Genomic DNA, 72,089 nt, shown 5'->3' on the forward strand with positions numbered 1-72,089 from the left:
TGTTATCTGAGTCTTGGAACAAGTCTGTCAAGGATAGCAGGGGAAAATGAGATTTTTGATTTGCTATGAATAAAAGGAGAAAGCTGCCACCAAGGATTGCAGGGTTCTTCCCCTTTTGCTTGCACCCCACCCATTTTGTGTTCTAGAATAGTGTTCCGATTTTTATAACTGGTCTTGACAATAAGACGGTTCTGAAAAGGCAGGCTTTTTTCTCTTAATGACTCAGATTTTAATGTTATTCTGCTGTGGCAAACTGTGCATTAGGCACTCCTTAGCAAAATAATTAGTGCATTATTAAAGTATTCCTTTGAAGTGCTTTAAGCTGACTGATGGCTAAAGAAAAATAGCATAATAAAATATACTGGTTAAATATGTTATAAAATAATAACTCTTGGAAAACCTCTGAAGGAAAACTATTTGGGGGGTCATGAAAATATTTAACATCCATTATTTAAAACTATGAGAAAAACTTCCTAATTCAATCTTTTGCAAAGAAGCTCAGATTAATCATTGTTAAACATTCGTATGTAGATGCAGTTCCTGTACACATTATCATGGTGTTCAGTTTTCCTATAATACTTATTACACTAGTGATATTTTATAGGATGTTGTATAGGTTCACAATTATTATTTTAATATGTGAGTTTTTTCATTCATATCATTTCCAAATATTAATCCTTGTCTTGTTAATGATCATTGGGCTCTCACTAATTTTCTCTGTCATAGCGAATATGTCTGAGACTGTTCCCACATACACTGGCATTCCTCAGTTTGAATTATACCTCTGGCTCGCTAGCAGTAGTGCTGTGCCTAAGTTGACACTCCTCTGCCTTTGCTGTGTGATCTGACACTAATCTTTGACACATCGAAGGATGAGAGCACCATCTCACTCACTGACATCAGTTGTTACCATGTTTATAGCTCTAGAATCAGAGATACTGCATAGTATGTGGTACTTATAGTTCTCAAATATGAAAATACTTCTTCTAACCATTTAGAAAACAATGATATTGTATTGGCACTTGGAAAAATGGGTCCTGGAAGCAGAAAAGAAAGGAAACATAAGACAAACTTAATATTCCATATGGAAGAACTTAAAATCACTAAAGAAAATATGATTCAATAAGGAAGAAGTATGGCTAAGGTTGAATATTGGGGCAAGAAAGAACAGATACATACCATTAATCACTGACAAATTTTACTGTGCGCAAATACAAAACTTCTGCCTTACAAGAGCCACTGGAAACAAAACCAAAAGATGGATAAAATGAACCGTTCCTCCCTCTCAGAAGTAGCTCAGAAAAATTCACAACATATAAGCAAGCATATCTTTTGCTTATATAGACAGTGCCTCTTAAATGTTCCCATAGATTCATGCATTGAAGACTTGACACTAACTCTTGGGAGTCCTGGACTCCTTAAGTGCACAGGAAGTCAGATTGTTGGTAAGGGGCATGCCCTGTAAGATAGTGTTGGGAGCCATGCCTTGTCCTCTCTCTGGTGTCTTCATGGCCACTGAGTCCACATCTTTGCTGCACCATGCACTCCTGTGCATGGTATTCTAGCCCAACAGCATGATGACAGCAAATGTAGGACGAACCCTTGAAACTGTGAGTCAAAATATTCTTTCTTCCTTTTTAAACTTGTTTATCTCTGGTATTTTGTGATAGCAATGTAAAGCTATCTATCTCAACAGACATAAAAGGATGCCTATCAAAATGAGTATAGTTGTGTAGACTACATTAAAGTGTTTAATTTTATTATTAATAAAAATACATGTTAAAACGATTCTGAGAAATACCTAATCTGTGAAATCAGTAAGCATGAAAGGAAAGACTACGCTGTCTCCTGACATATTTGAGGGCGCTTGTGTCATGAACATGGACTTGTCATTAAAGGTTTTAATTTACAGGAAGACCTTCTTGCCATTTTAATATGTGTTAAAGAAAGCACTCTGCTGTATATACATCTTATACACTACTAGAAAATGTTATAAGAGCAAGAAAATACAGAATACTGTTAAATTTACCATGACTCATTTGTTTTAGCTATAATAAAAATACTACGTTAAGCATGTTGTATGACAGTTTTTTCTTTGGTTGAAACATTCCACCCTACAGTGAAGTTTCTAAACATGGAAAGGTAAACAACTCAAACTAGCTTCAGGAAGTTCCTGATACTGACTAGGTTCATTTTGTCTTGTGTGATAAGATTCTTCCTGGGAAGCCACTCATACATGTCTACTCACCCTACAATTCCCTCTCAGGGTAAGGAAATAAAAACTTCTGAGAGTCATTCCCTGGCAAAGCAAAGTACAAAGAAAACTCTGGGACTAGCCTGGAAGAAGGAGAAACCAGGCCAGCTTCCTGAAAGATGTTTAGACCAACCGAAGCATCTGGAAAGGACACTCTCCAACCTGCCAGTTGCCTACAGGCCGAGCAGTGTGCTACCTGTTCCTAGCTTTTGTGAGCTGTCTGTCACCTATGCTAGGATGAGCTTTGGCCATCCAGTTGTCTTTGAGTCATTTCTGAGCTTGTGTATAACCTCAATAAACTCATTGGTTCACCAAGTTGGGCTTTGGTTATATTTATATAACCAAAATATATAATTTGCTCTTTTGAGGGTTTCCCTACCACTGGTCACTGGCGAGGGGCCTACCTTGTCCAGTAGCACAGCCCCCCTCCCACCACCACCACCACCTCCACCAGTGTTATATGGTGAGTGGTCATATATATCCTGAGCTTTTGTCCCCGCTGGCAAGAACACATTCAGGACAACCAGAATCTTCTGCGGCAAAGCTTTTATTGCTTACTTATCAGGAGGGAAGACCCCCCCAAACTGGGAAAATGGTGGTGCTTATATAGCCCGCAGCATGACGTTTCAGCACCTGATGTGGCATGACAGCTCCTGATTCGTTGCTCACCCATCACCCCATTACTACACCGCAGGATGGGCAGTGACTAGGTGTGAGTTCACTCTTGCACTTGCACATAAGGCTTGTTTACTAGTTAGGCACAGTGGAAGCCAGTGCCATCTTATAATGGCGATTGCTCATGGCACGCATGCGATTGCTCGCGGCATGGCTCTCCACATCTCCCCCTTTTTATTTTATTAAAATTTGTGGCTGGTCTAGGCCTCTGCAGTCATGTCCATCTGCTGTGGCTCCTGTCTTAGGTCATTCCTCCAATGTCACAGCCTTTCCTGTCTTAGGGTAACCCTATCACCACGGGGTCCCATGTCTTAGGTTGGTCTGTGCATGAGGAAAGTTGCCCTTCTCTGGATACTGCAGTACTGTGTGACAGTAACTGCTAAATGACCTAGGGCGAACTCTATAAAAGAGGCCAGCCAAAAAACGAATTAGTAAACCTCAGCGAAGTGTAAGTGCTGATCAATGAGCATTGAGTCTCTTACATCCCAGTGCAATGTATCCACAAATCCATGGGATGCAATAGCAGAGAACTCAGATGCCATTTAGGTCTTAAGCATGGACAGCCAAATTTCAGGGGAGGCCCCTTGTTCAATGGCTGCAAGTGCTTGAGCAATCACAACCTTGTCATTTGTTTGTTGGGTTCTGAGCTTGCAAACTAACCAGAGCATAAACACAAGTCCACAGCAGATGACAGCAGCAAATAAAACCAACCCCACCCATTCCTTAAAATAAGAAAAAGCAGATGAAATTCAGGAGGAGAGAACCCTCTGTCAATGACAGATCCACTCGTGTCGAGTTGATCCTGAGAACAGCCGCTCTCAGGGCCTCAAGGGTCACATCGAATCTTTCAGACCAATTTCCTGCAAGATACAAAGAAATCTGCCTAGACAGATTAGCAAACATGTAAATATTGATTTTTCCCAAAGGAGGAAATATGCGTGACATCCATTTGCCAGCTCAAAGAACGGGAGCTAATAGTGGAGCAGGACTGATAGCCTAGCCCTTGTAAGGAGTGTGATGACTGAGTTACGGGGCAGGTTTTTGGCCACCAGTGAGAAGAAATAATACTTTTGTCTGCTCCTGTTCTAAAATTCCCTTAAATTGTTTCCCTTCTATAACTAACTCCAAGGATGGCCTGGAATCTAAAGGCATTATTAAGTAAGCAGAATCATTTCCAGTAGAACCAATCCTTCTGACAGCTCGAGGAATACCAGAGGAAGGAAAACAGCCATGTAGGCTTGGCAAAATTATTAGTTGAGCTATTCTGTCCCCTTGTGATATAGAAAAGACACCTTGAGGACAAGAACAGAGAACCTGAAGTTCCCCTTTATAATCCTGATCTACAACTTCAGGGTGGACAATAAGACCTTGTAGGCTGCAAGAGCCTGCCTCGTATATCTCTAATTGAACGACAGTCCTTAGCCCAATGATATCCTTTTCCACATTTAGTACACAATCCTGGTGCTGTCCTTTTTATAGGGGCTCTGTAGTCCTTTTTTAAATGTCCTGGTTTGCCACAATTAAAGCAAAGTTTGAGCTCAGTTGAATCCGAGCGCCTCCTCCCCTGCAGAATGGCTGCTGCCAATCCAGCATTAGTAAGCAGCCCTCCAAGCTCACGGCAAACCTTTAACCAGTTCTGTAACCCCTTACTCTTTCTAGGTGTAATTGCTGATCTGCATTCCTGCGTAGCTTGTTCATAAACCAATTGTTCAATTAAAGGCATAGCTGCTTCTGGGTCTCCAAATATCCTCCCTGCTGCCTCCGTCATTCTGGCCACAAAGTCTGAGAAGGACTCCTGTGCACCTTGAGTAATCTTGGTCAAATGCCCACTTGCCTCTCCCTTCTTAGAGAGTGCCTTCCATGCTTTAACTGTGGCAGCTGAGATCTGAGCGTATGCTCCCCAATGATAATCTGTTTGGTTAGCAGCATGCTGTCCCTGACCTATAAGTAATTCAAACGTCCACGTTCTTTGGTCCCCTTCCATGGCGGCATTGGCCCTTGCCTGCATCTAGCAGGAGTCCTGCCATAAGGCTTTCCACTCAAGATACATTCCCATACTGGCAGCTGCAGCTTTTACTACACTCTGCCAATCACCAGGAGTCATAGCGTGAGTCGCAAGCCTTTCGACTTGTGCTATAGTGAAATTAGCGCTGACTCCATAATTGCGAACTGCTTCTGTGAGCTCCTTAATCTGTATATACTCTACAGGAGCGTGAACACGCCCTCCCTCAGCTCCTTCAAAAACTGAGAATGCTTGCTGCACTTTTCTCTGTTTCTCTTTTGGAATGAATGAATCTGAATGATACCTCTGCACATAAGGCTCTGAATGGTACCTCTGCACATAGGACTGAGGTGCACTAGGACCCTGAAGCCGACAGTTCGGAGGCCGAGCAGCCGCTTTTTGCCTTTTTCTGGACTGAGTAGCTCGCTTTTTATCTTGCTGGTACCTTTCTCCCTTATAACAAACTGCTTCCTCCTCCAAGTCCGTTTCTTCAGAGGAGCTAAGTCCTTCATCTGATTCTGAGCTACTAAGAGCTAGCCGCTTAAACTCATCTAGTGGCGGGTATAAGTTCCCTCTCCTAGAAACCTCCGCTAATTGATCTTTTTTCTTTTCTTTTTCCTTCTCCTTCCTTCCAATCTCTCCCCAGGTATTCTTCCCTGACATTAACTTTTCCTCTGGTTCAAGACTCGTGGAAAGGCCTGAATGCTTAATTGGTGCACCATGTTTTCTCTTTGCTCCTACTCTCTCTCCCCGCTTTACCTCTGATAGACTGTCTTGAATTTCGTCCAGAATTCTCTGCCCTGCCTTAACCACTTGTTGACATGTGAAAAGGAACAAAAAGGCTTCTAACACTGGAGAAAGTTCAAGGCCAGACATACCTCGTAAAGCTGTAATTTGTCCCGCAGTTCTGGTTCTGCCTCGTGAACGAGGGATCTCCCTTGCGCCGGTGTGATGGTAGTTCCCGGGTTTCTCAGCGCCACTTATCCCGAGCTTTTGTCTCCACTGGCAAGAACACACTCAGGACAACCAGAATCTTCTGCGGCAAAGCTTTTATTGCTTACTTATCAGGAGGGAAGACCCCCGAACCGGGAAAATGGCGCTGCTTATATAGCCTGCAGCGTGACATTTCAGCACCTGATGTGGCATGACAGCTCCTGATTCGTTGCTCACCCATCACCCCATTACTACACCGCAGGATGGGCAGTGACTAGGTGTGAGTTCACTCTTGCACTTGCACATAAGGCTTGTTTACTAGTTAGGCACAGTGGAAGCCAGTGCCATCTTATAATGGCGATTGCTCACGGCACGGCTCTCCACACATATATGATGCCTTCCCTGGAAGAGCCTTGTCACACAAGAAGGCAAAATATCTCAGCTGAGCATAATGACATAAACCTATAAGTCTAGAGTGAGGAAGAACACAAGGTCAAAAAGATAGTGCCAAATCTGTGAGGTTCTTTCTCACAAAAGAAAACAAAAAGAACAAAAGGAAGAAGGAAGGAAAGAAAGAAGGAGGGAAAGAATAAAGGGAGGGAGGGAAGAAGGAATGAAGTAAAGAAGGAAGAAAGGAAGGGAGGGATGAAGAAAAAAACATGTCAAGTGCCACCCCACATAGAACCTGAGGCCTGTAGTCTTAACTCAGGAATGTCCCTTGATAACTGGGTCATAGGGTGCCTTGACCATAGCCACAGATCAGGAAGAGATGATTTCACTGGAAGAAGCAATGCACCTCTACATAAGGAGTGAGTAAAGTTCTACCTCTGAACAAATACCAGAGGAGATGAGACTGGATATAAGATGTGCTCATACACTCTTCCAGTTGAAACAACCCAATGGAGAAGATAATTTAATCAATGTAATATTTTCACTAATTCTTCAAGATTTTCACAAATGCATATAATCTATTTTTGATCATGTCTGCCTCTTAGTCTTCCCCCTATCTTTCTAGATCCATCCCCAATCTCTCCAGCCTCTTTCCAACTTCACATAATTTTTTAACCCATTCAGTCCAATTTATGTGGCTCATATACTCCTAAGTGTAGATTCACCCACTGGAACATGGTCAACCTGCACTCTTAAATAAAACTGACTCTCCCTCTCCTGGAACCTTGAACTATCAATAGCTTCTCACCTGGACTTGGGGTCACCTACAATGCCACTATCCTGAAGATTAGCATTTCAATGTATGAGTTTGGGAGACACCTGCTATTCACACTCTAACACGTATAAGCTGCTGCATGAAGAAACTCAGTCTCAAAGGGCCACATAATATATGTCAATTGTATGACACTCTGGAAAAGGTACAACTGTAGACACAGCAAAACCGTTTGTGGCTGACAGAGACTCACTGATGGAGGAAGAAGACTTGAACTGAGAAAGCACAGGTTTCTTTTTAAGGTGAGAAAACTGTTCCGTAGTATTAAATGCATTCAAATTACATCCTACATTGTTTAAAAACATTAAAGTCTATACCACAAAGAATGAATTCTAATGCACACAAATTTAGCATTGCTTATTCAGGAATTTCAGAACAGAATTCAGACTGTGACTGAGCCCTCTGTGTTACAAATGTGTGAAAGAACTTTCCTGAAGGGGACGAGGGATGAGGGCACTGACTAAAGTGGCTTTAGCACCCAGAGGAGTCTGTAAAACCAGAGGCTTAAGAAGAAAGGGCATGTTTACACTGGGGGTAGCTGAAAAAGTTGTGTGCCATAGACTATGCTGGTTAACCACCAGGCAATCTTGTATGATCCACATGATTACATTGAAACACAAGTTTAAACTCACACTTAGCTTCACATAAGTGACGATATATATATGCATATGTATGTGTATATGTATATGATATGTGTATTGTGTATGTATGTGTGTGTATGTGGTATATATGTGTATATAATGTTTGTGTATATGTATATGTATATATTGAAAAGATGCATGTTCACGGACTAGCAGGACACACACATACATATTGTTCTGTGGACTGAACTACAGCAGAAGAAATGACACCACACCAGGAACAAGTTTACCTCCACCCTGGTTTGGTTTCTGCTAACAGTCACCATTTAAATGAAATGGCTTCTTGGAGAAATAGCTGATGTTAGGTCTGGGACAAGAAATACACAAGGTGGTAAGAGAACATTAAGCAAAAGCAAAGCACAATGATGGTTTTGTGCCAAAAGAAAATAGGGGCCAACTGAGGGAGCTCCCAGTGGCCACATCTGAATAATTTGAGCAACAAGTGAATCCAGTAACATAAACGGAATAAAACAAAATAATATTGAATTAGAACTTTGATTCTAGGGACCCACAGCATGGTCAGAGAAAACAGAGGACTCCTGAAAGTGGTCCTCTGGCCTCTATACACAGGACAAGGCATTTCAAGAACTTTCCTCTCATGTTTCCTTATTTTTTTCTGTAAATCCTAATCCTCTGTCTTGCTCTTCTGATGAGCCCCCATCATGCCTTTTTCTTTTAGTGACCCTTGGCCCACCCAGAGCATTCCCTCCTCATTTGCACAGTCAGAAGTTGTTCATACTGGGTTTGGATGATGGAACGACTCAAAGGGACTGCCAGTTGTCCTGCTGTGTATTCATGGATTGATTCTTTACTTTATCAAAAGACACATTTCCTCTTTTTATGGAAAATTAGTACCATACACACACCCTGTTAAAAATAACAAAAGGTCAAATAAACTATTTTTTATTCTTCTTGGTACACAACCAACATCCTGAGTGTAGGTAATATATTGAATCAAATGAGGTCTTGATTTTGAGATTTGAAAATGGAAGAATCTCTGAATTTCAGAAAACACCAATCTCACCTAGAGAACACATAAGGCTCTTCAGGGAAGGGGCTGTAGAGGTACTTTGAGTGCAGTTTGGATAAAGTGGCCTAGTTTGTTGTCCGTGGGATTTTGCAGTAAAGTCATCATTTAGTCTGGGATCCAGGGAGATGCTCTCTTCTTGCTCTCCCTTGACTTTTCAGTAGTGATGGACAGCACAATGCTGTCCATCTCCAACTGAGTAGCAGGGTCTGCTAGCTGGGATTCACCATGTGAATTATTGCTAAGTATCACATGTTAGGACTTTCTGCTGAGCCAGGTATGGTGGCGCATGTCTTTAATCCCAGCACTTGGGAGGCAGAGGCAGGCAGATATTTGAGTTTGAGGCCAACCTGGTCTACAAAGTGAGTTCCAGGACAGCCTGGGCTATACAGAGAAACCCTGTCTCGAAAAACAAAAACAAAACAAAACAAAAAAGAATAGCAGATCCTGGGGGTTGGCATTTGATGATCAAATACTTAAAAGACACTTAAATTGAAATTGTTTTTCAAATTATTGAGATGTGGACTCTCCATTCAGCACTAAAAAAGTCTTCTTCCCCCTCTCTCCTTCTTCCTGCTCCTTCTTCTCCCTCCTTCCTCCTCCTCTTCTCCTCTTCCCTCCTTCTTCCTCCTCCCCCTTTCTTCCTCCTGCCTCCTTCTCCTCCCTACCTCCTCCTCCATCCTTCTCCCCCTCTCTTCTTCCTCCTTCTTCTTCTTCTTCTCCCCCATCTTCCTCCTCCCTCCTTCCTCTTTTGTCTTCTTCATGCTTCCTCTGTCTGCTTTTTCTCCTTTCTTTTCCTCCTTCTTTTCCTCCTCATCCCCTGTTTTATTCCCTTCTTGTTCCTTCTCTTTTCCCTCCTCCTAATTCTATTTTTACTTCTGTCTCTTTGAAGTAGAGTCTTCTGTAGCCCAGGCTGACCTTCAATTCTCATTCTCCTGACAAAGTTTTAGAGTGATAAGATCTTACACAGATTAGTGCTTGAACCAAGGACCCAAAATTCCAGATACATATCATCATCAAAGATCCTCCGCTAGTGAACATTAAGGACTCCTGTGAGGCTAGGCAAAGCAGAACTAAGCTAATAAAGAATTACTACAGAAAAGCAAAAAATGGAGGGAAAATGAGAAACTGCATAAATGTGAGAGAAATTCCCAGGAGTGGAATGGCTTTCCAACTCAGGAAGAAGCTGCTGAACCTCTTTCTGTGGAATTTTTATAGGGCATGGGAGAAATGTCAGAGGCTGAGGTAATCTCTACTGAGACTAGCTAATTCTTTGGGTTATCATGGGCTGAGTAAATGGTAGGCCCACATGTTCTGTGTCTATGCCTCTGGCTCAAGCAAGGAGAGGACCACGAGCTGTTCATGTGCTGTCCAGACAGTAGAGATGGCTTCTGTCTGCTCTGGTTCCAGTTTTGCTAATTGTGGGCCTTGATTGTCTATCAGCTAGTAGTCACTTGGCAGTTGTCTCAGTGTTCCTCATCATGGTAAAGTCTCTTTGTTCTCAGTGTGCAAGGTCAGCTTGCAGCTTTACGAGTTAATTCTATCCCAGCCTCCAAAATTTAGCTGCAACCTTTCTTGGTCACCTTGTATTTAGCTACTTGCCTCTGGATTGCCTGAGGTACCCTCATACACAAAAATTGTATTAGAAACTATCTTTATGTTACAATTAGCTGCGTCAGAATTAAGGACACATGAAAGGACAATCATGGCTCACATTTTCTCCTGAAGGGTTTGGGTGGCAGGGTGCCAGCATGCCATCACTGCTCCAGCATCCTTCCTTCTTTCTACTATTTTAGCTTCACTGCCACTCAGCTGCCAGCTCTCTCCTACCTCTTCCTCAGTGCTCCAGACTCTGCTGTGTTAATCCCTGTTCCTCCATTTAACTCCAGCTTCTGTCTTCACCAAGATACTTGTGAGCCACTTTGAGATTTCAGCCTTGGTCCCTTTATATTTCTACTTACTACCTGAAGTGAGCTAGTTCCTGTGTCACACCCACCTCTACCTTCTAAGTGCTGCCATGTGCTGCCATAACCCAGTTGAGACTAACAAGACTAGAAACGAACACCTTGCTTAGCAGGAGAGTATAAAGAGTATGGGCTCAGAAAGCAAGCAAGCAAACAAACAAAGGCATCTTTAAGGCCACAGGCAGTTACACATTCAGTGCCAGTGGGTGCTCATCAGAGATAAGGCAGAGGGGAGATGTAGGGTGGAAGAACACAGCTGCTCTTAAGGACTGCATGTCCAGGACTCTACATCAGCATCATTTGGGGACAACCAGCAGGAGGCTGTTTCCTCCTCCTGGCTGACCTGTGATAATGGGAACAATTGTTACCTGGGAGAAAGTATCCAGAAGGCTTTGCAGTGAGTTTGTTCATATTCTCCATGAGTCCCAGACATGCATTACAGCTCTGAAAGTCAATTAGAAGCTTCTATGCTTGAAATAGCCGGAGTCTGAAATACAAGGTGAATATTGAAGCCAAATGAAGTTCCCCAAGTGCAGCACAAAAGGGAAAAATGTGAGGTAGACAAAGTTTTAAGAGGAAAACAGATTCTGGAGTTTTGCTATCTGAACTACAGATGAGAAATAAACTACAAACATGAACATAGGAGGAAAGACAGTGAAAAGCTGTTGGCAGGATTTAATCTCTAGAACAGCTTTCGATGAGCTCACTTCTCTGATTTGAAGTTAATCAGCTGGGGTCCTGGAGTGGAAAACTGATCTTTACAGAGTCTCATTTATACTTTGAGACCCAGGGAACTTCTTCAAAGATAGTTAACCTAACTGAAAAAGGCAGTGTGGGGTATTGGTTAGGAGAATGGATGCCAAAAGCATGCTACAAGTCTGCAGCTGTGTTGTGTGGGTTTCTGGGTGTCACTGTGTTGCGTGTGTTGCCTTATCATCTATTGTATGCCAAGGTCTGTTTTGGGTAGGGGAAATGGGTAAATTAGACCAGTTTCTTGTTCCAGTGGAGTTTACAGTCTAGCAAAAATGACCATACAGTAAGGAAATGGATGCATGATATAATTTCCAATAAGGAAATCCATACTATAATGAGAAACATATGTAAGATCTGGAAAGAGAATTTTGGTTGAATATCAGAATGCCTTCAATTAACCATCCACATTGGAGTTAGTATGCTCCTAAAGCAAACATGTGAGCTCTTAGGAAGACTTGGGAAGAGTTACAGAAGCAAGGTGTGAGAACAAGAGCCAGGTACTTGAGGTTAGAAGCTCTTGGTCTCAGTTTACCCATCTGTATGACTGAATAATCCTAGTGCGTGCCTCATAAAGTTCCTGACGAATGAGATGGCACATTAACAGAAAATATAAGACACAAAACCTCACTCTAATAACCGGCAGACCACACCCCCATTCTCTTTGAGTGAGCTTTGCCTGCCATGGCTGATGAGTGAGTAGCACCTACTGTTTTGCTTGATTTCTCAGTGGTTGCCTTGGTCCATGCAAATCCTGTCTTTCCAGGGACCTGTCTTCAGTGGTTCTTTGCTCAGACCTCTGATGGCTAGACCCCAGCTACCCTTGTCCCTCTGAGTTTGTTGGCTCAAAGCTCCTGAACGTATTGGCTCAAGGCTGATTACCACAGTAAAATGACCAGCAATAGGACATGGCAAGATCGCCATGCTTTAGCTTTGCATGGATTGTCTCTTTTCCTGGAGACTCTGGCCCCACCCCGGACTGGCTCAGAATGCATTTTCTCTTTGCTTTTCCTGGATTGCCTCAAATACAAGATCAAGAAGAGCTTCCTGCATGCTGATGAGTGTATTGTACACACCACACTTTATTTTAAATTGTCATCATCATCATCACCACCACCACAACCACAACAACCTGGACCACTCCCACTATTAGATACAGAGTGAAAGCATCAGGTTTCATTTTTCAGCCTATGGAGGAGGGAGACAAAAAAAAAGAGTATCTATTCTCATCTACATTTAAGAGATAACTCTGGCCCAGGGTGAACTTATTTAAAGAAAACTTACACTCTCCTTTCTCTCTCCATCATTGCCACTTCTCAAAGAATTCACTTTGAGTGACAAAAATTGAGGAATCAATAAGTGTGTGGAGGGGTGTGTCTGTGCGGGCGTGGTGCATAGTACATATATAATGTACATGGGGGGGGGAGTGACGTTGGGAATAGTGCTAATACTATGAAAGTATTCTGTGTTTGTATGTACCTAAAGTGTGTGCACACCTGTGCTACATGATGTGTGGGAGTGTGTGTGTGTGTGTGTGTGTGTGTGTGTGTGTGTGTGTGTGGTTTGTGTCTATATTTGTGGTATGTATGCCTGTGTTTGGTGGGCATTGCAAGTATTGTGTATGGAGTATGAGTATGGTATGTGGTATGGGTATAGTATGTTATATGTGTGGTGTGAGAGCTATGCAGTCTATGTGTGGTATGTGTAACCTGTGGTGTGTGGTAATGCCTGGTGAGTTGTGTGTGTTGCATTTCCCACTTGAGTCTCCCTCCTTTTAGATTAGCCAGCTGCAGAACCCCAGCCCTTTGCCTCTGCCCACACTCATGGATGGACAGCTCACAGTGCTGTCCGTGGAATAGGCTCAGATGGGAAGCCGGTCTCAGTTCTTCAATCTGATTCTCAGGTCACAAGCCTGATCATTCTTCTATTGACTTCCTGCCTTCTGGATCATGTTTCTCAATGGGAATGTCACTTCAAAGAAGGGTTAGGAATATAATTAGTTCCCTGAGTGGCAGGAACCCCTTCTTACTCTCCACAAGGTTCCTCACCTCTGTTCAACCTATCTAGGCTAATCCTCTCTGTGCTCAAAGACAACCTGAGCTTGACAAACATCCACTTTACACACTGATCAAAATGTAGATGCAGGGGCTAGGATATGTAGCTCAGTAGGAAGAGAGCAGTCTGTAAAGCACAAGGTCCCGAGTTTGTTCCCTAGGACTGCATAAAAGCAAAGAAAACCCACCATGGTTAGTGGAAGAGAGAAAAGTGTCAAAGCACGCATGGAAAAGATATCATGAGTGACCCCAATTCTCAGGTGTGCTGTGTGAGCATCAGTTACAAGCATGTTCCAACTCTTCATGGTAAGGATCAAGTAGTAATCAGTGACACAGGACACTTATTTAGTGCCCATATTTGTGGAACACATCATCCGATTTTAAAAGCCAACCAGGAAGTACAGAGTTAGTAGTTATATAGTGCAAACTTGAAGTGTACTAGGCTCAAACTTCTTACTCCCTTGCTTCTACCTCACCAGTGCTGAGATTGTCAGGGTGTGTCACCACATCCAGGGGAGCCATTGCTGTCATTATACAATGTGTGGCTAGAGCTTATTCATCTTAAGATCAGCCCTAAGTCACAAGGCTAGTGAATGAAAACAGTAGTGTCTGAGCTCACATCTCCTCCAGTCTCTGTGTCCCCGTGACACTTTGCCACCTGGTTGGAAGGTGACTCAATGCTTAGTTCGAGTAAATCTGTCTTCCTGAGAGCAGCTGTCTTTTCTCCTACCCTAGGAGTCGGAGTCCTTTAGAGTCAGTGTTATCACAGAGACAGGTCAGGATAGGTTACCTCAGCTGTGATTAAGATCCCTGGGAGAGGATGCGGTGGTCTCTCTCCCTTGTGAGGCACTTAAGACAATGTCCACTCTTCTCTGAAAGATCACTGCTTCCACCAATGCCTGATTTACACCCCAAGACATTTCAGGAAACCTTCATTTTCCAATCTTTGCTTCGGCACCTAAACACAATTGAGTTTCCAGCCTTAGAAAAACTAAAACTACCATTCCTAGGCAGACTTGCTGTCCTTTACCATTCCAATGGCTTTAGCTTGTCACAGTTACCCAAGGCCTTATGCGCCAATCCCTCCTCTCTCTAAGAGGGCTGGCTGGCTATTGGGGTGGTGGAAAGGGAGAAAGGCAGGGAGAGGAGAGGGAGGGAAAGGAGGAGCCTCTGTTGCTCAGGTTGCTGCTTCTCTGTAACACTCTGCAGTGTGCCTTTCTCCTGGTTCACACAGCAGTAGAGCTCGGCTCAGTCAACTCTTTCCCCCTTTCCAACCCCTGTCTGCCTTTTCCACAAAGCACTTCTCCATGCCTCTCAGCCATGGCCACTCCCCTCAACAAGGTGGGATCCTGTGATTCTAAAGATTTAAATAATTGAATATTATTTATTAGTACCATGTAGGTTGCTATAATTTTCTGTGGCTAGAGTGAAGATTAGAGCTTGGAAATACAAACAAAATTGTTCAAAGGTATAAACTTAGGGATATTAAATAGTTTGATGCTAAAAAAAATCTTTTAATCTCAAACCCTTCAAAACTCAGCTTCCTCCGCTTTTCGAAGAGTTAGAGGGAGCAGAAATCCCTGGTTATGATTCTGTCTGCAAGCCACTTCTCTGAGTAGAGCTTTAAGTTCAAATCTAGGCTCCTTTGTTTGTTAGTTGTGCAAGGCCCTGTCTGTGCGCAAAGAAATATATAGTTCAACCTCTTTAAGCTTTAGTATCTTCACTTATGAAGCGCAGATAGATGCAGGCTGTGAATCATAGCATGATGACTGAGGCACCACGTCCAGCACACTCTCTGTTCTCCATGCATATCAACCGTGGGATAAGGTGGGGCCATAGGAGAGGTGCTGGTGCTCCGTCTTAGTGAGCACCAGGGGCCCTTTCTCCATGGATAGAGGATGAAGGTGAATCTCCAAGGGAAATGGTCCTTTCTGAAAGGTATTTACATTTCAAATGCTATCCCCTATACCCCCCCCCCACCCTGCTCCTCAACCTACCCACTTCCATTTCCTGGCCCTGGCATTCCCCTGTACTGGGGCATAAGATCTTCACAAGACCAAGGGCCTCTCCTCCCATTGAAGGCTGACTAGGCCATCCTTTGCCACATATGCAACTGGATACATAGTTCTTGGGGGGGTGGGGGGACTGGTTAGTTGATATTGTTGATCCTCCTATAGTGTTGAAGCCCCCTTTAGCTCTTTGAGTACTTTCTCTAGCTTCTTCATTAGGGGCCCTGTATTCCATCCAATAGGTGACTGTGAGCATCCACTTCTGTATTTGTCGGGCACTGGCATATCCTCACAAGAGGTAGCTATATCAGGGTCCTGTCAGCAAAATCTTGCTGGCATATGAAATAGTGTCTGGGTTTGGTGGTTATATATGGGATGGATCCCCGGGTGGGGCAGTCCCTGGATGGTCCTTTATCCGTCTCAGCCCTGAACTTTGTCTCTGTAACTCCTTCCATGGGTATTTTTTCTCCATTTTAAGGAGGAATGAAGTATCCACTCGTTGGTCTTCCTTCTTCTTGAGTTTCATGTGTTTTGCAAATTGTATCTTAGGTAGACTAAGTTTCTGGCTAATATCCGCTTCTCAGTGAGTGCATATCATGTGTGCTCTTTTGTGATTGGATTACCTCACTCAGGATGATATACTCCGGATCTATCCATTTGTCTAAGAATTTCATAAATTCATTGTTTTTAATTGCTGAGTAGTACTCCATTATGTAAATGTACCACATTTTTGTATCCATTCCTTTGTTGAGGGGCATCTGGGTTCTTTCCAGCTTCTGGCTATTATAAATAAGGCTGCTATGAACATAGTGGAGCATGTTTTTTTCTTACTAGTTTGAACATCTTCTGGATATATGCCCAGGAGAGGTATTGCAGGATTCTCCGGTAGTACCATGTCCAATTTTCTGAGAAACCGCCAGACTGATTTCCAGAGTGGTTGTACAAGCTTGTAATCCCACCAACAATGAAGGAGTGTTCCTCTTTCTCCACATCCTCCCCAGCATCTGCTGTCACCTGAATTTTTGATCATAGCCATTCTGACAGGTGTGAGGTGGAATCTCAGGGTTGTTTTGATTTGCATTTCCCTGATGATTAAGGATAGTGTTTTCATTATTCAGGTAATGTGGTCTGAAAGGTGACTCTCATTTGGGAACGAAGTACCAGTCCCACATTTCCATTCCCTAGTTCTCAGCTGATGGCGGAAGTGTTGTCATCCCCACAGCACCTCACTGGAGGCCCATCAGAAGTTGCAGGCCCTTTTGTGGAAGTCTTATCCCAGGAGTTAAGAAAACAAATCAGGCAAGAGAGCTTTTAACAACCTGCTCTGGAGAGATCAAAGTTCAAAGGTCCCTTCCTGCCCTCCATGCCCTCCCTGAGTGTGGTTAGTGCAGCCTGTGCTCCTAGGCTTCCTGCCAAAGGATGTGTGAATTGTTGGTGCAGAAGAGAAATGCTTGTAAAACAAGCTCTAAGTGTGACTCCTCTCTGCCCCGACCAGGGTCTGAGCAGTGCAATAGCTTTGTTTCTGACCCAGACAGTGTTTGTGACAGGGTATGATTAAAGACTCAGTAGTGTTCACAGGAGAGATGGGAGACTGGGGCACGAATTTTCATTTCCTCAAAGGCAGCCATGGGTGAACAGACTCTGTATTGTGCCCGGGGCTGACAAACAGTCACCACAGAGACTGTCACTCCGGACTCAAAATCTCTCCATGTTGTACAAAGATGTTTCCTGTCCAAAGAGTAGACATGCTCTCAGGTATAGTCTCAGGTTGTCTTGGTCATAGAAGCAGCAGAATGCTAGGATGTCAAAGCCTATGGGCATCTCTAAAATATTTAATCTCACTCCATTTCACAGAGGAGAAGATTGAGGTAAATACAAACACTGTAGGCCACATACCATTTATGGTGTTTACATGAAGATTCGCCATCTGTCACTCACTAGCGGTCCTTCAAACAGACGTAAGTAAACATTTTCCAATGTAGAGTGGTTAGGCCACAAAAATGGGGCCATCCAGCCTCATGAACCCCAAAGCTAAATCCATATTGAAGTCCCTTAGAAAATCTCAATATCCCTTAGGTGATGATTCTGGGATTTTATAAACATTTCATATATGATACCTAAGATAATTTGTTTACTTTCCTAGAAACACACAACAAGCAAATTAGACTCAGAACAATACAGTCACAAAATAGCCTGTTACAGAAACAGGGACGTTGAGGACCACATGTTACAGTAGAGACACTATGAGACTGGAGTCCCAGAGACATGAACCCCAGTCTGCTGTGCTACACAGTCGATCACCTGGGCTGCCTTCGTCATTCCTTCTCTGAGACTCAGTTTCCTTACTCCTTATGAAAGGCAGCACCAGCCTTCAGGGCTCTGGAATGTTGACAGACATGGCTCGCTGGGCTGATCTTTGCAAAACTCATTGTCCAGAGAGTCACCCAGCACTGTGTTGGCTTCATTTCATTTATTTCAGTCCCCAAAACCTGTAAAACACACCAGTCTATTCAGAAAGTACTTGTTGGTCCATTCATGTGCTCTGCTTGGAGGAAGGGAAGACCGAGTGTTTTGTGCCCCTTTGGTATCAGGATCCATGCTCCAGCATGTGGTTATACTCATCAACATGCAACTCAAGGATGACCTGTTCCCTTTGGGCATGAAATCGAGTTTACATGGTAAAGAACACATGTGGTCATGAATGTAGGGGTCTGTGGGAATCCACATGACAGGCTCCATCCCTCTATATTAGATAGAGAATGTGGTTGCCCTTTTTATGACTGATACAGGGAGTCATGGAATTACTTTGGCTTGAGCTGACAGCCAGCAGTACATCTCCTGGGCACCCTCTGTGGTGGCCCAAATGAGAAATGTCTCCCAAGGGCTCACTTGGTCCCCAGTAGGTTGTATTGTTTGCAGAGGTTTAGGAGCAGGAGCCTTCCTGGAGGAAGTATGTCACTGGGAACAGGCTTTGAGAACATATAGCCTCACCCTATTTCTAGTTCACTCTCTCAGCTTTGCACCTGCAGTGGAGATTGTGAGTTCTCAACTTCCTGTGCCAGCCACCAAGCTCACTGCTTGCTGCCACACTTCCTTGCCATGATGGATTCATCGCTCTGGAACCTAAAGCCAAAATGAAGTCCCCCACCCAGAAGCTGCTGTTGGCCGAGGTGCTTTGTCACAGCAATAGAAAAGTAACTAAGACACCCTTGTTGTTTGATGGAAACAGATGGGAAGCCAATCTGAGGTTAGAAAAGCCCATATTAGAGGCTGATGTGGATCCATGAGGATGCAAATTACAGCATCTGTGGATAACAAACCCGTAAAAGATCATGACAGTGCAATTAGTAAGTCTTGCCTTGTCTGTGGACAGTGGACAGGAAAAGACAACTGAAATAACTCTGCCCAAGGAGATGATAGGACCAGGATGCACTGAGCTAAGGATGAAGGGCTTCAGTATATTTCTCTCTGTCCTCGTGGGCAGCTCCCAGTAGTTCCCTGAAGGTCCGCTTTCTTTTTTCCTTTCAGTGTGAGCATTTGAGGGCAGGAATTCAGCAACCTTATTTTTGTTCCACACTAAAAACGGCCTGCCATACTGCAAATGTACCCACAATGGGTACTTGCTGGGTGACTCCTGATACACAGTCACTTTGAGACAGTCACTGTGGGGAGGTTCAGAAAGTAGGTAGAAATTAAAAAAACAACACCCAGGACTGAGAGAAATGCAGTAATACAATAGAGGTGGCGCTTTCAGATCATGTTTGTGGGTGCATCTGGTTTTTCAGAGAAATACCCAGACAAGAGCGCGACTCACCCACAGCTAATGGGCAGGCACCACAAGCCTAAAGAAGATAGCGAGCAGCAAAGAAGTGGCCAAGCCTCTTTCTGCTGTATTGGCTTTAGATCACATTTTCTTCCATTTCAAGTAGCAGGTAGAAGAGTGTTGGTGGGTGAGGCATATTGGTAAAGTCACAGTCTTTCAATTTAGTTTGGTTGGTTGGTTTTGGTTTTTGAACCAGGATTTCTCTGTGTAGTCCTCATTGTCTTAGAACTTGCTCTGTAAACCAGGCTGGTCTCAACCTCAGAGATCTATCCGCCTTCCTCTGTCTCTTGAGTGCTGGGATTATTGGTGTGTACTGCCATCTCTGGGCAATGTAATAACTTTTACATAATGACTTTGAGTTGCGCTGTGATCATTTTGTCTTATAGGTCTACATGACTCCCCAAAACGGTGTGGTACTATATTTCAGGGCATGGACAGCATCACCTGATGGATCAATTTGTCATAGAGGATCTCTTACAGAGAATATCTTGATTGGTAAAGCATTCCAACTATCAGAAGTTGAAGATGTGCAGCCATTGGGAAAAAAAAGCAAAATCAAGGGCAGCAAGGGTACCATTAACCAATGCCCTGTGAATACCCTGTGTCTTACGCGCGTTCTCGCGACCGGCCAGGAAGAACGCAGCAAACCAGAATCTTCTGCGGCAAAACTTTATTGCTTACATCTTCAGGAGCAAGAGTGCAAGAGTGCAAGAGCTCTATTGCTTACATCTTTAGGAGCCAGAGCGCAAGAGTGCAAGAGAGCAAGAGCAAAAGCAAGAGAGAGAATGGCGAAACCCCATCCCTTTTTAAGGAGAATTATTCTCCGCCTAGGACGTATTACTCCCTGATTGGCTGCAGCCCATCGGCCGAGTTGTCATCACGGGGAAGGCAGAGCACATGTAGTGGAAAACTACCCTTGGCACATGCGCAGATTATTTGTTTACCACTTAGAACACAGGATGTCAGCGCCATCTTTTAATGGCGAATGTGAGGGCGGCTCCCCACACCTGTGTACTGGGCAGAATGCTGAGAGGACCTGCATCTTGAACCCCCTTTTCAATATTGAGGCCATTTTCTGTGCCTTTCTGCAAGTCTTTTATCACCAGGTTAAACTGACTCATCCAGAATGTGCTTCAGTTTTGATGAATCAATTTTCAAACAGATGTTGAAAGTTGGTGAAACACAAAAGCAGAATTGGTTTGTAGAGTTTTTCTCTGACTGGATGTTGTATGTTCTGCAAGGGCCCATGTGCTCTGGTTTGGTCCCAGAAATTGTGGAAGGTGGTGGAACCTGAAAAAAGTGAAACTTATTTGGTAATCTTTGGGTCTTAGGAGATGTGTCCTTGAGTTGCATTTTGAGACCCAGGTCCTCACTTCACTCTTTCCAATTTCCTGGCTGTGAGATAAATGGCCTGCCTCTCCCTCATACTCCCACCATGTGTGCTTGTCTCACCATTATCCCAAAGCAGCAGGGCCAACTGATCATGGAATGAAAACTAAAAAACAATGAGGACAAATAAACCTTTTCACTCCACTGTCTGCCTCTGGTATTTTGGTATTTTGTTACAGTAACAGAAAGCTATGGGCAGTTATTTGCCATATTTGATATAAAAATCTGTGTCTATAGAATAGGTTTCCTTTTTTAAATTTAAGATTATACTGATTATACTTCCAGTTGATTTGATTAAGAAATAGTTCAATGAATTCATTAATTTGTAATCAGTTGATTACTTAAGTTTTATTAAGACCATGTTCATTTTTGTTTTTTACAGTTTTCTGAATGCTTATAGTCCTTTGAGTCCTAATACAAGCACATGTTTGATGTTATTTGTTAGATAGTCACTATTTAAATGCATTGTGTTCATGACCCTTAAGATGTAAGCCTCTTTCATAAAAAAACAAGAGAAACAACAAAGACCCCAAAATGACCAACAGACATTAATTTAGCTACTTAAAATAATAATTATATGCTCTTAAGAGTATTGATCTATTTTGCTTTAATTTGATCCATTTGTAGTTCGTGTAAGCTCCACTACCTCATCTTCTATGAACTCATTGTGACTGTCAAGGGTTTCAATATGTTTCAACAGTCTGATTTTCTATCAGCATTATCTGCAATGTTCAAAACTGATTTGGAGGCCCTCTAAAGTCATTTTTAAAGTCAAGTCACTTTAGAAAAAAAATTTCGCTATTTTATTGTATGTGTTTCTGTATGTGCCTGCATGTATGCATATGTTCCATGTGTGTACTAGTGTGCGTTGGGGCTAGATAGTGACAAATGGTTGTGATCCATCACGTGGTGCTGGAAGCTTAACCTAGTCCTCTGCAAGAAAAGCAAATGCTGACAACTGCTGAGCCATCTCTCCAACCCCAGATAAAGTCATTTATAGGCTTACAATATTATTTCCCAATAAGTTGCTTTCTTCTGATTGGTTAACTTCAGAATAATCATTAAAAATGCCTTTAACTTGAAAAAAACATAGTACGAGTCCATCAAAGTCTTAAATGACTACTTTGATGTACTGAGGCTTGCAGATGCATAACTAAATCAAATCACAGGCACCAAATTACAGATGAATATTTATAAGCAGTTCATCCCAGAAACATGTCTCCAGGCCATTGTATACGCTGCTGGTCATCTTGAAGGCTCCTCTGAAAAAGTACTAAACAGTCAAGCTTCTTGTAAGAAGGAACAGTGATGCTTGACACCAATTACTTCACTGCTTGTGGTATGTCATAGTTATGCCTTATGAACATGATTGCCAATTAATGTGGATTCCAGAGATACTCATAGAAAGAACACAGGAGGTATATTGGCAATTGCTCATGGAAAGTTTTCTAGTCACAAGTCTGTTTTGGCTAGCTACTTGGTGAGAACTGAATCCTCTATTTTACAGACCCAGTGACTGGACATTCCCTTTCCTAAGGATAACCTTTAACTCTAGACTGAGAGGTGTGCCTTACTCAACACTGAAAGTTCTGAGCACAAGACACTTCACTTTTCAGCATGCAGTAGTCTCCATCTCTGCCCTTTTGTGTGGGAGCTCAGGTAAGCGAATGATGTGAGACACTGTTTCATTCAGCCTCTCTCTAATAATCCTGAAATAATATTCTTCCACATTTCCTCACTGTATCTGAAATACACATGTTTCACTTCAGTTTAAGAAGTCTCAGTATGAGGTCTGGGGAGACAGATCAGTCAATAAAATGCTTTATCCCACATGCCTGGATCTCCACCATTCACAAAAAAATAAAAAATAAATAATAAATAAATAGATAGATAAATAAATACATAAATAAATATCACTTGGTTTGGGGCTGTGCACTTGAAATCCCAGTGCTCAGGTGTTGGAAATAAGAAGATGCTTCATCTGGAAGCAATCCCACTAAAATCAGGGACTAGACAAGGCTGCCCAATTTCTCCCTATCTCTTCAACATAGTACTTGAAGTCCTAGCCAGAGCAATTCGACAACAAAAGGAGATCAAGGGGATACAAATTGGAAAAGATGAAGTCAAAATATCACTATTTGTAGATGATATGATAGTATATATAAGTGACCCTAAAAATTCCACCAGAGAACTCCTAAACCTGATAAACAGCTTCAGTGAAGTAGCTGGATATAAAATTAACTCAAACAAGTCGATGGCCTTGCTCTACACAAAGAATAAACAGGCTGAGAAAGAAATTAGGGAAACAACACCCTTCTCAATAGTCACAAATAATATAAAATATCTTGGCGTGACTCTAACTAAGGAAGTGAAAGATCTGTATGATAAGAACTTCAAGTCTCTGAAGAAAGAAATTAAAGAAGATCTCAGAAGATGGAAAGATCTCCCATGCTCATGGATTGGCAGGATCAACATTGTAAAAATGGCTATCTTTCCAAAAGCAATCTACAGATTCAATGCAATCCCCATCAAAATTCCAACTCAATTCTTCAACAAATTAGAAAGAGCAATCTCCAAATTCATCTGGAATAACAAAAAACCTAGGATAGCAAAAACTCTTCTCAAGGATAAAAGAACTTCTGGTGGAATCACCATGCCTGACCTAAAGCTTTACTACAGAGCAATTGTGATAAAAACGGCATGGTACTGGTATAATGACAGACATGTAGACTAATGGAATAGAATTGAAGACCCAGAAATGAACACACACACCTATGGTCACTTGATCTTCAACAAGGGAGCTAAAACCATCAAGTGGAAGAAAGACAGCATTTTCAACAAATGGTGCTGGTACAACTGGTTGTTAACATGCAGAAGAATGCGAATCGATCCATTCCTATCTCCTTGTCCTAAGGTCAAATCTAAGTGGATCAAGGAATGTCACATAAAACCAGAGACACTGAAACTCATAGAGGAGAAAGTGGGGAAAAGCCTCGAAGATATGGGCACAGGGGGAAAATTCCTGAATAGAACAGCAATGGCTTGTGCTGTAAGATCGAGAATTGACAAATGGGACCTAATAAAATTGCAAAGCTTCTGTAAGGCAAAAGACACCATCAATAAGACAAAAAGGCCACCAACAGATTGGGAAAGGATCTTTACCTATCCTAAATCAGATAGGAGACTAATATCCAATATATATAAAGAACTCAAGAAGGTGGACTCCAGAAAATCAAATAACCCCATTAAAAAAAAGGTGCAGAGCTTAACAAAGAATTCTCACCTGAGGAATACCGAATGGCTGAGAAGCACCTGAAAAAATGTTCAGCATCCTTAATCATCAGAGAAATGCAAATCAAAACAACCCTGAGATTTCACCTCACACTAGCAGAATGGCTAAGATCAAAACTTCAGGTGACAGCAGATGCTGGCAAGCATGTGGAGAAAGAGGAACACTCCTCCATTGTTGGTGGGATTGCAGGCTTGTACAACCACTCTGGAAATCAGTCTGGCAGTTCCTCAGAAAATTGGACATAGTACTACCGGAGGATCCCGCAATACCTCTCCTGGGCATATATCCAGAAGACAAATGGGACCTCATGAAACTGCAAAGCTTCTGTAAGGCAAAAGACACCATCAATAAGACAAAAAGGCCACCAACAGATCGGGAAAGGATCTTTACCTATCTTAAATCAGATAGGGGACTAATATCCAATATATATAAAGAACTCAAGAAGGTGGACTCCAGAAAATCAAATAACCCCATTAAAAAATGGGGCTCAGAGCTAAACAAAGAATTCTCACCTGAGGAATACTGAATGGCTGAGAAGCACCTGAAAAAATGTTCAACATCCTTAATCATCAGGGAAAGGCAAATCAAAACAACCCTGAGATTCCACCTCACTCCAGTCAGAATGCCTAAGATCAAAAATTCAGGTGACATCAGATGCTGGGGAGGATGTGGAGAAAGAGGAACACTCCTCCATTGTTGGTGGGATTGCAAGCTTGTACAACCACTCTGGAAATCAGTCTGGCGGTTCCTCAGAAAATTGGACATAGTACTACCGGAGGATCCCACAATACCTCTCCTGGGCATATATCCAGAAGATGTCCCAACCGGTAAGAAGGACACATGCTCCACTATGTTCATAGAAGCCTTATTTTTAATAGCCAGAAGCTGGAAAGAACCCAGATGCCCCTCAACAGAGTAATGGATACAAAAAAATGTGGTACATTTACACAATGGAGTACTACTCAGCTATTAAAAAGAATGAATTTATGAAATTCCTAGGCAAATGGATGGACCTGGAGGGCATCATCCTGAGTGAGGTAACCCAATCACAAAAGAACTCAAATGATATGCACTCACTGATAAGTGGATATTAGCCCAGAAACTTAGTATACCCGAGATATAAGATACAATTTGCAAAACGTGAAACTGAAGAAGAGCAAAGACCAAAGTGTGGACACTTTGCCCCTTCTTAGAATTGGAAACAATTACCCATGGAAGGAGTTACAGAGCAAAGTTTAGAGCTGAGACAAAAGGATGGACCATGTAGAGACTGCCATATCCGGAGATCCATCCCATAATTAGCCTCCAAACGATGACACCATTGCATACACTAGCAAGATTTTGCTGAAAGGATCTTGATATAGCTGTCTCTTGTGAGACTAGGCCGGGGCCTAGCAAACACATAAGTAGGTGCTCACAGTAAGCTATTGGATGGAGCACAGGGCCCCCAATGGAGGAGCTAGAGAACGTATCCAAGGAGCTAAAGAGATCTGCAACCCTGTAGGTGCAATAACATTATGAACTAACCAGTACCCCGGATCTCTTGACTCTAGCTGCATATGTATCAAAAGATGGCCTAGTCGGCCATCACTAGAAAGAGAGGCCCATTGGACACACAAACTTTATATACCCCAGTACAGGGGAATGCCAGGGCCAAAAAATGGGAATGGGTGGGTAGGGAAGTGAGGGGGAGGGTATGGGGGACTTTTGGGATAGCATTCTAAATGTAATTGAGGAAAATACATAATAATAAAAAATATTAGAAAAAAAAAGAAGATGCTTCATTAGCCAAATCTAGCCTAATTGGTGAAGTTCAGATCAATGAGAGGCCCTGACTTAAATGGAGTTTACGGTTTTTCTGAGGATGATGCCTGGTGTTATACACACACACACACACACACACACACACACACACACACACACACACACACACACACACAGAGTACTGAATACATGAGCATGCATACATACTCATGAAGAGCTATCTCACTTAATTGGCATGGATGTTGTTTCCTGCTTCTTTTGTGTGATATACCTGGTTTAAACTGACATCATTCCATGTATATCATTTGTCTCTCATTGCCAGTTCCCTTGTAATGGTAGTTCTGATGCTGAGATCCTGTTCCCCAATTGGTTCTTCATCTGTAATAAAGAAAGCCATGGGTTAATTGCTGGGCAGAAGATACAGGAGGGATTTCTGGGTCCCTGGAGAAAGGGGGGGATGCAAGGAAGGAGAGAGGAAAATTCACCATGCTATGGAGAGAAAAGAATCAAGCTGCAATGTGAGATCTCAAAATGGAGTGGTCACAACAGGTGATCAGGACAGTTTAGAAGCTGAAGTTTAGGGAAGATGGTAGAGGTAGAAATAAGAAATTGATAAAGGCATACTTTTCCAGGAGGGAGATAGTATCACCCAAAAAGGCAATTTGAAAAGGAAGCAACTGTGTGTGTGTCTTTTATCTGTGTAAGGGAATCCAGGTGGGGGCTGGTAGATTCAGGAGCAAAGGTAGGTAGCACAAAGCTATAGGAAACATTCCCTTCAATTCCTTCAGGGCTGGATCTATTTTGTTTTATTCATATTTCATCTAATGATCTGAAAGGTAGACCTTCCTTTTCAATTTTGATGATAGGTACTCCAAAAATTAAAATTTTAACCTATCAATGTCAACTGCTATTTTTATATTCTTTTTCCAAATAAGGCAAATTCCTTGGAATAACTTGAGTTCCAGTTTCTCCATACTTATTTATACATGGGTGTCTATTTTTGTCCTTTTTATAATTTAACTCTTCCCAAACCATGCTTTCCTTGGTCTATATAATAGATTATATTTGGTTTTCATGGCTAATTTTATTGAGTTTGTTGTTATTTTCACATCTCTAAGGGTCCTCCATCTAGGAGCACGCAATTACACTCCTAATTATACCCTTTAAACTTTCTTATAATAAGTATTAGTAGAATACAGTTCCGACCTCCAATGTAGTTTTATTTCATTTTCCTTTCGTTTTCAAGAGATGTGTTACTAGGTCTGTTATTAGTCTAGTTTTTAATTGCAAAGTAACGTGTCTTTGTGAATGTTCTTTGCTTGTAATCCAGAATGTATAGTTCAGTTCATTTCTGCCCTGCTTTATTCTTGAATCTTCAAGTTAAACTACTTCATTACTTGTATAAAATAAAGTCTCAGCAACTGTGTTTCTAAATCATATTAGTTGTCTGTTCCTTATTTAAAACAAAACAAAACAAAACAAAAAAAAAACCTTCCAACTTGCTTTCATCTCCTTTACCCCATGGTATGGGGTATCTGATATCTCTCTATTTGGAGTATATGTAAATTGTTTCTGCTGTGAGATTACTTTGTAAGACCAATTTAGCTGTATGACCTTCTCCTGTTCTTGGTTATGCTTGATTTTTATGATGGATATTGTATTAGAAAAACTGCCTTTAAAATTTACTGAAATCTAAGGTGATTTCATTGAAAAAATTCTTTGTTTTCGTTTTTCTTGGTGCTCTGGAACACTTGCAGTGTGATAGATGTAAACTGTGAGATATTACAATTTCAACTGCATTTTATGTGGTTTTAAGTTTAGAGCAAATCTGATTAAATATTTTATATGCATTAAAAGTTTTGAAAGCGCATATTGAAAAGGAAAAAATAAAACCAAAAAAGGCAAGAAAACCGAACTTAAATATCTTAGGGGCCATGAATATCAGTGCCTATAAGCTTAAGGCCACAGGTTGAATCCCTACTGCGCTCTCTCTCTCTCTCTCTCTCTCTCTCTCTCTCTCTCTCTCTCTCTCTGTGTGTGTGTGTGTGTGTGTGTGTGTGTGTATGGAACAAACCCACAAATGTTTCTTTTAGTTAATAGGAACAATTAAACACTTAGATAAATATTTTGATGAATATTGAATTGAATTAGATAAAGAGATTGAAATTGTGACTTCCCCTTGGTTGTATGATTAGCTAGTGGTATAACCTGTAATTATTTAATTTGTTTAAATATACTATATACATTTCTGATGCCCACAGATGCCAGAAGAGGGCACTATATCCCTTGGAACTATAATTACAGATGGCTGTGAGCTGCCTGTGGATGCTAGGAACCAAACCCTGGTCCTCTGCAAGAGCAGATGGTATTCTTATCTCCTGAGCCATCTTTCCAGGCCCTTACCCTAGAGCTGCTCCTCTGTTAAGGTCAGTGAGAACTGCACCAATGTACATACAGTGTTCCATTTCTTTTAATTCTAGAACTCATCTATTTCTCTGATTCAAATCTAAGCCCGTGTCTCTGTGTGTATTCAAGATATGCACATATGCACGTCTTATGCTATCTAATACCATTTCCCATTCGCTGCTAGCTGGGGAGCCAGACAACTTGCTGTATGAACTGTCACGGGGAGAAAGTTTGAGCTTCTCTCTTGAGTGAGAACAGCTAATATCAATAGAGTTGCTGAATAGATATGTTGCACTCTAAATAATCTTGAAAGTCAATTTTTCCATCTGAAGAGTATAAGTCTTTTTGTTTTGCTTGAGTATTTGTTTTTTTTTTAAGTGACTCTTTCAAGACTAAATAAACTACGAATTGTAAAGGAGGAAGGGATAAATTTTCTATTTAAGAAAATAGATTATAAAGAGAATGCATGATGTTAGACTATCTAGTTCCTGCCCAGAAGGAAATGAAAATTCAACACTCTGGCAAGAGAAAGGCATACTGCCCAGAGAGGATTCTGGCAACAAATTGCAAGGAGAACATCAGAGCAGAGCTTTGCTTCTCACAATAGCATCTTTAAACTTCTCACAGGGGCTTTACATCTCTAATCACACTGAAGGGATAGAGTTGAAATGATTGGATGAGGTGCCCACAGCAGGGGCAGAGGCCACTCTGAGGTCTTGAGCATCTAGGACTCAACCACAGATTCCCAAGATGAGTACTTAAGGCAAGGTTGCAATTTGTACCACAATAGATCAGTGTAACATGGCTGAGAGGAACAAAAGCAATGGAGACAAGAAAGAGTTCTCAACAAACAGTCCTGAAACAACTGGATATCCATCCACATGTGAAGAGAGGAATCTGAACACTGAGTTGCCACTATTTCAAGGCTGGGAGTTGGCTCAGCAGTTAAGAGGCTCACTGCTCTTCTGGAGGACTGACATTCAGTTCCCCAGCACCCATGCCAGGTGACTTAGGACCACACGTAACTCCAACTCCAAAGGGTTAGACGTCTTCTTCTGGCCTTCGTGGCACCTGTGTATATGTGGCATACGTTCACAAAGACAAGCAAAAATTAAAATAAAAGGCAAATCTAAAACATTATCTCACAATGCATTCTACAGTAAACATAAGACATGAAACTACAAAGTTCCTAAAAAGGTGACATAGGAGAAGGCTGCAGGCTGGAGCTCAGTGGCAGAGGGCTTGCCTAGCATGCACAGGGTTTTAAGTTCACTATTCAGTTCTGCCAGTAAAAATAAAGTAAGAGAAAATGTAAATGACCTTGGGTTTGGCAAAGACTTTTTCGAAAGGACACCAAAAGCACAATCCATGACAGAAAGAATTAATAAGCAGGACTTCATTAAAATTAAAAACCTCTGCTCTGTGAAAGACAAAGTCGAGAGAGTGAAAAAGACAAGTGCAGCCTGGGAAAGAGTATTTGCAAAGGACGTCTGATAGAACGCTATTATCTAAAATATACAAAGAAGGCTAAAAAGTCAACAATAAAAGATAAACAATCTGATTAAAATGGGTGGAACCTATGACAGATAACTCATCAAAAAAGACATTAAAATGGTAAATAGCCATTTGGGAAGGTGTTCTATTTCACATGTCATTGGGAATCACAAACTAAAGCGGCAGCGACATGCACTACAGGCCAATGAGATCAGCGTAGACTCCAAATGCTGGTAAGGATACAAAGGAATAGGTTTATTCTTGTCTGGTGGGAATCCAAGACAGAACAGCCACTCTCAAAGTCAGTTGGACACTCTGTTACAGAACTAAACAAAGTCATAGAGTTTTCTCTAACAATAGCATGTGTTAGTATTTGCCCTAAAGGGATGAAAATTCATATCCATATGAGAATTTTCACATGGACATTTATGGCAACACTGCTCATTGTTTCCCAGACTGGGAACCAATCCAGGTGCTCTCCAAGAGGAGGATTGGTGCATATACTGTGGTGCATCCAGACAATGGAACATCACTATATACTAGGAAGAAATGAGCCATTGAGTCGTGAGAAGATATGGAGGAGACTTAAAGCGTCTTAGTAGGTGGTTGAAGTGAGCTGAAAAGGCGTTGTGCTGTATGTCTCCGATCATTTCATATTCTGGAAAAGGAAAAAGTATGGATAAATAGAAGAGATCAGAGTTTAAGAAGGAGCAGAGATGAGCAAGTGGGACTCACGGAGAATATCAGAGCAGTGAAGCTATCATGTGTGATACAACAATGTTGGGAACATGCCATTACACATTTATGAAAACACATAGACTGTGATTATGATGTGTCAATGCAGGCTCATCCAGTGTAACAAAAGTGCCACTGCTTCATCAAATGAGCTAGCAGACCATGCAGCAAGTGGATACATACAGGAGTTATATGGAAACTTCCTGAACTTTCTGATCAATTTGGGCATGAAATTAAAATCTGCACAAGTAAAGAATGTCTACTGAACAACAGTTATGGCAATGCCCCCCAAATGATCAGAGATGATTAAAATTAGTAGCTCCATAGAAGATCTCAGACCAAACACCCATTAATTTGGGGTTAAAATTTCTTCTCCATCCTTTCTCTCTGCCTCAGAACTTGGGTCATTCTTGAGAAGAAAAGGACTTTTCAAAGGACTGTGCAGTTACCTGGGAGACTCAATCTCTAACCAGAGGTGACCTGGCATGAACAGTGTCAGCTTTTCTCGATTCAGCAGTGCTGGGGGCCCAAGAAGAGTTCGGTTTCTAGATAAATAGTATGCATCTGGGTCCATTTCCTCTGCATGCCCAGAGCTGCTTAAACAGGCTTCTGTAAGGTGCATGCACAAGTTGATCTTTAAAAGAAAAAGAATCCTGGAAAGATTGTATCAGGCTTATCTCCCTCTCAGCAACTAGCACTTATGAAGCTGCACATGACAAGTGGCCCCACTTGATACCTTGATACCAAGTGGACACACTAATACCTACCTCTCACAGGCAGATGGCATTGTTCCCAACTCTAAAGGGTAAGTTCACCACTTTCCTGTTGAATGGCCACACAATGCATAAGGAGCCTCATAAGAAAGGCTACCCAAATTCAAATGCCACCAAGACTTGACATCAAGAGACACAGATGTCCCCTGATGTGTGAGCTCAGAGCTAGAGAATTCCAGGGCAGGGACAGGACATTGTCAAACTCACTCCTCTGAGAGATCACAGAGCAGATGGAAAGCAGTGAATTGAAACCTACTTCCTTCTTCCTGTCCCTAGAAACTGGAAGGTACTGTGTCAGGCCCCAGTCTTCCTGCCTCTGTTTGTGCTCAAGCCAGATGCATGCAAGGCAGCTTCAGGAGGCTGCTCTTTGTTTGGACCACAGAAAGATTTTTAGATTAGATTTGAGTAAGCCAGAGCAGGCAGGTGGCTGGTGTCTTTGAGATGCAGAAATTGCTCTTGTTGCTCCTCTGTGGCTTCACCATTCAGATACTGACAAAGGGAAAGAGGAGGGGAACTCAGGAAAACTTAGAGTATCACTGGGCAAATTGAACAGGCTTGGCAAAGTGGTCACAAGGGATTAAAAGCCCTCACTTTCTCTGGGGTGCCTCTTCAATCTTCTCACCTGACAAAAACCTGGTCACTCAGATTATACCTCTAAGAGCAGGGCCAGAGGTGACAAAGGCAAGGGCTGATTAGAGATAGTAGGAAATACAAGACCAGGCTTGCACACTGCTGAAGCAAACACCTTTTTGCAACATCAGTATATGTCTGCTAGGTACAGATGTTACTAATGGACACAGTGTCATCTTATATTGTGACTGGAGATGACTGGATCATGGTTGGAACTGGAGAGAGTGACAGACTGAGCAAAGTAATATGGGATGATGGATACTACTGATTGCTCACTTGACAGAATCTAGACTCCCCCAGGAAACAGAGCTCCAGGCATGCTCATGAGAGGTCATCCAGAAGCTTAGCCAGGGTGAGAAGACTCACCTTAACTGTGGACAGTGCCATCCCATAGGCTGGGCACCTGCACTGGATACGAGCCAGCTCTGCGCTTCCTGTGGACACTATGTGACCAGCTGTCTCAAGCTCCTGCTGCTATGCCTTTCCCCCAAGATTCCTTTGAACTATGAGCCCAAATAAATCTTTCCTTCCCTAAGATGTTTTGATCAAGTGTTTTGTCTCAGTAAGAAGATAAGTAATGGATACATATGGCATCTTGTCAAATGCAATGAGGAAAGCGCAAACCCTCTAGGTGAGAGCACAGTGCAATTAAGACAGGGGTAATAGGGAGCTGGAGAGATGGCTCAGCGGTTAAGAGCACTGACTGCTCTTCCAGAGGTCCTGAGTTCAATTCCCAGCAACTACATGGTGGCTCACAACAATCTATAATGGGATCTGATGCCCTCTCCTGGTGTGTCTGAAGATAGCAACAGTGTACTCATACACATAAAATAAATAAATCTTAAGAAGAAAGAAGGAAAGAAAGGAAAGAAAGAAGGAAAGAAAGGAAAGAAAGGAAAGAAAGGAAGGAAAGAAAGAAAGGAAGGAAGAAAGAGAGAGAGAGAGTAGTAGTGATAGATGCTGAGCACAAACAGTTCTCTGCTCTTTCCCTTCCCTAGGCTTGGAGATCATCTCAGAAGTTGTCATGGATGGGTCCTAAGAGTTAGGGTCGTCAGACATCTTCAGCAAACAAGTGTTTGTCAGGCATGATAGCACCACTGCATGTAGGAACTCACAGCAGCTGGGACTGCTTAACCAAGCCCTGTACAAGATCATGCTGGCCGGAACCTCAGCAGACATGAGGACAACCTCATGAAGTTCTCTCCACATGAATGAGCTATTGGCAACTGATAACTGCTGGGGGTTGGAGCCATCACTTTTCCAGTTTCCTTCTGGAATCCAGCCCCTAGGTACCTTCCCATGACCCACTAGCATGACTCTACATCCATACTCACACAGAAAACACTGTGTAGGCTCAGTGGGTTTGAAGAGGAAAGGAGCACATAAAATTGGGAGATGGGAGGGGAATGTGGTAGGAGGAAGAAGGGAGGAATCCGAGGTGTGTGTATTAAATTCTCAAAGGACAGACACTCACCACTGAAACATTTCTTGGGATATAAAGATAGAATAAGATTGGGTGAAGAAATGAAGTGTGTAGTAGCACAGAGGGATGAAGGGACCAGTTAAAGTCTAACCATTTACCATGAGGGTGAATAAATGCTCAGAAGGGAGCATAGATGAAAAACAGTGTTAGCAGTTGTGACGGGCAGATCCTACGCCCTGGCTGGCCTGGTAAGCTGGGCTTGAGCATCTGTCCTCAACAGTTAAAGAAGCAACAATTAAAAGCAGATGAAAGAGGTGTTTTCCATGGGGCCTCACTGCAAAGAGGGACAAGTCAAATCCATCAAAGTTTATCTTTGGAGTCCTGACATGAGATTTAGGTTTAAAGAAGTAGACACAACTAAGCAGCCCTAGTGAAGGTGTCGTTGCAAGCACTATCATTGTCAGAATGCTGTGAAATGTCCTTCCCTGGGAAAAACCTAACCACTAGGCAAAGTTTAACTGTCATTTATACCTACTGGGAGAGGGAAAATTGAATCGACCACACCAGGGCAGTCCTTGCATGAATGAGCAGTTGTCTAACTTATAATGGATTCCCTAGTTGATGTGTTTGTGTGTGCATGCACATATGCATGTGTGTGCATGTGTGCATGCATATGTGTGTGTATGTGTGTGCATTTGTGTGTGTTTGTGTGTGAGTGAGTGCATGTGTACTTTTATTTGGTTACAGTTTTTCCTTTTTTCTTTTTGGTCATTGTTTTATTTCTTTATGATTTTGGATGGTTTTGTTGTGGTATTAGGTTTTAGTTTGTATTTTGAGAAAGAACTTAAAGTTGGCCAGGTAGGTAGGAGGAGATGATCTGGAAACTCTTGGAGAAGGGGAAAATATGATCAAAATAGATTTAAATTTAAAGATTTTTAGGTAACAAATATGATCATGATGATAAAGAAATGATCAGAAAATGGTGTTAGAAGTTGGTCAAGTAGATGTCTGATGTGCATAGACTTGAGTGATGACAGATTCCAAATAAAATTGTTAACAACAGCTCTTATCCCTGACAGACACCTAGGAGAAATCCTAGGAGTTGAAGGTCTGATAAGAAGGAAAAGGGCAGGGGCAATGGAGTCGGGCCTTCCACATTCTGAACATTTCCACACAACTTTGGCTAGGGAAAGGCGGAAGAGGAGGGGGAACGGATTTTGTTCTGCCTTTGAGAGGGTGTGATTATTCTCAGGCAAAGCTCCTTCTGGAAGAGCTGTGTAATGAATAAGTCACATGTCTAGATTATTAGTAAGCTGAACCCCAGGTCTCTCTCCATTCACAGATAACATGGTCTATTTTGGGGCCCAGTTTCTTGAACTGATCTCCATATGGGGTAGTATAACCGGATGTGGGGGCCATGAAAACTTTGGAAAAAGTAAAAAGGATTATGAATACATAGTTCCAAGTATACATTTTCAGTCAGATGTATAATGAATCTGAGTCCTTTACAGATGTGCTATGTAATATGTACTTTGAGTCGGCGTTCGGCCACTCAGAGTTGGACTTCAGTAAGTCCTTTGCTCAGATGTTCAGATGACCGTATGTTATGAACTACTGTGTCTTTACTCTGCACTCAAAGTTTACTGCTCTTACAGAAACAGAACAGCTTAATAAGAAAATGAAAATCTTTTGTAGTTTCCCATTACCGTTCTTCAGCATGTAAGTAACAAATTAATGCATGTTTGGACTGGATTGTGTTGGGATGTTTGAGTATAATCCTGTGAGATACTCAGTGTGTAAAGGACCTGTCACCAAACTGGACAATCTGAATTTGATCCCTGGGATCCACATGGTGGGGAAAGAGGGCAGATTTCTGCAAGTTGTCCTCTGGCCTCTACATATATTTTGTGCACATGCATACCTATTTAAAATGAATAAATAAAAAATGTGATTAAAAAAAATTGTTTACATTGCTGACTTGAATTTCATAAGAAAATACTTTAATGAATTTTGAGTTGTGTCTTAGTTACTGTTCTATTGCTGTGAAGAGACCATGTCTAACACTACTTATAAAAGACAGCTTTACTTAGGGGCTTGCTTATACTTTTAAAGGGTTAGTCCATGAACATGATGACAGGAAGCGTGTCAGCAGGCAGGCAGGCAGGCAGGCATGGTGCAGGAGCAATAGCTGAGAGCTTACATCATGATAAGCAACATAACAGGCAGAGAGACTAAACTTGGTCTTGAAACTTCAAAGTCCGGTTTGAGTGACACACTTCCTCCAATAAGGCCACACCTCCTGATCCTTCCCAAATGGTTCCCATAACTCAAAACAAAACATTCAAATATATAAAACTATGGAAGTCATTCTCCTTTATACTACCATAACTCGGGATGAATAATTTTTGAAACGGCCCTAAACATACTTCTGCCATTTGTGCTTATGAGGATCAGTGTTATTAGGACTGACAGTCATAAAACCAGAATGTCTATCAGCTATAAACAGCATTGAAGATGCTGTACCCTTCCATGTGATATTTAGCCATCATTTAATTCTTCTTATGAAAATAAACAAGCGTGGCTATTGCATTAGCATGAAATTTGCTTTATCCCTTGATATTATATATGCACTAAGAAATTGTTGACATACTTCTTTGTGGATTTTTGATCAGTGGCTGTTGATTTGTACACTTGTTTTTTTTTTTTTTTATGCCTTGATTCCTGGGGATGTGTAAAAAACAAACAAACCCAAACCTCTGTTCTAGAGGATGAATAATCTGTAACCCTCATAGAGTCACTGGGGAAAATCACTTTATTATCAGACCTGTGTCATCATTTTGGTTAAACGTGTCATGTAAGGTTATAGTCAATTCTCTAAATCATGTGAGTTATTTGTGACATATATGGAATTTTGGAATCAAACCACTGGTTTGACTCAAAGTGTATCGGCTTGCCCTTTCTCATGTTATTGTGCAAGCTGGAGGGCATGGGTGATTCTTGGTCAGAAGAAAAGCTTTGAAGGCTTTTCCTTTCTGGACCCAAGATGCAATACAAGTGCTGACTTGTGAAACACTGCCCTGGAGATCACTGCTCCTCTGATTTCTGAGTGAATGAACCCCGTCTTTCCTGACCCTCTTAGTTGTCAAGTGTCAAGCTCTCTATGATGCCTTGTGTGCATTGTGATGACTGTACTCTGCCTTAAACTCTAGTTGACCTGCACACAACTGAGGCCATAGCCTTTAGGTCGGCACTCAAATTAGATTTACTGTTGAGAGAGCCATTGTGTTCCCTGGAGCAATGTCCTCCCTGCATCTTGGCATGGAACACACCGTCCTGATTGGTACCCAGTTGCCCTCCTCCTGCTCTTCTCTGTGATTCTCTACCTTGCTTTTGATATACAAGATTTACTTTATTAGATCAAGTCATGGGGGCAGGAAGGAGGGTTCATTCTAAGACTGGAGGGCTAGGGTAAAGAGGAAATAAGTGTTCTTCCCCTTCCCCATGTGTTCTTTCCTAGACAGAGATGCTGGGCAAGGTCCTTCACTTCCCTCAGTGGAGCTGCAGCCATTGTTCCTGCTGCTCAGCTGGGAACACCTTCCTGCTTCTGTTGCTTCTGGGATACCCTAACATCCTGGTTGGCTCACTCCCCACATCCTAGTCACATCAAGCTGTCTGGTAGCTTATACAGGTCATTTTAGTCTGTCTATATTGTTACAGGAAAAATAATACAACAGGCTGAGCAGCTTAGATAGTAAACACAGGATTCTTACAGTGCCTGGTCAAGGTGCTGATGGACTTGTTATCTGCAGAGGCTTGGCTTTTCTACTTCATCATTGGCCATCTTCTTACTCCATGCTTATAAATTGGGAAAGACAAGTTCTGAGGATTCTCCCACACTTCACCTTCTCCATTCAAAAACACCCCAGGACAATTGGTCAGAGATGGGATTCAGAGCATAGTAAAATGTAACATCTGGGATTCACTCCTGACAGCTGTCATAGCCTTTATTCAAATTTTTACTATGTGCTATATAGTCTCTCTGTGCAGAAAGTGTTAGCAAATGGAAACAACAACAAAATAAATCATTGTTTGTTTGAGACAAGGTCTTATTATGTAGACCAGGCTAGCCTGGAACTCATAGAAATCCATCTGCCTCTGCCTCTACCTCTGCACTTGAATGCGGGTATTAAAGGCATGATTGGAGTGAAGGCTGGAATTAGAGATAGTGACAGTATAATGGAATGGTGTCACATCACTTTTCAGGCAAGCATTTTCAGGCAAGCATCACAGTAAAGAAAACTGGAAAGGTACTCTCTTTACAGAGTTTCTCTCTGTTATTTTAGCTGCCCTGAACTCACTCTGTAGACCAGGCTGTCCTTAAACTCACAGAAATCTGCCTGTCTCTTCCTCCCTAGTGCTGAAATTAAAGCTGTGTGCCACCACTATCCTGCTTGCAAATCTATTCTTGAGGTAGTGTTATAAGGGCACTAAGCTCACTCTTAGGGGTTCCATTCTCATAAAATCACTGTTCTCGAAGGTTCTGCTTACCCGTCTTACGGGTTAAGATTTCTACATATGGGCCAGTGAGATGGTTCAATGTGGTATAGGTGATTGCTGCCAAACCTTTGGACACTTAGTGCAACCCCCAAGATTCACATGGTAGAAAGAGAAAATTGACTCCCACAGGTTGTCCTCTGACTTTCTGGCACGCTTGGTGGCACTAGTGTTTAAACACACACACACACACACACACAGAGGGTGGGGAGGGTAATAACAAATTTTGAAAGATTTCCACATATGAATGGGTGTGTGGGCATAAATATCCAAGACCTTACCACTGTGGACAGGAATGTCAGCGCCATCTCTCTGAGAACGGAGTTTCTATTCTTGCCAAACCATTTGGAATCTAGTGTTGGAATCTTTTTCCAACTATAAGCATTTTTGAAAGAGTGTGAAGATAAGAAGATAGGAAACCCTGCAACCTTCCAATGTCACTGTGGTGAGCTAGTGGCTGGAGGGGATAGATGGATCTGAGAGAGAATGCTGGTTTCTGAGATGGAGTTTGTATCCTTTGTGACCCTCAGGCTTGAGATTTTCCTCCCAGCAGGTTGCCTGCTTTTGATCACCTCTCCTCTGTCTGCTCATCCCTGGAACCACTAAAACCCTTACCAAAATGAACACATTAAAATCCTTTTAATCTCTGTGTCCGGCATTTGCCTTTTAATGGTGAAAAGAACATCTGAAGTCATGAAACACTCCCATTAGTTCCAAGGTGGACATTCTGTTGACACAACTCAAATCTTAGAGTAAAAACAAGCCCTGGGATATTTTATCAAACAACTGCCTGATGATTTTGAGGCATAACAGAAACCATGGGTATATGCCTGAGGAATACATTTGAACATATCCTCTCATGGAAGCGTCATTTTGGTATGAACTTCACAAACATTTTATTATCCCACTTCCATTAATAATAAATTTCCAATAATAATAATAATAATAATAATAATAATAATAATAATAATAATAAATATTCCAAAAATAAATTCCATTTATCTTTGCTGTGAACCATCTCAGTGAACATACGAACTTCTAGTCTCCCTTTAGTTGCAGAATCTCATTCTATGGGCAGTTTGGAGGATCATTGCCTTGGTAGTGTTGATAGCTACATTATATTCCCCCAGCAGATGGCTTGCCATGCAGCCTTTTAAAAAGATACCTTGACGGACTGGCTTCATTCCACTGACACAGCGGTAAGGTGCTAATAGGACAGGAGGGATAAACTGATTACCTTGTGATGTGGCCTGAGAAAATGTTGTTATGGAAACCAAGTTAGGTCATAGAGAAGTGACCACAATGGACTTCAAAACATAGATTTCCACACCTTCCTCCACCAATAATCAAGAAAGTCAGACCTAACTCCAATCATTACATTTTTACTTACCTAACACACAGTTCTGACATGAGAGCCAAGTAAAAGTGGTCCGTGCTGGGGATGGGTCAAGAAGCTAAGAACAGCTAAGTGGGGAAACTCGGGCGCTCACAGGACAGCTGTCATCATGAGGTTGAGGCCTCACCATATGGCAGAGGAGATGCACTTTTGTTCAGTGGACAGAATTAACAGGGTGACAGATTTGGATTCAATCATAGGGACATTTTCTAATCATCCCAACTGTCACAGAGTGGAGTGGGTGACATGGGGCATGCCGAGACCTCTGCGCAGTGGACATGTGCCGGCTGGCATGCCATCTGTCAGAGATGCCATCAAACCTGACAACTTGCTTCAAAAATACCATTTTGCAATGGTTATTGAATAGAACATGTTCACAGGAGACTATTTAGAAAATAAAGTACTAACAAGAAAGCAGGCGCATCCTGAACCCCGTGTTCCCAGGTGAACACAGCCACAGCTCCACGCTCTTCCGTTTGGCTTTCTCTCAGCAGATAAAGCTGCACATTTAAAAGTTTATAAAACCTTGATTGAGGTATATGCCATAAACTTTCAGGACACCTGTACTACAACTATATTTTAATTATTTTTATTTATTTATATGTTTTTTTTGCTATGCTATTAAATAATATTTAGAAGTGAGACTTTGATGTTGTGTATGAACTTATCCTTGGATAAAAATGTCTAGTGTTGCCCCAACAAACTTGATGCTTGGTCTAATATCTTACATCTGTATATTTTAGCTTTTTTAAAGAAAAATGTTAGGCATAAAAATCTGGCTCAGAGAACAGAGATTTTCTTGTATGGATTGCTGTTCTGCTGTGGATCAAGCCCAGGGTCTCAGGTAAGCTAGGAAACTCCTTTGCTGCTTGGGTATATAGCCAGTCTTGAAGACATGGGCATTTGCAGGGCTCTACAGGGATGAGGCCTCAAAAATATGCATCAGTTCACAGTGTCAAAAGCAGTTATAGGAGTCTTTTTATGAAAATACATATTTGATGTTTAAAGATTTACTCATTGGAGAGCTGAATTTGTGTTTTATTTTCTGGTAAAATGAACTTTTGTTGTTATTAATGTTTTTGAACAATTTTAAGTTTTAATTATGTTTCCTCTCATTGGCTCCTTAGCGTCTAGACTAACATCTTACACAATAATGTCACAAATCAATAAAGAAAATATCTCTGTCATATCACTACAATTATACATATGTAACATTAACATTAAATGTCTTTAAATCGATACATTATGCAAAACTCTCATCTTATTTTAAGATTTTTACTTTATTGATTTTCAAAAACATAAGTGTAAAATAAATATAGTACTAATCGCTAGTACTTTCTTGTACATCTGGAGGTTTAATATGTAAAATGTATGCTATGTTACTTCATTATATATACTATTATTATGGTAAATTATCATAAATTACTTTAAAATATATAACATAACGTAGTGACTGGCCTACATTTTACTTTTTATTTCATCCAAAGTTTATAATAGGAAAACTAAACTCATTCATATTTTGTGCAATATTATCTCATTTGCAATACATGGTCTTATTTCTTACATATTTTTTATGCTGCAAGTACCTATTTTTCTTCTGATATGTTAGTAGGCAAATGGTTTAACTTTTATTATTAGTGAATCTTATATTTGTAACATTACAACAATAAAATGAAAGATGTATTTCTTTTAACAACAAGATTTTTTTGTTTGGTTTAAGGGTTTTATTTTAGTTTTTTGTGGTTGTTGGTTTTTGCAAAATATCTCATTGCCTTCTGGTTCTTTTTCTTTCTCTCTGTCTTTTGTTCTGTCTCTTATTTCTTAGATTGAAATAACTGAAGATTGGACAACCCTTGGCAGTGTAGTGCAGTGGTTAGGTGGGTGCCCTAAAGACTGACTTTGCAGATTTGAAACTTAGTTCTATATAGCTGCGTGAGTCTGTTACCTATGTAATCTCTCTGTGCCTCAGTTTCCCTGTCTCTAAAATGGAGATGTGTCGGGATCTTCAGGAGATTTCAGGGAGGAGGAACTCAGATGTAAAGTTAGAGTAATAGAGAGCACCTGGGACGTACTCACTGACTGCTGCTGCTGACAGCCATTCTGAGGTGTCAACATGCTAGGACAGAGCACATAAACTCTAGTCTTTGTTGGCAAGAAGGAAGTGTGCATGTGTGTGTATTGTGTATTGTCTAGGTGTGTTGAGTTTTAAATAGAGGATATTGTACTAGTTAGGTTTCTGTCAGTATGAAAAGCCGCCATGACTAAAAATAACTTGGGAATGAAAGGGTTTTGTTTTGTTTTGTCTTACATTAGGATCCTGGAGGCAGGAACTGGCGCAGAAGCCATGGAGGAAGGCTGTTCAGAGGCTTGCCACTCATGGCTTGCTCAGTCTCCTTTCTTATACAACCCAGGACTACCTGCTAAGGGGTGTTACCGCTCTCACAATGGGCTGGGCTTTCTTATATCGGCCATTAATCAAGAAAATGACCTACAGGCTTGCTTTTGGGCTAATCTGATGAAAACATTTTCTCAACTTAAGTTCCCTCTTCCCAGATGACCCTAGCTTGTGTCAAGATGACACACAAAAAAATATCCAATCAGGAAAGAGATTATCCTTATTAATTGAATTCAATCAGTTGATGCATTGTGAGCAATAGCTGAAGTTTCTTAGGGAAGAAATAGTTCTGTCTTTAGACTGCAGCAGAGAATTCTGCCTGGGCTTCCATCCTTCTCCATTGTTTGTGGGATGGAAGACTTGCTATCCCAACAATGGGCTCCCTCCCTCCCTCCCTCCCTCCCTCCCTCCCTCTTTCCCTCCCTCCCTCCCTCCCTCCCTCCCTCCCTCCCTCTAGCACTCTTGCCCTCCCTCTTTCTGTCCTCTATCTGAGCCCTGCACTTTTGTTTATTGCTTATTGGCATGAACTGCTTCCCAGCATGGCTGATGAAAAAAGTGCATACCCTTATACTTAAGCAGAGTGCTTACTGGTGACCTTCCATGCTCCTATAAAGGCCCCCCTTTTTATCAAGGGACTCTCTGAGTTGAGAGGGTTGCCCCAACTTTGCTTCTATATGAACCACTTGTTGCAGTGACCAAATATAAGAAACAGTTTAAGGGAGAGGTGGGTTGATTTGGGCTCCTGGTATGAGGCATGGAGCTTCTCTTAACTGGACTGTAGTGGCAGCAGCGTAAGGTGGCTTGCTCACAGGAAGTGAAGTCCTGAGCCTCGGTGACTGCTTCCTCTCACAAGACCCTGTGACCACTTCCTCAGGTAAGTCCCTACCTCTTAAAGATGCTGCAGCCTTAAAACAGTGCCACTAGCTGGGGGCTGAGTGTCCAAGCACATGAGCCTCTGGGGGACATTTCACACTCAAACCATAACCACTTAAAGAAAAATCATATCTTTCTCCACCTGCTCAGTCTTCTTCTCTTACAGTTCCTGTTATATTTTTGATGGGATGGTTCCAAGTCAATTCAAGTCAATCTAGACTTGCGGGCTGAGCTGATGTGGAACTTTTCAACTGCTGGTGGTGAGAGAGATGTAGATGGTGGAGATATGCTGAAGTTCACTGCCAGATCCTTGTGGGAACAGGTCAAAGTTTTCAGAGTGGATCCAAGGGAGGACACAGACAGGCATGGAGCCATCCAGGAGTTCAGGAGCCACCTGAGATCTTCTGCTCTTTTTCTCTCCATCTTCATTTTTGTCTTAGACATCTATCTTTTTATCATTCTCCTCAATTCTGAGAGTATTCTTATTTTCTCTCTTTTTAAAATTTTATTATATTTTTAATTCATTTTTACACTCCATATTCCATTCCCTGTCCCCCATCCACCCTCTGACTGCTCCATGTCCCACAACTCCTACCTACCCCACCCCATCTCCACTCCACATGGATGCTCCCAGCCCCCACCCCACCTGACCTCTAGACTCCCTGGTGCCTCCAGTCCCTTGAGGGTCAGATGCATCATCTCTGAATGAACATAGACCCAGAAGTCTTCTACTGTATGTGTGTTGGGGGGCTCCATATCAGCTGGTGTATGCTGTCTGTTTGGTGGTCCAGTGTTTGAAATATCTCAGCGGTCCAGATTAATTAAGACTACAGGGTAGCTCTTTTCCTCAGCTTCTTTCAGCCTTCCCTAATTCAACAACAGGGGTCAGTTGCTTCTGTCCATTGGTTGGGTACACATATCTGCATCTGACTCTTTCAGTTGCTTGTTGGGTCTTTTGGAGGGCAGTCATGATAGATCCCTTTTTGTGAGCATTCCATAGCTTCAGTAATAGTGTCAGGACTTAGGACCTCTCCTTGAGCTGGATCCTACTTTGGGCCTGTCACTGGACCTTCTTTTCCTCAGGCTCCTCTCTATTTCCATCCCTGTAAAATTCTTTCAGACAGGAACAATTATGGGTCAGAGGTGGGAATGTCGGATGGGAACCCCATCTCTCACTTGATGTCCTGCCTTCCAGCTGGAGGTGAGCTCTATAAGTTCCCTATCCCTACTGTCAGGCATTTCATCTAAGGTCCCTTCCTTTGGTTCTGGGAGTCTCTCACCTCCCAGGTCTCTGGTGCATTCTGTGTGTGTGTGGGGGGGGGTCCCCCAAACCTCCATTTCCTCCAATGCCTGTTTCATTCTTTCTGCTGGCCCTCAGGGCTTCAGTCCTTTTCCCTCACCCAATACGAGATTCCATCTTACACCAATCAGAATGGCTAAGATCAAAACGTCAGTTGACAACACATGTTGGAGAGGATGTGGAGAAAGAACACTCCTCCATTGCTGGTGGGATTGCAAACTGGTACAACCACTCTGGAAATCAATCTGGAGGTTCCTCAGAAAATTAGAAATAGATCTACCTGAAGACCCAGCTATACCTCTCTTGGGAATATATCCAAAAGATGCCCCATCATGTCACAGGGCAAGTGTTCCACTATGTTCATAGTGGCCTTATTTGTGATAGCCAATAGCTGGAAACAACCTAGATGCCCCACAACAGAAGAATGGATACAGAAAATGTGGTTCAGGTACACAATGGAATACTACTCAGCTATTTAGAACGAGGACACCTGAGTTTTGCAGGCAAATGGATGAAACTAGAAAATATCATCCTGAGTGAGGTAACGCAGACCCAAAAGGACATGCATGGTAAGTACTCACTAATAAGTGGATATTAGCCCCCCCCCCAAAATAGTAATACAGAATACACAAGATACAGTCCACAGAGCTCAAAAAGCTCAACAAGCTGAAGTGTCCAAGTGAGGACACCTCAGTCCCACTTGGGAGAGAGAAGAAAGCAACCACAAGTGGGGAGGGAGGGAGGGGCCTAGGAGGGAAAGTGGAGAGTATTCTTAAAATGGTTTCCTGCTTGATCGACTTAGTCTTTAACTTTCATCCAGTCTACTGTTCTTGCTTAAGTATTTATTTGAAGCATTTAAGTATTTATTCAATTTCAAATTTCTCACAGACACATCTTTTAATTTAATTGACATTTCAAAAAATATGTCTGCTTCCTACAATAAATAACATCATGGACCAAATTTGTATACATATTCATGGCAACTACACACACATTCTCTCCTTTCTCAACCATTGGACATTTTTATAAAAATATGTGGGCTCTTTTCCATGTTTAGTTATTCCATGTATCTTTTAGTGATACACAATAAATGTAAGCCAGAGAACAGCAGGGCTCACTGTACACTCCTTGCTCTTGAAACACTGTTGTTCACACAATCAGAATTAATGGTGGATGCACTGAGGAGGGAGAGGAAGGCAGGTCTCTGAGTTTGAGACTATCTTAGGCTGCATAGTAAGTTCCAGGACAGCTAGTTCCAGAAAAAATTGGTAGCTGTGAAATTTAGGCCGCTGTCCTTGCAAACACATACATTTCTCAATTATATGTAACTTTTTCTGCACCAAACAAAGCTTTTAAAATCATTTTACCAGGATAATACCACTGTTTATAATTTGGAAGCAAAGCCAGATTTCTCTTGTAAATAAATTCTCAAAGTTAAATTCTCAAAATGTCACATGTGAAATATTTTATATTTTACCCCCAGTATTTTAAAGGTTATCTTTGTTTGGTTCTGAACTGTAGGACAAGGGACTGAGGTGCATATTTTACATATGAAAGCTGATCTGACCTCTAGGTTCTCCCAATATTTCTCAGTCTAACCTGTTATAGGGCATCCCTGGCATAGCTTACCTTCAGTCCTAAACTTTCAGTTGAGGGGCTGAGCTGCCCTTCCCCCAGAGACTCTTCCCTATATAATCCAGACAGTTTAGTCTCTCACCCTTTTCTTCTCCCCCATCTCCCATTCTCTCTCACTCCTTCTCTCTTTCTCTTCCCCCTCCCTCACTTCTTTCCACATAATGACTTTCTGGATTTCATCCTTGGTGCCTGTACTGGCTGGTTTTGTGTATCAACTTGACACAGGCTGGAGTTATCACAGAGAAAAGAGCTTCAGTTGGGGAAGTGCCTCCATGAGATCCAGCTGTGGGGTACTTTCTTAATTAGTGATCAAGGGGGTGGGCCCCTTGTGGGTGGTACCATCTCTGGGCTGGTAGTCTTGTGTTCTATAAGAAAGCAAGCTGAGAAAGCCAGGGGAAGCAAGCCAGTAAATAACATCCCTCCATGGCCTCTGCATCAGCTCCAGCTTCCTGACTTGCTTGAGTTCCAGTCCTAATTTCCTTTGGTGATGAACAGCAATGTGGAAGTGTAAGCCAAATAAACCCTTTCCTCCCCAATTTGCTTCTTGGTCATGATGTTTGTCCAAGAATAGAAACTGACTAAGACATGCCTGTGAACTCGCCTGATAGCAGCTTCCCAATAAACCTGCATTTAATACCATCTAATCTGGTTTGAATTGGCTCATTTCATTGGCAGAGGAATAACCTATCAGTCTTGGCTTTCGTATATTTCAATGGGTTGTGTTTGTTCTCAGTCGATGTCCTTTGATTGCTGGAGTTATGTTTCTGTTACTGAGTTATCAAGTCTATCTTCCTCACTCATTTTATTTTAAAAGAGGGAAAATTTGTCCTTATTCGTCTTCACATTAATTTTTTTAACGCAGACACGGGAATTCCTCTTTCAAGACAAAAAGTGTATGAATTTTGATTAAATATACATTAGAGATTTGGTTTTTTCACAAGACATTGAATCAACAAAGCAATAGTTAATGCATTTTATAGAGAAAAGGGTGGGACTCCCAAACAATTCCCATTCACCTTTAATGGAGATGTCACCTGAAAAGCGTTTTCAAAGAATCAAGAGTTCAAAATAAGCATCTGTGCATTTTTGTCTCAATAGTCCCTGGGATGTGGCCCTTAGATATTGAATTTGATATGTTAATCATAACATTGTCTAGGACCACTATTATTTGGCCAAATGGAATTTAAAATTTCTTTGTGAGGGTGTTAATGGATGCAATTTACATTTGAACAGATGGGAATTGTTTAACTGGTTGCCCTACAGGTTGCCCTCAAAGTAAGTCTCACCTAACCCTTTCAGTAGCAATGAAGGCTGACACTGAAGGAGAGCAAGGAGACTTAAGTGCTAGTAGCTTACCTCTCAACTTGAACTTTAGTTTAGATTCTGCTCTTGTCTCTGGCCTGCCTACCCATCCCAAAGAGGCTTGACAGCTTCCAGAGTTGCAAAAGCCAATTTCCTAAAACAAATCTCTCTGTCTATGTATGTATCCAATTGAGTCTGTTTCTCTGGAGAAAACTGACCACCATAAATACACATCTACAATGAGGGACAGAAATTAAGGGTACAAATTAAGATGAGGATGAAGATAAGGTCAAGAGACAAGACCGACAATATTGGTTGATAATTTAAGAACAAATGAGTCGAAAGAGGAAATTAAAGTGACATAAAGAGAGCATGAAAAGACAGCATATGCTTTGAGAGTCAGCCTCGAGGATAGATACAACTGTGCGTAGCTTTTTAATAGTAGCTGATGGAGGCAACCTAAATAAACACGAATCAAAATGGCAGCCAAACATATGGAAATGCTGTATAAATAGAGGTCTTACCCCATTACACTGTTATTCATTAACAATGATTGAAGCTTGCAACTCCTGGTCATATTATCAAAGGCAGTAGGGGGAAGGGGCATATGGAAAATTTAAATTTGAATAAGAGAAATGCTGAAGAGACAAGTCAGCAAGATAGACAATTTAGAAGAACATTTAGGTCATTAGGAAAGGTTAAAAAAATAGGATGCACAATTTCTAAAATACTGACAAAGGGAAGGGGGCTTATTTAGAAGAATATGAAAAACATATTTTGAAACCACATAATCAAACAAGGTAATAAGCAACGCAGCCCCGCATGATAGATGTTAGCATGGGAACAAATGAGAAGCTTGGAAGCCACACATCTCAGTTACATATACTACCTCAAAAGGGTTATGGCTTTCCATCCACGGACCGACTCTTTCCTGTGTAATAGAAAACAATATGTTCTGTGGCTTAGGAGAGTGATATATAAACCACAAAACAGAATATAAGAACATAAAAAGATAAGTGAGGATTTGTTAAAGAAATAAACATGAGAGAATGTGCTTAAAATTGAAGCAACAAAGAATTTAAGAAAAATATCCATCGCAAGACAAAGGTAGTCACAAAAATACAAATGTATGTAAGTTTGTTTATTCTCCTAAGAAGAAGAGAGACATAGAGGATTTGGTTACCTGGAGAATGGCAAAGGCTCAAGCAGGACAGAAGGAGGCAGAGGAGTGGAACAAAGCTGAAGTACAAAGAAACCCAGTGGAAGAGATCCAGGGACCCTTCCCCTCTCAGACTCATCCCAGAGCAAATATCCCCAGTATCCTATAAAGCTCCATGATTATTCAGGGCTCCTCTTATTTGATTTAAGGAAGTTTCACCTCTAAATAGATCAATTAAAAAATAATTTATTTTTACCTTTACAAGATCCTTTTAAACTTTCTGAAGCATAAAATTTCTAAGTCAAATGTCAGCTATCACATATAAAACTGAGTGTTTCTACTTAGTAAGGAATACCACAGGTAAAGTGACCAAGCGACTCACAGAGACTGGGAAAACATATTTACTCCTGGAGGGAAAATGCAGAATCCACAGTAAGACAATGGGAAGGGACAGAAGAACAATTATAGAAGGAGACTTTAAGAGATGTTTAATGCTACTGGTAATTTTACTTAATCTTAATACTCTATTGGAATTTATTTTTAGTGGACATAATAGTTAACATTTAGGAGCACAACGTGACATTTCACTACTGCTAGCACCTCAAACATTACCACTTCTTTCTGTTGGAAACACCCCAAGCTCTCTTTACCATCTATTTCACAGCACACAATAACCTGCTGTCAGCTAGTTATCTTACTTTATACAGAACATTAGAGATGTTTCCTTATCCAACTGTACCTTGTCTCTGTTTCCCCTCACCCATAATTTCTCCAGGCCCTGGTATAAGGTTTCACTCTCCACCCAGTAAGTCAGTTGTATAAAAGCAAAGTTGTAAGAAAGTTAAGTGATATCTTTTTTTTTTTTTTAATCAAAGCCAATAAAAGCAACAGTTCCTCCCCGAGGGTGTCAGGGACATGGTCCCACATATTAGAATTTCAGATGCACACTAGCTTTTAGGAAGGAGCTCTTAAGGAGGGTATCTCTCAGTTTTGTAAATTTTACTCCCATAGGACACTTCACTGTATTTGAAGTTATTTTTTGGTTGTCACAGTTGATATTTTGTGGAACCCAAAGTTGAGGTTAAATGTCTGCCTTGTCTAGAACAGACATGAACTACAGGAATTGCCCATGTAGCTTTAGAATTCTGACCCAGAGAAGTTTTAGTGAGGGTGCAGAAAGGGACTTGACTGTGGTAGTTTCCCACAGTTGTTTGTGGAAGTGCAGAGTTGGCACACTCTGGGTCTAATGCACATGCCACATGATAGATACACAGTAAATTGTGTGGTGCACTAATAAAGAAAAGACATATACAGATAGATCTAAGACCAGATGTGGTGGCACATAACAGTAGTCCCAGTGACTCAGATATACCTACAGGAGAATCAGAATATCAAGGTTGTCTTAAGCTACAGAGTGAGTTGGAAGCAAGACAGATCTTGTCTCAAAACAGGCAAACAAAAGCAGACAGATCTTAAAGGACTGTTGAGTCAGAAAAGGTAAGAAATGTAATTAAACCAATAACTTAATAAGATGGAAATGTAATGAACACACATACAATGCAGAGACTTATTTTACAAGAATATATAATTTGCAACAAAGAGAAGAATTAATATGTTGGAAATAAAGTAGATTAATGCAGATTAGCTTAAAGAGGAAAACCTGTCTTGTACTAATAACATTGTCTTATGAAACTAGGAGTGTTATTAACTCAGACCCTTGGCACTAAGGTAAAAAACAGATAACCAGAGGCTGGAGATATGATTCAGATGTAAGACCAATAACTACTTTTCCAGGATCCAGGTTCTATTCCCATCACCTACATATATACAGGGGATCTTATGTCCTCTTCTGGACATGGTCAACAGGAACACACATAGTACACAGGTACACACATAAACAAAACAACCATACACATAAAATGAATAAATAACAAATATTTTACTGAACTTTCTCTATGGAGAATGTTATTCTTTTCAAATAAAGTATTTGAGGTTGCAATATATTATGAAGAAAATCTCAACACATTTAAAAAATAGGAACTGACAAGGAATACATTCATAAACATTAAGAATTAAAAAATAGGTTAAATTGAAGTCCTTTGGGCTTTTAAATGAAAACCACTTGAAACCACTTGTTTCTAGACCAGAGAGAAAAAGGAAAGCAATCACACACTATGCTGGCAACAAGGATAAAAGCAATTTTGCATCAAAAACTTATTAGATGTACTCAAAGTTTTATTCAACATAAAATTCATAAGACCTCTACTACCTGTGCTATTAAACAAGAAGGAATACAAATATTTGATCTAAGCATTCACCTCAGAATATTGAGAAAATAATTTCAAAATAAATCCAAGAAAAGTAGAAGGGAGGTAAGTTGCAGAACTCAATATTAAATCATCTGAAAACAGAAAACAAACCTGTTCTTCGAAAATTAAGCAAAAGAAGAGAAATTAGAAGTCAGCAGTAGGAGGAATAGAAAATATGTGTCTGAACTGTTCAGGCTGAGAGCCAGGATGGAAGGCTTGCTTCCCCGTTCTGCAGATGAAAGAGTGGCATTACTGGATAGGAGAATGGTATCACAAAGAATAAGGGTTCACCAGACCTCCTGTGGGAAATCAGCTCAGACTCACCCATGATTCTTCTGTCTACCCACAGTCCAGGCCTGATGCCAGCAAGGCAGGTTCCTGCTGCTCTCAGGTCAGCCCTACCATATCCAGGCTCTGTCTGGGTTGGTTGTTCCTCTCATGTTGCCGTTCTCTGCAAGCTCTTACTGCAGGGTAGACTGGTTATGGTGACATTTGCCTACTATATGTGCCAGCCTGGGAGCTCGGCTATGCCAGGACATCTTTGCCACTGCCTCTGACAAGAGCCTGCTTGCGTAGAAAGAAGTGTGGTCGATGGATATTCCTAGTTGAACCCCTTTATCCCATTGCATGCAGGAGTCAGCCTTCCTTGATTTCAGGAGCTGGGGCAGGGGTCATTCCCACTGTGTTGGAGAAAGTCACTTTCTCTTATAGAAATCAGGCATCACTCCCAACTTCTAAGCAAGTTGAAAATATGTATCTTCCTCCTAGATTATATTATCATTTTCTCATATTAATAGCCTATAATCTCATAGGGAAGATTTTAAAAAAACTGCCAGTTAATTTCCTAAAAATAACAACTTGCCAATTTCACTTCAAAACTATTTTCATTTTTAAAAGAACAACAATACAGACATACACAAGGAGGAGAGCGAATAACTTTCCTCCATACACACTAATTTTACCCGACCTCCTCCACATGCTGACTCATGCTAACAATCTGGAGTGGATGTTTCCATAGCTCCCTGTCTGTTCACACGGTTTATGTTAAACATTCAAAAACATTATTCTTCATATTTTTGTGTTGGCTGCAAATCAGCTTCCTATCTGGAGTTCCTTCCCTATATAGTTAATTTGGGGGCAATGAGGAGAGACATCCCAAAAGAAGGTTGTCCATGTAACCAAACTCAACCACAAGAAGCCATGCTCCAGTTTTTATGTAAAATGTAATCATAAGGCTTGTGGCAAAACATTTCTTGGTGGTGTATTGGCAGCTTTTCCACTGCTGTGTCCAAGGCTCCTGACAGACACAGCTCAAAGGAGGAAACGCTGACTTTAGTTCATGGTCTGGTGGGGCAGCTGTTAGTCCCTCACGACAATGAGGGTAGAGATTAGTGAGTTCTGTGTGCAGAGTTGGGAGGCGAGGTTGTGGCTCATTTGCTTGGTACCATCTGTCTCTGTTACATTTTTGTTGCTGTGATACAGTACCGTGACCAAAGGCAATTTAAGGAAGAAATAGTTTATTGGAACTTATGGTTTCAAAGGAAGAATCCATATTGTGGAGAAACAGTGGCTGTATGTGACTGGAGGAGGAAGCTGAGAGATCACAACATCAACCTAAAACAGCAAGGAGAGAGAGAGAGGGAGAGAGAAAGAGAGAGAGAGAGAGAGCTAGAAATGGGTGGAGCTCGTGTCCTCTCAAAGCGATGAGCTTCCTCCTGCAAGGCTGCACCTCCCCATAACCTCCTGGAACAGAGTTACTAACTACGGACCAAGTGTGCAAAGCCCTGGGCCCGGAAGGGATACTTCTCATCCAAACCACCACACCCATCAAGGGAAAGTACAAAAGCTAGCAGCAGGAACTGGTGTCCTCCTCAAAGGTGGACCCCTAGTAACTACCCCTCTTCCACCAGCTGGGCTGTCTCCTAAAGGCTCTACAGCTTAGGAACAGAACTGAAAACTTTAGCCTATCAGATTTAAATTGTAACAGCTAAAGGCAGATCCTGTTAGAAGATTCTGGATCTGATCTGCTTTTTTGGCTACTAAGAGTCCAAGAAAAAAAAAATGTTCTTTTTCTTCTTCAGAAACTGCTACAATACTAAAGATAATAGAAAAACTTCCCATGGCTCAATGGTAAGTTGATATATGGTTTCCAGTTAATATTAAATCATAAACAAAATATTCATGTTTAAAAAAATGGCCACTGTTTGCACATCCAGGAACAGCTGGTGCAGGGCATCATGACCTCTCTGGAGACTCCCAGATGCAGAAGGGCATGACCTTGAATCCTGCAGAACCAAGAATAATATTTCAGGCCAATTTCCCCTGCACTCACCCCTCCTGCTGCTCTGATCGCTCCAGTCCAATCGCTCCACTTCAGGCTTGATATTTGCTGAAGCGTATTTATCCCCCATGGCTTGAAACCAAATTACAAAGGCTAGGATAGCTTCACTCCGTGCTAGTTTGGACAGGTACAAATATTTGAAAGGCTCCTTTGTATGTCTATTCCATACACGTGGAGAGGATGTGAGCTGGTGGGGCTTGGAAATGTCAATGAATACAATTGTCTGTCTGCCCAAAGGACTTGCTTCCCAGGCACGTTGAGAAGTGGAGAGGTGCTCTGCGACTTATCAGCAAAGGAGTGTCCATGGCAACCAGCCCCAGGTTTCCTTGGAGATACTGTGGATTGGCTGGAGGCCAATGCAGGAAGTGCATTGGAATGGGGTCCAGGATAGAACAATGACACAATCTTTGTATGGAGACAGATTGTGTCAGACGTGCACAGCACACAGTAAACGGGATGTGAGCCTCCATTTTCACAGAACATGCAGGATACACATCAATGCTGATGGTCCTATGAAAGATGATCTGCCCTGGCCTTAATCTCAGTGAGACCAAACTTAGTGATAAAGATGTGCCATTAATGTGGCTTGGAGGTCACTTAGAGTTGGCACTGGCCAGTTAAATAAGATTTAAAAAAATATGACAAAGAAGCACATAACGAGAATATTAAATAAAATCCACAATGTAGTCTTAATATCAGTGCCTTTATTTTAGTCTACTTGACACTTTCCAAAGAAAGAAAGCTTTTTTTTTTTTACTTTTTACTTTTCTTTTCTTTTTTTATTGGATATTTTCTTCATTTACATTTCAAATGCTATCCTCAAAGTCCCCTATAGGCCCCCCCGGCCCTCTCCCCTACCCACTCACTCCCACTTCTTGGCCCTGGCTTTCCCCTGTACTAGGGTATATAAAGTTGGCTAGACCAAGGGTCCTCTCTTCCCAATGATGGCCGACTAGGCCATCTTCTGCTACATATGCAGCTAGAGACACGAGTTCTGGGGGTACTGATTAGTTCAAATTGTTGTTCCACCTATAGGATTGCAGCACCCTTTAGCTCTTGGGTACTTTCTCTAGCTCCTACAATGGGGTCCCTGTGTTCCATCCTATAGATGATTGTGAGCATCCCCTTCTGTATTTGCCAGGCACTGGCATAGCCTCACAGGAGACAGCTATATCAGGGTCCTTTCAGCAAAATCTTGCTGGCATAGGCAATAGTGTCTGCATTTGGTGGCTGTTTATGGGATAGACCCCTGGGTGGAGCAGTCTCTGGATCCTTTCGTCTTAGCTCTAAACTTTGTCTCTGCAACTCCTTTCATGGATATTTTATTCCCTATTTTTGGGAGGAATGAAGTATCCATGCGTTGGTCTTCCTTCTTGATTTTCTTGTGTTTTGGAAGTTGTATCTTGGGTATTCTAGGTTTCTGGGCTAATATCCACTTATCAGTGAGTGCATATCAAGTGACTTCTTTTGTGATTGGGTTACCACACTCAGGATGATATCCTCCAGATACATCCATTTGCCCAAGAATTTCATAAATTCATTGTTTTTAATAGCTGAGTAGTACTCCATTGTGTAAATGTACCACATTTTCTGTATCCATTCCTCTGTTGAGGGACATCTGGGTTCTTTCTAGCTTCTGGCTGTTATAAATAGGGCTGTTATGAACATAATGGAGCATGTGTCCTTCTTACCAGTTGGAACATCTGGGTATATGCCCAGGAGAGGTATTGCTGGATCTACCAGTAGTACTATGTCCAGTTTTCTGAGGAACTGCCAGACTTATTTCCAGAGTGGTTGTACAAGCTTGCAATCCCACTAGCAATGGAAGAGTGTTCTTCTTTCTCCACATTCTTACCATCATCTGCTGTCACCTGAATTTTTGATCCTAGCCATTCTGACTGGTGTGAGGTGGAATCTTAAGGTTGTTTTGATTTGCATTTCCCTGATGATTAAGGATGTTGAACATTTCTTCAGGTGCTTCTCAGCCATTCGGTATTCCTCGGTTGAGAATTGTTAGTTTAGCTCTGTACCCCATTTTAATGGGGTTATTTGAATTTCTGGAGTTCAGCTTCTTGAGGTCTTTGTATATATTAGATATTAGTCCCCTATCAGATTTAGGATTGGTAAAAATTCTCTCCCCTTGGTAGCATTTTTTCTGTCTTATTGACAGTATCTTTTGCCCTACAGAAGCTTTGCAATTTTATGAGGTCCCATTTGTCTATTCTTGATCTTACAGCACAGGTCATTGCTGTTCTGTTTAGGAATTTTTCGCCTGTGCCCATATCTTTGAGGGTTTCCCCCACTTTCTCCTCTATAAATTTCAGTGTCTCTGGTTTTATGTGGAGGTCTTTGATCCACTTAGACTTAAGCTTTGTACAAGGAGATAAGAAAGACTATATCTAAGGAAGTGATAGATCTGTATGACAAGAACTTCAAGTCTCTGAAAAAAGAAATTGAAGAAGATCTCAGAATATGGAAAGATCTCCCATGCTCATGGATTGACAAGATTAATGTAGTAAAAATGGCTATCCTGCTGAAAGCAATCTACAGATTCAATGCAATCCCCATCAAAATTCCTACTTAATTTTTCACTGATTAGAAAGGGCAATTTGCAAATTCATCTGGAATAACAAAAAACCTAGGATAGTAAAAACTATTCTCAACAATAAAAGAACCTCTGGGGGAATCACCATGCCTGACCTCAAGCTGTACTTCAGAGCAATTGTGATCAAAACTGCATGGTACTGGTCCAGTGACAGACAGGTAGATGAATCAATAGAATTAAAGACCCAGAAATGAACCAACACACCTATGGTCACTTGATCTTTGACAAGGGAGCTAAAACCATCCAGTGGAAAAAAAAGACAGCATTTTCAACAAATGGTGCTGGCACAACTGGCGGTTATGGTTATCATGTAGAAGAAAGCCTTTTTATTTTCATTCTTACGTCTTATTTTCTGTCTTTTTTTTTTTTGCTTTATATAACTTCTTCAGTTTGTGCAAGAGCCTATTTGTATCAACACAAGACCTCCCCTTCTTATTCTTCGTATCCACCAAAACTGAGTGCTAGTATAGTTTGTATTTTGAGAAATTCGTCCCAGATGAAGGGGGTGGTGTGCTTGAGCCTCTGCCTCTCATTACAACCGAATTCCCAGGTTCAACCTGTTCTGATACAAATTAAAGGAAGGATGTGCTCTGGGAGTTTCACAGTCTCCATGGAGGAACGTTGAAGACTAAACTAGAAATTTCTACACTGAGAACCAGGGGATTAACTTTTGAGACTAGAGCAGGATATTGTGAAGCAAGACAGATCACTTCTCTTCTGAAGAAAAGGAAACAGCCACTGCTCCACACATGAGTTATGAACGATCCATAGGCAACAGTGAAAATGACCACACAGATGCTGTGTGTGCAACAATGGGGGTGGGTTTCAGCAGCATTGTGCTAAGTGGGAAAAGTCTGCATAAAAGGCTAGTTGCCTAAGTGTTTGCTTTCATTTATACAAGAACTCCACAAGCAAGTGATAATGGATGGAGAAGTGACCCAAGCCCTTGGAGGAGCCCAGAAGATCGTGAGTTGGATCCCAGACATTGGACGGTTGGAGATTGATTTTTGCTTTTGATTGTGACTGTGCCCTGATATTTTCCCTCTTGAAGGAAGAAACTGTTTTAGTGGAGCCCACAGTTAAGAGACTTTTAATTATAAAGAGACTTTGGATTTTAAAAGAGATGGATATTTTAAAGAGATTGAAATTTTAAGAATATGTAAAGACTGTGGGACTTTTAAAGTTATTTAGATCTTGGGGATGAATAAGATTGTAAGGGTTGAGGCTTACTAGTGATGGTTTTGTGTGTCAAGTTGACAAGGGGTCGATTGTACTGGCTAGTTTTGTTCAACTTGACACAGCTGGAGTTATCACAGAGAAAGGAGCTTTAGTTGAGGAAATGCCTCCATGAGATACAACTGTAAGGCATTTTCTCAATTAGTGATCAAGGGGGAAAGGCCCCTTGTGGGTGGGACCATCTCTGGGCTGGTAGTCTTGGGTTCTATAAGAGAGAAGGCTGAGCAAGCCAGGTGAGGCAAGCCAGTAAAGAATATCCCTCTATGGCCTCTGCATCAGCTCCTGCTTCCTGACCTGCTCGAGTTCCAGTCCTGACTTCCTTTGGTGATGAACAGCAGTATGGAAGTGTAAGCCAAATAAACCCTTTCCTCCCCAACTTGCTTCTTGGTCATGATGTTTGTGCAGGAATAGAAACCCTGACTAAGACAAATTGGAACTAGAGGTAGGTGGCTAAGGGTGGGGACAAGACTCCTGATCATGAGGGACACTTTCATAGTTCACATTATAAAGACACATTGGTAGTCTATACATAGTATAAAGAGGGGTCTGCTTAGACACTGTGTTCATTCTGAGTTCACGCCCCTTTCCCAGACCAGATATCCCTGGAGGAGAATAAGGTTGACATCAGCAGCAACTAACTTGAGTGAGCCTTTGAACAAATGTCTGATTCTAGAAATCCGAAGGAAGAACAGAACTGGTGACAATGAAAGAAGCACAAACATCGTTGGTCTCAAAAACATGGCTGACAGCTGACCAGAGGGGCAAGATTGGACTTGAGAATGATCGGAAATTCCCATCCCTCCACTCTGTAATCCGCCATCTGGAGGTGAGATTTAAGACAGATTTTTAGGTTTTTATTCCATTGTCTTCTCAGATTACCACCTCTCTGAGAAAGTACTCTATAAAAACTCAGTTCACTTAATTTTGTTTCATTTCATTTTATTTTATGTGTCAGGTGGTAGAGACACAGTTATAGTCCCAGAGTCCAATAAGAGGGCTTTGGCTGATGGAAGTCTTCTACCTTATATCTGTGGTAGTGGTCACTTGGCTATGTGAACTTTCTCCAGACCTCATTGGCTATTATACTGAACACTGATTGCTCAGAAAAATATACCTAAATAAACCTGATATTCCAGAGTTTGAATCCTGAGTGAAGATGGTTTATAAGTAAAAATGTTTGCTGAAAAAGTCTATCAGCTGAGTTTGATCCCCAAAGCCATTTACAAAATCAGATGCAATGGTCTATATCTGTAAGCCCAATGTTCCCACAGTGACATGGTGGCGGGGGGGGGGGGGGGAAGTCCCTATCTCAAAACAATGTGAAAGGAAAGAATTGACTCCTGAAAATTTGTCCTCTGATACCCACATGTGTGCAATGGCATACACACCTGTGCTTACATCAAACACACACACAAGTTGGGGTTAATTTGACAGTTTTTCATGTCTCCCCAGGGGAAAAAAAACATACAATTGCCTTTCATAAAGAAAGATGAGAATCAGTTCTTGATCACTCCCTCAGAAATAATTCTCCAGAATGCCTTGCTCATGGTTGTTTCATCACCTGACTCTGTCGGAATGCAGTCTGAAGGAACCTGGACTGCCTAGGGACATTTCACAGACTGGCACATTAATCTACTACTATAATGGATGACCTTGTGTTAATAAGAACTGTGGGTGAGAAGAAAATTCTCTGACACACGGGTAGAGATGTGAGATCCTGAGGGAGATGGAGCCCCTTCGCAGCTGGAGCTGCTTTGGCAGTGAAGAATTTAAGGGGTTTGGTTTTGTGCAGCAAGTGTCATGTGGTGAGAATCGGGCCATATTGTTGTTTCTTCCCTTACTCCCAGCAGGGAGAGAAGCATAGTCCCTACCAAACCTTTTCAGCACATTCTAAATACAGAACTGTGTGCCTATCTCCTTACTGGGCTGCAAGGAGACACTGAGCAGGACCCAGGCAAGTCCTGCTACTCAGCCAGGAGTCCTGGCAGACATAACAAGTGGCAGTGTGTATGATCTCCCTATAAGAAATCATTACTGGATAGCTACATCACTGAAAAGCCCATTCCAGAATGGGTGACCACTCCCAAAAGCTCCTTCACTGAGGTAAACAGCTTGCAGTCAGCTCCCAGAATAATCTCTCCCCTAACCCCAGTCACAGTCCATTGCTAACATCACCTTGAAGAGGGGCCATGAGTTTCTAGAGCATTCCGGGCCAAAAGTTTCCCTCTTACTCCTAGGAACCAGTATCTCAGTCTAGCAAGTAACTAGCCAACAGAGGGATGGAGCATTATCCTCCAAGCCTTTAGCAAAGACCACTCAACATTAAGGCATCCCCACTGATGCTGTTCTGGGATGCAGTCTGAGGTTGCCCTGCCATTCTCCTGAGCTTATTTTGCTGTTTCAATGGTCAGAGTACACAGCTAAAGACAGCTCCTTGTTACATCTATCCAGCTGTCTCCAGATGAGTTGAAGCTGTATTATATTGTGGGAGTGTGTGAAAAGTAGAAGCTGGGAAGAAAGCAAGCTGTATTTGCTTCGTAAACACAATGACCTGAGTTCAGACCCCTAGCGCTTACATGAGTACAGCCAATTTAAGGTTCTCTCCTACTAGCTATCAAAGAAATGAGACTCACACTACAGTTAATTCATTTGGCTTTGACAATGACTGCTTGCCTTGAAATCTCCCCATTTGTGTACCCCAGACACTTGCTATTTCTTCTGGCCATGTGTTCATCATCCATCTCCTTTCATGTCAACTTCCTCTCTCCTCTAGTTCTTCCCACCTGCCTCTAATTCCTCCAGTAATTGTCTATAGCCAATTTTATTTAATTAATCATTTTGAATCAAGGAACAAGGTTTGCACAACAAAAGCTTATAAACATGAGAATTTGACATTACAATAAATAGCAGCAGACCAAACTGCAACCCTCATGTACAAAGTCAGGCATGGCAGTCGGCATCTGAAATCCTAGCACGGGGGATGGAGAAGCAGGAGGGTTCCTCGGGTTTGCTGGCTTAGCTGAATTGCTAGGTTCCAGGTTCAGTGCAAGACCTTGTCTCAAAAATGAAGGCTGGGGGTCAGCAAGATGGCTCAGCAGGTAAATCTGTTTTGCTCTGCAAACCTGATGACCTGAGTTCAATCTCTGGAATCCATGTTAATGTGAAAGGAGAGAACTGGCTCCACAAAGTTGTCCTCTGACTCCCACCCGTGTCTATGTGCCCCCCACGTGAGATACATACACATACGATAGTGATAAATAATGAGGATGATAAAAATCATAAAAAAATAATGTGGGGAACTGAGAAGGTCACTCAGACACACATACGTGCACACATGCATATATATACACATCCACATGTGCATGCGTGCATATCCACACATAAAGAAAGAGAAGAAAAAGGGAAATTAATGAACCACATGTTAAGTAAATAAGGAGAGAGTGTAAGAGAACACAAATGCAAATTCATAGGAATATGTCCCCAAACACAAAGATCATTTAATATAGTATGTAGTAGTTTTTAAAAGCCTTTAATTTTCATTTATTGTGTTAGTATAGTAAATGAGAGAAGCTTTTCCCGGCATTATGGGCCTCCTCTTGTATGTGACTTTGACCTTGTGGGTCTGACTAGACTTTTCTTGAAATTTTGCATAAAATTAAACACCATGCTGATTATCCCTCCCCCTCCCCTGTTCCCTTTGTCCTTCACAGGGGTTGGACGTACATTGCAGTCCTATGGCTTTCCCTGCTACTTCTTCATGGATAGCTTATGGGGATGGGCCTTGGTGAGAGGAAGCAGTAGAGTTGAATGACCAAGCAAAGAAAAGGTTCCTAAGTTGTTGAGGGCAAGGCATACAGAAGTAAGAGGATGTGAACCACCTACTGCATGGGCCAGAGCCAGCAGAATTCCTTGCCACGTTCTCAGAAAGTGTTCACAGAATACAGGCCGAAGAACTGTCCTAGAAAGGAAGAAGCGAAACCCACTTCTGTGAAGCTGGAAGAAAGTTTGTGGAACTATACAGAGATTCATGATCTCAGCAGTCACTATCCAAGTCCTGTCAGTAATGTGGACTAAGCACGTGTAATTCCCATGGACTCTACTGTGCAAAGGTGGAGGGGCATTTAACACATTCATGGAGATGAATGTAATAGTACCAGAACTAACTTGTATGAAGAGAAAGACCAAGATACAGCAAAGAAAATGATGGTGTGGTTCTAATGTAGACAGAGCCCATTAAAAAAAGTAAACCAGGCTGAGGGGTGCATGATGCCTTCAGCCACCCAGGTAGAGAGCAAGGAACGAGATGATCCACCTAAAGGACATACCTGGTCTGAAGATATGAACTAGAAGGAGTAACTTGGTTTAACTAATGAGGTTCACAACAGCTGGACATTGTGAAGCTCAGTGAGTCACAAGCCGGGCCACCAGGCCTGGGCCTCTCAAAGACACAGAGTCCCAATCTTAAAAAGATTATCTGCATGTTGGGTGAGAGTGATCTTGTTTCAGTAAGATGGCCTTGGGTTGTGTGAGACTGCAGGAGAGGCATGAGAGTAGGTAGAGAGACCCTTCAGGGCACTGTTGTAGCAGGTGAGTTGACAAACCAGGAGGGCTTGCATTGGTGTAGAAGAAAGAGTGATTTTGGACATTTTGAAGAAGTTGAATAAAGAGGATTTCATGACATGAGTGTCCGTGGTGAGAAAGGAGAATGGCTACCAGATGGTTTGAGTCCCCAGAGGGAGGAGGATGACACATATCAAAATGGGGCAAGCAAAGAGGAAAGAGGCTGTCGAAGACGAGGTGAGAGGGATGCTGAAAGCAGAATGAGAGAGTTCCAGTCAGGCATGTTATGTGTGAGGGGTCACGTGAAGGCCAAAGATAGCTCTTCTGCGGCAGCTAGGTTTGGAACTGGAGCACAGTGGGGAATTTTCAGTGAGTCAGAGAACTGAAAACAGCTAGGATTGGATATTTAAATGATAAAGAACAAGATACACTTTAGAAAGAAGGGAGATTGGATATGTGGCATTTAATAGTGGTAGAGTTTGGGGTGGGGGTGGAGGTGGGGGTGGGGTCTATGCTTTGGAAGTCCACAGGAGAACTGAGCAGCCATTAGATGCTAATGCAGCATTAGCAGCCTGCATTAGGACCACACCAGGCTACATCCGAGACTAAAGTCTGAGTGCATCTGAGCTGTGCAGATATTTCAGTACCCCTATGCTCAAGCTCCTCTCCAGGACAAGGTCTGAAGCTATACTGGCAGTTACTGTATGTTCCATGTCTTGTTTTGTTTCTCACAGAGAAAAGAGAAGAAGGAAATTGTGATAGCCAGCCACTATCTTCAACTCAAGCCTTCTGAGATCTGCATGTTCTGTTATCAGAAAATCCAATGTGGCCTTTAAAGAACAAAGAGACACAAAACAGCTGAGAAGGGTCTGGGAGGAGCCTGTTCAAAAGATGTACCAATTTCTCTTTACAATGTCTACTGAAGCAAAGCAAAGGGCCCTTCCCATTAATCTCACCAGAGATCATAAAACTCTGACCAAATGGCATCACAGCCAATCATTTTTGCTGTACAAAGAATAACTCTGTAAGAGAAAAAAATTACAATCTGTCATGTGCATTAATATGACCTAAGTCCTTGGCATTTGTCCCATACACACAAATGGGATTTTGCTCCATTCAAATACAGGAAGAAGTAACCTCATAATAAGAATGAATACTCAGGCAAAGTATCTGACTATTCTCTTTATCATGTGGTGTGTGTGTGTGTGTGTGCTCCTGCGCGCATGCATGTGTATATAAGAGTTGAGCAGTTGTATAACATTTCACTGATTTTGAATCTTCTTGGCCACTTGTAATTGGCCTCATCAGTCATGAAAATATTAAAATCTGTTTAGCCTACAGAGGAAAGCCCCCTCTGTCAAGCACCTAATATAATAAGCATTTATGGAGTGGGGCATTATTCCAGAGTCTCTCTTGGTTAACCACACATATGAAAGATTAGCCTGCTCAGATCTTACACCATGCCTTTAGACTTTCCAGAGAAATCTTGCATAATCCAAGCCTGTTCCAGTAGCATGCTGGTAAATGCTTGAAAGTCACTCTCCTCTCTCCCTATTGGGAAAAATGCTTTGGTTTGCACTTTTGCCAATTTCCATGGTGTAAAACTTCCACTGTGGCTTTCACACATGGCTTTTAAGTTTTGGGAAAATTTGACATTCCAACCAGTATGAGGTAGTTCTAATATACTGCCACAAATAAATTTCCAAGTGGCTGGTGAATGAATGGCAGTGTATTCTAATTGCAAACAAGCCAGTCTGCACAATAAGATGTAAACATCACCTTAGGGCAGTGGTTCTCAACCTTCCTACTGCTGCAGCCCTTCAAGACAGGTCTTCACATTATGGTGACCACCAATTATAAAATGACTTCATTTCTACTTCATAACTGTAATTTTGCTACTGTTATGATTCATAATATAAATATCTGTGTTTTCCAATGGTCTTAGGTGACCCCTGTGAAAAGGTTGTTTGAATCTCCAAAGGGGTCACAACTTACAGGTTGAGCATCTGTGAATTACAGTCAAACAAGCTGTCTTCAAACAAGAGGCCCAATGACTTAAAAAGCCATTCTCTTCTGATTAACCCTTAGTAATGCTCTTATTCGGTAAGATAATAGCATTATCATCATAAAACGTGGAAAATATTAGCAGTGATTTTTCTCTAGAAGCCCAGTGTCCCTTGAGAACATCTGTGAAAGTGTCTGGCAGGAATTATGTTTGTGAAACCCCATGAAAATACCCTGACCTGCCCCATATTTTGTAAGTTGTGTCACCAATACTCCTCATTTGTCCCCCATGTACACTATCCATGCCTGACTGGACAGAAGTTATGTGGAGAAATAATCCCCCTGCTGCCCCTCATAGTCTCGTTGTTCTCCTGAAAACGCATTCAGAGGAAGCTCTTCCAGCTGACGGGCAGGAGGATGGGTGCCACACAGATGTCAGTTCAAACCGGCATGAGTATGGCTCTGTTATTTAATAATTAAGATATACTTTACACATTCCATTTAAACATCATTTTGGACATAGAGTGGTCATCAAAATACAGAACTTGGAGATTAGTGAGTGACAGACAGTGGGCTGTAAATTGTGAGAAGAGCCATAAGTGACAAGCACACGGCATTCCCAGTGCAGAACTGCAGCTTAATTTGACTTATAAAAAAAAAAAAGAGTGGAAATTGACTGAGGAGAAGGGGATGAATGCCTGAGGTGAGAGAGAAGATGAGCAGATGGTGACCCTGTGGAACCTAGAGGGCTGGGTTGTGTTCCTGGAGATGTGTGCTCAGCATGCAACCCAGATGCAGAGGCACGCCTGAGCTGAGACAGGAGACCATCAAACAAAAGACTCAGAATCCAGATTAAGTTTGTGTTAATCAGGACACTGGGACCTGAAGTCAGTCTCTGGAAGCCAAAGTAGGAAAGTATAGACTGACTTCTGGAAGTTGTGTGAACATCTTGGTCTTCTTCATGTGCCCCTACACACACGGGAATAGTGATAAGTAAATGAAAAAAAAAAAAAAAAAGGAACAGAAACTAGTGTTCAGCTGCAAAGGCCTGGCTTTACATAGTGTGACCATGGGAGCTGCTGTGTAAAGAAGGAGACCAGTAAAGGAAGCAAAGTCCGCCTGGGGTCTCACTTTCAAAAGGATATTCATTAATATGAATTAATCTTTACAATAATTAAACAATGCTTGAATTGTTCATGATGGGTCATGTGGACCTTGCAATAGAAATAAAATACACAATTTTCAGTTAGAGAAAGAAAAAGATACTGACAAACAAAACTCCATTAAAAACAAATGGAAAGCCACCCTAAATTTTATTTTCTTGCAAAGAAAGAAAGGAATGTAAAATCAATTTAGTATGTAAAATGTAAAAACACTTGTTGATCACACTGGCAGATCAATTGGCAGATGTATTTAATCAATTCAGACCTCTTCCTTAATTTGGAACTAAGATTATAAATATCCTAATTTTATTTATTAATTCCCTATATACAATATACACACATAAATGTATGTATATGTGCTGAGTTCATGAAGGGGCCAGTCCTACAGATCCAAAACTACAGGGTCTCCATGACACAGGGTGACAACAGGATATCTGAGAGCACTCGCAGGGAGGTTCCAGTATTGATAGTGTAGCAGAGGCCAGAGGCCTCGTACCATGTCAGTGAGTCATTGCGGTGAATGTTTGCAAACAAAGAGGTGTGGATAGAAGGGGCTACACTGGAATACTACGGGATACACTATGGCATTACAGCTTCCGCAAAAGGATTTATTTTTTGAGGACGATTATAAGGGAGATTATAATCTTTTGAGGGAGATTATAAGGGAGGAGGGACGATACAATGGGAAGGGGAGATGAGTAGAATTTGGGGTGCATAATGTAAAATGCACAAAGAACCAGTAAAAAGTTAACAAAAGAATAGAGGAACAAATAAAGATGCATCTTCTAATAAATTCTTCTAATAAATGCATTGGCATATTTAAATTAATATAATAGAAATAACACTTCTGGGGCTGGAGAGATGACTCAGAGGTTAAGAACACTTGGTGCTCTAGAAGAATATCCTTCCCCATGGCCCATGTGTCAACTCACAACTATCTACAACTCCAGTTTCAGGAGATCCAACACCATCTTCTGGCTTCTTAGTGTACCAGCCTGCACCTGGTGCACACATATACACACAGGCAGAACACTCATAAATATAAATAAAAGTAAATAAATCAAGAAATAAATTTCTTAGATAAGCAAGATAGTTAAATAGGTAAAGAAGCTTAATGCCAAGCCTGAAATTTTGAGTTTGATTCCCAGATCCCATATAATGGAAAGAGAGAACTGACTACTTTAGGCTGTCCTCTGACCTCCACATGCCTGCTGTGGTATACGTGTACACAATCATTCATTATATATAATATAATGTGTTACCCTCATATATATGTATATAGGATGTATTTATATCATGTATATATTTGTGTATATATGTGTATATGTATATGATGTATATGCATGTATATATATCATATATAGGAAATTAATAAATAAAAATTAGGATATTTATAATCTTAGTTCCAAATTAAGGAAGAGGTGTGATTTGATTAAATACATCTGCCAATTGATCTGCCATTGTGATCAACACGTGTTTTTACATTTTACATACTAAATTGATTTTACATTCCTGGAATAAATCCCAGAGGCCTTTTTTTCTTTCTTGTCTTCCTGTTATGGCTACAAATTTTCATAGTGGTGAACAAATAAAAAATAAAGGCTTCATTACTCATAGAATGTGTGCCTGAAAAAAAAAAAAAAACTAAGTGACCAACTAATAAATATCCAAGCATTTCTGCAAGGGAGTTCAGAAAAGTATCAAGCCACAGAAAATGTATTTCAAACCAATTGTGTCCCTTGACACTAGCAATATCCATTAAGGCAAGATGAAGAAAAAGAAATCCATGCTTGATGGTAACTGTGACCCTGAAATAAACTAGGAACCAACCAGAAATGCTATTGGTCTGCGGGACGGAAGCTCAGCAGCTTTAGAGAGGAAAGAGGAAGGTAAAGCTAAGAGAGGAGAAGTCCCAGCGGCTCGAGTAACTAGCTTGCAAGCATGTTAGTCATCCAAGTTAAATTCCAAGTGAAACATCATCATTCCACAAAGCAAACTAGGTCAGCTTGCAGAAAGAAGAGAAAATTCAGCTGATGTAAACTTACAAAAACATTTCAATCCCACACCCCAAGATAAAATTGGTCTTGATCCTTGCTAAGCAGAAGTTAATCCCAGATTTCAACTCTTGTAACAAATAAGTTTCTCTCTAGTGAGTTAAAGACATGGACCATGGTCAAATATGAGATTGTGGCAGCGTGTGCATTGAAGCTTTGTTTGTTCATTTGTTTATTGGTCTTGTTTGAGTAGGTAGTCACACTTATTGTGCAGCTTGTATAATTCAATCTAGAAGCTCAGATTTATGTATTATGAGTGAATACATTTCACTTTTGAAGTAGTGTATTTTAGTGCTGACAGACTTGATAACTCTATGATGCTCATCTGGCTGTGGGTTGGCCCATCTCTCCTGCTGTCTTTAGATTTGCTTATTCACAAGTTCTTATGTCAATCTCCAAGAGGTGGTGTCCTTGCACTGATTCCCCACTCGTGATAGGCAGAATAGTGTCAATGAAGTGGTTCACATCCCTGGAGAGATAATTTTCATCTTGAGTCATGGTGACCTGGCTTTTTCCAACATTGACCCCAGCATGATTCTATAAAGCAAGGTCTTGTGTGTGAACCAAGCCTTCTGCTATCTGGTTACCGACAGGCCCTGCAATCCATCGAGTCCATCTCATTCAGCTTCACCATTGTCACCATGAGGGTTACAACCTTTGTGAAAGACCTTCTGAGGCCACTCTCAGGACGCAGTACAGAAAACCTGTTAGTTTGAACGTCGGAAAATCAAACACTTCCGCACATTTTAAAATGTATCATACTAAGCTGGAAGGCAAGCATCGGCAGTCAAAAGAATTACTTCAAGTACAAGCCATAAATGATGACAAGTTTCTTCAACATGCAGTAAAGCTTAGGGATTATTAAAACATCATTGCCTTTTGGCGGAGGCCTAGACACAAGAAGAAAACAAGGAGAAAAACCAATAATACACAAATAGGCAAATATTCACAATGAATGGCTAAAAAAAATCAACAAATATATTATCTTTTTTTTCACTAATAAAGTTGGCAATTATTCAGAAGCAATGTTGCTTTTGGTTGATTTATTAACATTCCAATTTGTAGCTATATAATTATAAATTCTAACATTCTAATTTGTAGATGTATAAATATAAATTTTAGCAAGAAAATTCTTAGAAGGTCACTTAATTTTTAATGATTACATTTTCAGTGCAAGGGTTGATATAGAATCTTGTTAATTAGCCCAGGTTAGCTTGGAACTTATTAAGTAGCCTAGCTCTTAACTCACATTAGTCTTCCTGTTTCAACTTCCTAGGGTGCTAGAATTACAGGCATGATTCAATACACTCAGCTAGCTGTATTTTTAAAATTTATTAACATCTTTATGAATCCATATAGACTTCTCCTTGGAACTTGTACTAGCATGGTTAAAAGAACAAAAACCTTGATCAGCCTCCATAAGCTTTCCTTCTCCATCAGCAATTGGTAGGAACCCAACCGGTTCTAGACCAGAAGTGCATGAAGATGAAATGAATACCACATACACTTGAAGGGCCCAGAACATTCTATGACTTCTTTTACTACCATTTTCTTTAGCATTTTTGGGAAGATTCAATTGAATATAGCACGCAGTGTGACTTTAGTAAAAAATCAATCACTCCTACATTCGCATTGCTTTCTGAGTCTGGAGATGCAGCAGTGAGCTCAAGTCCTTTCTCCCCTCCCCCATCTTCAAAGAGGTTCTGAGTTGTGAGGGGGTGTAAGCCACTTGTCTGGTTTATTTGTAAGAAACAAACTCTAGAGATAACAGTAAGGATTAAGAAGCAGAAGGGTAAATATTTCCATTTTATATGTGCCTTACACTTGAAATTTTTCTATCTCCCCCCTCCTCTTCTCTCTCTCTCTCTCTCTCTCTCTCTCTCTGTGTGTGTGTGTGTGTGTGTGTGTGTGTGTGTGTTTTAAAATGAGGTCCTGTGTTTGAGCCCCAGAGCTGCAAGGAAAAGAAATTTAAAGTAAAGTATATTGATGGAGAAAACCGCACAGGTATCCAAGAAGGGAGAGCAAGAGCAAGGGTCTGAAGGGTCCCAGTTAATGGAGGAGTGATTTCCAAGCACATTTAAGTTTGAAAATCATGTCCCAAAGATTTATTCAATTGTCTCTTGGAATATTGAATGCATGCTTGACACTTTGCTCCTCAGACATGATGGATTTGTGTGTGTGTGTGTGTGTGTATGTATGTATACATTATGTATGTGTGTCTGTGTGTTTCAGTGATGATATGTTATCTATAAAGTCTTCATCATTCTTTTGCTTTACTTATTTATTTTCTTGTGTGTCAGTGTGTGTGATGTATGTATCCCTGTGGTGTGGATGTAAGGATGCAAATGCAGTACAGAAGTCAGAAGAGGACACTGGGTGTCCAATCCTATCAATCCTTGCTTTATATCCTTGACAGTGTCTCTCTCTGAGCTTGGAGCTCCGTTAGTAGGCAACAAGTCCCAGGGGTCCTCTTGTCTTCTAGTCCCCACTCCCACAATGCAGTGAGGTTATGGGTGCATGTACAAACATCCCTAGCTATTTTTGTTGTTGTTGCTGTTGTTGTTGTTGTTTTTGAGACAGGGTTTGCCTGTATAGCCCTGGCTGCCCTGGAACTCACTCTGTAGACCAGGCTGGCCTTGAACTCAGAAATCTGCCTGCCTCTGCCTCCCGAGTGCTGGGATTAAAGGCGTGCGCCACCACTGCCCGGCTCCCTAGCTCTTTTATACACATGCTGTCCCCCATGTAGCCAACTTCCCAGCTCCTATGTCATTCTTAAAGGATTCTATGTCATTTAAGGGTTGAAATTGCTGAGAGATCCTAGTGAAACACTGATATATTCTCCTGGCTAAATAATCTCTGCAAAGAGCTAAATTACTGAAGATAGTTAATTACATAATCCATGAAACCCCTGGCACAAAGCTAAGCTTGTCAAATGCCATGTAATACGTTAGAGAATCCACCCTTCTGTCAGCTGTGCATATACCTCTGCTGAACAAGGACGGTTGTATCTGACAAGCTTTTCAGGGTGGCGGGAGAAAAGGCTAACATAATTTTTAAAAGCCTTTCCTGTCATCCATGTACTGGGGCATGAGTCGATTTGACTGCTGCAGTGCAGCATAGAGCTGGAGAGTGCAGTTGAAAGAGGATAAATGTTTTCCCATTCTCCCTGCAGGAAGAGGACCAAGGGCAGGCCTTTTTGTGCTTAGGATACTGCATCATGCTTTGGTCTTTGGTCCATTCATCCTGGTCTTCTAAAAAAAAGCTCTCTAGGAGCTCTGCTTTCATTACACAAACCATCCAGAAAACATTAAAACCCCAAGACATCATTTCTAGGCCCCATTCCAACTTCCCTACTTCTAAAGAAAAATAACAGTGAAGAAACAGCTATAGCACAGCTTTGTCTTTCACTTTCAGAAGGAAATGAACTTGGGATGACTACTTCAGATTTTTCCTTTGTAGGGGTTTTCTCTAGTTAGGACTAAGTTTGGTTGTGGCAAAGAAAATAATGAACAAAAACTGGATGTTTTTTAAAGATAGGGTTTCACCATGAAGCCTATCTGGACTCAGATTTCCAGCCTTCTGAGCCAGTCTTTCCCATGCTGGGATTGTGGGTGTGCATCACCACACCTGACCCTCCAAAATCTTATATAAGGTAACACTTTATTCGTCTTTCAAGTCATGCAAGAAAATCCCAGGTTCTTCTCTTCTTCCCCTTTCAGCCATTGACTCCATACCTAGAGTTTCCTTGAGACCAAAAATACCCAGTATAACTCTACCTCCAACCATCATAGCTCCATTGTAGCCTACAAGGAGGGGGCAGGAAAGGGTCATATGTCTGCCCTGCTTCAGAGTGCTACCAGAGTCAGGATACCAACCCCCACTTCCATAGGCAGTGTACACTCATATGACCCTTTGTGGCTGCCAGGGAGTCTGGGGAATCTCAAAATCCACATGGTCCCAGCGAGATGAGATTATTGCTTAGGAAAGGGTGTGAACTTTGAAGTTCTGCTCCTGCTGCCATGTTTTCTCCACCATGATGGTTGGACTTTCACACTTGTAAGGCAGAATAAACCTTCCCTTTAAGTTGATCACAGTAATGAGAACCATAGCTGATACAGAAATTAAACAAAAGAATTCAATTTAAAGATAATAGGGAAAGACAAAAGCACACTTAGCAAATTAGACAAGGAAGGAAATTACTGTGACAAAAAGCTCGTAACAAAGAACAACAAGAAAAACTTGGTAGTAAGTAACACCACTAGCAAAGAAGCTTGAGAATAATAAAGCATGCATCACTGTTTCACTCAATAAGGATCCTACAACAGCAAATAAAGGAAATGCAGAAGATGTGGTTAATATTTATTTTCAGCTTGATAGTGTCACCACTCAGAGGTAGTAGGTCCTGGGAGAATGGAGCCAATAAATGAGGCAGACTGAAGTCTCACGGGATAGCCAACTTTATTCAGTGCATCAGACAATTTATACTTTGAGAGTTAGAAAAGGTCACATGAGTAATGTTCAGGAGAGGAGTTCAAGCTGTATGCGATCCCAAGGACAAGCAGTGATGGCACAAACTTAGTTTTCCTTAGAAGCACACAAAGGACAGTTTAACATCAACGGAATAACAAAGGCAAGCAGTAACAGGTCATCTGAAACAAATCCACTTCTGTTACACCTGGGAGGAGCGCAAAAACACTTTGTAAGAATAATCAATCCCATGTTTTAAAGCAGCTGAGGTCGCAGGACTCGGATCCTGTCTTCTTGGAGTGTTCTCAGAAGTGCTCTGGGGTTTTATGCTTTCATAGAAGATGCATACATATCAGCTCAGCTATCTCCTCAGCCTTGCTATCCTCCACTCTTATCATCCCAGTCATTCCTCTGTGTGCCTCCCAAGAAAATAGTCTTAAGGACAAAATTCTAGGCAACACTTAAACAATGAATCAGAGTGAAGATTAGCAGCCATACACTGCATTTGGAAGGAGCTCCTCCAAAAACAACAGATCTAAGATTCAGAGAGAGAGAGAGAGAGAGAGAGAGAGAGAGAGAGAGAGACTGACATATACCTGTTTTCCTTCATGGTAGAGATCTTTAGAAAATGAAAGGAAAATTATTATAATAGGAAGAGATTTTTATGGGTCAGCAGCATCCGTAAGAGGCCAAGATTAACTGTTATCAGGGCATGGGCTGGGAGTGCTCAGAGCAACGTGCCCCAAAGCTATATATATGGAAAATGGAAGCCAAATTTGGCTGAGAGGGCACAGATCCTGATGCATACAATGGTTACAAACAGTGGAGGAGCAGGGGTTTCAACACAGGGCTGAGAGAATATACAGTATGATCATAGAATGGATGAGTTTGAAATTGAAGGAAAAGTCCTGTTTTTTACAGAATTGTAATGAAAGAATCAGTGTTGAGGAGGGATCAAGATTGTCTCACCAAGACCATCCTAAACATATGGTTGAAGAAGTCTGGGTACGAAGAGCAGTAATTCAAGGTCAGCACGGGCTACATAAGACCCTGTCTCAAATTAAAAACAACAAAACAAAACAACAGTATAAAAGTTATAACAACATTTAGCAAGCTTCCTAGCAAGAAAAATAAAAAATGTTGCAATGAAAAGAACAGAAGTTGATTTTAGCTTCTGTGAGATTGGTACCTGAGAACAATGAGGTCAGTTCTTAGGACTGGAGAGAGAAACAAAGCAGGGTTTCATGTTGTTCACTATTCCAAAGAAACAGCATTTACACATCAACAAAAGCTTAGAACATTCATTGTCCTCATTCCCTCCATGTGAAATTTCCTTGAAACGATACTCAGATAAAATGACACCCAGACAAAAAACCAAGACAGGAGCAGGGCAGGCTGCACTGACCTGCAGGATTTCTTTGTTATGGGATACGAGGTTTTTGTTCATTATCTGGAGTCATTAAGTTTTCCTAAAAA

General features: G+C 41.4%; 1 long non-coding RNA gene across 2 annotated transcripts; it reads right to left on the reverse strand.

The window, feature by feature from the left end:
- Positions 1-10,870: 10,870 nt before the first annotated feature.
- Positions 10,871-52,789, reverse strand: Gm29976. 2 transcript variants are annotated; one of them, XR_378302.2, is made up of 3 exons: positions 52,516-52,789; positions 26,071-26,177; positions 10,871-11,205 (listed from the first exon to the last, which is right to left on the reverse strand). It is a non-coding gene; the product is annotated as a predicted gene, 29976 (long non-coding RNA). The 2 variants fall into 2 exon arrangements; XR_869753.2 differs by lacking the exons at positions 10,871-11,205; positions 52,516-52,789 and adding exons at positions 13,983-14,480; positions 38,980-39,724.
- Positions 52,790-72,089: the final 19,300 nt, after the last annotated feature.

The sequence above is a fragment of the Mus musculus genome, chromosome 7, assembly GCF_000001635.26.
Source record: "Mus musculus strain C57BL/6J chromosome 7, GRCm38.p6 C57BL/6J".
Taxonomy (NCBI): Eukaryota; Metazoa; Chordata; class Mammalia; order Rodentia; family Muridae; genus Mus; species Mus musculus.